The 72,089-nt window shown below is 40.6% G+C and overlaps 4 protein-coding genes across 8 annotated transcripts in view; 1 reads left to right on the forward strand and 3 right to left on the reverse strand.

Moving 5' to 3' along the window:
* Positions 1 to 7,862: 7,862 nt before the first annotated feature.
* LOC111222490 (fatty acyl-CoA reductase 1-like) lies at positions 7,863 to 34,360 on the reverse strand. Of its 2 annotated transcripts, none has more exons than XM_022746242.1 (13): positions 34,262 to 34,360; positions 27,018 to 27,133; positions 26,312 to 26,428; positions 24,002 to 24,177; positions 21,708 to 21,887; positions 19,790 to 19,967; positions 18,829 to 18,873; positions 17,773 to 17,900; positions 17,571 to 17,638; positions 16,694 to 16,865; positions 13,458 to 13,587; positions 11,980 to 12,107; positions 7,863 to 11,516 (listed from the first exon to the last, which is right to left on the reverse strand). In XM_022746242.1, the coding sequence occupies exons 2-13, from the start codon at positions 27,087 to 27,089 to the stop codon at positions 11,357 to 11,359; spliced, it is 1,554 nt and encodes a 517-aa protein (XP_022601963.1). In that variant the 5' UTR covers positions 27,090 to 27,133; positions 34,262 to 34,360; the 3' UTR covers positions 7,863 to 11,356. The 2 variants fall into 2 exon arrangements, with proteins under 2 accessions (XP_022601963.1, XP_022601964.1); XM_022746243.1 differs by lacking the exon at positions 34,262 to 34,360 and adding an exon at positions 33,224 to 33,269.
* A 1,304-nt stretch (positions 34,361 to 35,664) lies between these two features.
* LOC111222508 (dickkopf-related protein 3-like) lies at positions 35,665 to 44,946 on the reverse strand. Its single transcript, XM_022746265.1, has 7 exons — positions 44,656 to 44,946; positions 43,782 to 43,907; positions 43,483 to 43,563; positions 39,062 to 39,154; positions 37,576 to 37,720; positions 36,499 to 36,649; positions 35,665 to 36,373 (listed from the first exon to the last, which is right to left on the reverse strand). Exons 1-7 carry the CDS (start codon positions 44,848 to 44,850, stop codon positions 36,349 to 36,351), a joined length of 816 nt encoding a protein of 271 aa, XP_022601986.1. The 5' UTR covers positions 44,851 to 44,946; the 3' UTR covers positions 35,665 to 36,348.
* Positions 44,947 to 46,350: 1,404 nt separating this feature from the next.
* On the reverse strand, positions 46,351 to 50,742 carry LOC111222472 (dual specificity tyrosine-phosphorylation-regulated kinase 4-like). The gene is given in 10 exon segments (XM_022746208.1): positions 46,351 to 46,487; positions 47,418 to 47,478; positions 47,570 to 47,742; positions 47,856 to 47,946; positions 48,718 to 48,856; positions 48,981 to 49,121; positions 49,745 to 49,881; positions 50,018 to 50,199; positions 50,322 to 50,436; positions 50,527 to 50,742. Coding segments are annotated over 10 exon segments (1,392 nt in total).
* Positions 50,743 to 58,156: 7,414 nt separating this feature from the next.
* The window catches only part of LOC111222517 (protein-methionine sulfoxide oxidase mical2b-like), a 71,625-nt gene continuing 57,692 nt past the window's right edge, over positions 58,157 to 72,089 (forward strand). For all 4 annotated transcript variants that reach the window (XM_022746274.1, XM_022746275.1, XM_022746278.1 and 1 more), the window contains exon 1: positions 58,157 to 58,307. The gene's annotated coding sequence lies outside the window, so the exon portion shown is untranslated. The remainder of the gene's footprint in view (positions 58,308 to 72,089) is intronic.

Consider the following 72,089-nt stretch of genomic DNA (forward strand, 5'->3'; position numbering starts at 1 on the left):
TATTTACCAATATATACATTGTGCAAAATAAAAATTGCTGCATTGAAAGTTCCCTAGAGCACAGTGGCCTCCATCATTCTGAAGTGGAAGACGTTTGGACTCTTTCTAAGGCTGAGCAATCAGGTAAGAAAGGTGACCGAGAACCTGATGGTCACTCTGAGCTCCAGAGATCCTGTGTGGAGATGGCCAGCAACATTTTATCTTTTGGTTCACTTTCATTAACCTAATTTTCAGCTGCATCAGGCAGGTTTTTGGCAAAAGAAAATCTCAAATGAACACACCAGCTGTACACTAAACACCAATCAGCAGACACACAGAGTTAGCAACTAGCTGCTGAACGTAGACACTTATCTCAGGAGCCGGTGGAGGCCAAAAACAGAACCACGAGGGGGATGAACATTTACATTTGTCGTGTTGTATCTACATCTGATCACGTCATCCAGTATGTGTGTCATAAACTAGATAGACCCCGGCTAAATAATGGTTAAAAACAAACAGATAAACAATCATCATCTTGTTAGGCCTCATAATGACTTCCGACAGTCAGCTCGACTTATCTAATGATAAAACCTTATCTTTACAAACCCTCCCGCAGTTTACGCTTGATCCAGGGCAGCAGCAGCCTGACATCAGTGAAAACCCCTGGGGATCCTCTTTTGGAAGGGGGTCGGCTGCTGTTGTTTGCCCAGCTCCGACCACAACCCTTACCCCAGGAAGTTACGCCCAGCGCCACCCAGTGACCTCCGCCCGACCCTGCTGGACATACGAGAGGACCCCCTGAGTCCCCCTGGATAGAGGATGAAGGGGAGGGACGAGAAACAAAAAATGAAAGGAAGCCTCACTTCTTCCAGTCTGAACTGGACTCTTGAACTAAATGGAAAAAACGGATGGATGTCGCAAATTTCTTTTTCTACCTGACAGGCATCTCTGCCTCCTCTCTCTGGCCCGGCACACAGAACTGTCATGGCTGCCTGAGGTCGGACTGGTCCTTGGTTCAGAACTGAACCTTTTACAGTCTGGAGGACGTATTTACACTTGGCTGGGTCCACCAAGTCCAAGCGGACCTCTCTCAGTACCGCAGGAAGACGACCTTCTATAAAACAACACAATAGATTACAGTAGAAGAGAGGATCCAGTCTACTTTTACAATATCTAGTGAAGAGAGAGAGAGAAAGAGAGAAAACTACATACTTTCCTTTATCCTGCCCCATCCACCCACAATGCAACTGGTTTGAGGAAGGATTTTCTCATCAGGCAGAGGTAGACATATTGGCTGGACGTGGACCCCTGTTGTAAAAGCCACACATGAGTGACTTAACAAAATTTGATGTTAACGTCTCGCTATCAATCGATCAAATCAAACTAATCATCAGAAATGAAACCTGCCCAGTTGGATGTCTCGGTCCAACTCTACCATTGCTATGTCATGGCTCATGGGCAAAGCATGGTGGTACTTCTCGTGCACTGAGACAGTCTTGACACGAAAGACCTGCTCCTCTTCATCATCCACTCCGCGATCAAACTCTCCCACAGCCACCGTCACACCGCTGAGAAACTCTCTGGACACACGGGAGGAGAGTATATTCAGTTCATGTTAATCTGATGTTCATACAATCAGGAATTCAGGAGTAAAGCATACGCATGTGGGGCTGTACTTCGAGACTGATGTAAAGCAGTGTGCGGCGGTCATTATCCAGCGGTCAGTCAGGATGGCCCCTCCGCAGAAATGAGAACCCTTGAGCCGTAGGGAAACCTGAGCATTGATAACACAAGTGTATGGTTTAGGTGTTAGTTCATACTAACTATTTGATTAATTTAACAAAAATATATTTACAGTATTTATACCGTAATTATTTATTTACATATTTATGTTTGCACAGTTATTATATACATATTTACAAGTTTAAATATTTACAGCTGCATCTTTAAAAACAGTCATTGTAACCTCCTGAATCCCTTCATTTTTCGCAGTCGAAGTCCTTCTTACCTCTGATTGGTTAGTTTAGCGACATGTGACTTAGAGACAGGAAGTGTTGTTGTTCTGAATCTGGACGAAGTAAGGAGAAAAGTGAAGGTGCCGTCTCCATTCAGCTGTTTCTTTAATCAAGCGTGCTCCAAACCACCACATATCGAACCGTCACGTTACACAAGCGTGACAGAAATTCAACATTCACACAGCTGGAATCAGATACGTACACTACAGAGGTCAGAGGTCATGTAGAGATGAGAGCCTAACGCAAGAGAAGAACCTGGATGTAATCTATTTATCATTTGGAGCAAGTGTCCTTCTGTCAGATCAATGATCCTTTAACACATTAAAAAGATAATATCCGCATACTTTTATCAAGCTAATGACAGTCTATTTTAGCTCATTTGTAATAGAGCTAATGTAGCCATGTTAAAATGCTAACGTGGGAGCTAAAAATGAACGACTAGCATGTAACAATTAGCATGTTTACTTGTTACCTTGCTATCGTGTGAACTGTATCGACATCAGACACACACAATTCATATTTAGCTAACGTGTCTGTGTATCGTTAAAGAGTTAGCATGTTAGCATGCTATTGTAGAAATAATCAAGCTGAATGATAATAATAATAAGAGTAACAATATTGTCGCCAAACTGGAGCAACTAAGAAATTTACTACAACATTTCAGTGTAATTAAATGTCTATTTTTTTTTTAGGAACGCAGACAGTAAGTCATTTTTTAAAACAGTGGTGATTTAGTTGGAAGTTTTTTTTTTTCAACACCCCGTTATAACTTTGTCTCTGGTGCACAGGAAATAACATTTACCGGCAAGAGAAACAGCTGTTTATCTGTGGTGAATAGAGCCAGTGGTTAGTTTGCATGACAAATGATAAGCATAACGGCCGAACGGACAAAGAAACCAAAACTTCAGCAACAGAAAACGCAAATGAAACAGCGTCACTGTGCAAAGAAAGCCGAAAACCAAAAGACTGCTCGGCAAGAAAATAAAGACTTAAAGAATCAAAGAATGGTGGACTAGCACTGACCAGCCATGGGTGTGATCCATATGTGGCCTCGGTCCCCCCGACCACCCTCAGAGAGTGAACCATCGGCCTCCACACAGGAGGAACTCCACACTTTGAACCTGACGAGATGAAAACTTCTAAAAAAACCTCTCACGTTTATTCTGTTCAGTGTTGCATCCCATACAGAAATATAAATATAAATATATAAATATAAGACACATGTCCCTATACCAAGAGTGATGTTGGCATATATGTCACTTATATTACTATCACATATATAAATCCTCTGGATATAGGAAGATATATGTTTATAACATATATCAAATACCCATAGTAAAATTTGTATATGTACATATATTAAAAATATCTATATGACGAATTTTTATTTGGTTATTATATTCTTATTAATTTTAACACTCCTATCTTCACATTCTGGGAAAGTGGTCTCAGCCTTTTGCCCATACTGTTTATAATATCCACATATATTGACAGGCTTTCGGATGGATATATATCTGTATAACATGTTTAAAATATAAGCATACATACATAAACATATATATTTGTATGGGCTAGATGTATGTCAATATATGAAATTGTTCCAATTTCTAGTAGGTTTCATATATAATTTTTACATAGCTTTTATGTTTTTATTTTATATCGACATATATGTGACATATAGGAATTCAATATATGTACATAATTACATTTGTGTATGGGATCATCTTCAACTGCACGTGTTTATCCATTAGAGACAAATAAGGTTATATCTCCTGTCACTTACCGGTTTGAGCAGCATGGATGGCAGTGTTTACCCAAAAAAAGAGAGAGAGCAGAGCGGCAGTGGTCCTCATCACTGGTGCACACAACAAGACTGGGTCCTACTGTGGAGACAAAATGGTTTAAAGACCCTGAAATATGTGTGTGTGTGTGTGTGTGTGTGTGTGTTAGGGGATACACATTAACAGGCCAGAAACCCCTGGCATCCGGTCACTGGCAAGTTCAAACGTCACAACAAAATGAAGTGCAGCATCTACTCAATGAAAGTACGCTCTCAAGGTCAACTGTGGCGTGGTGCGCGGAGCTCTGCCACAAAGACACAAACATCCCAGCTACCGTAACGCAACAGTCATAAAATGCGGACAAAGGGAGGCGAGCTGTTACTGCTGCACATGTGAACACACATGCTGACGTAGATGCAGATAGAGAGAGAGAGAGAAGAAAGTCAGAAAGATTAAATCAACTTTAGATAAAAAATTTTAAAAAATGGGCGTGAATTTGTCCTCTTTGATGTCTGAGATTAAGGAACACGTCTATCCATTGAATGCAGAAAATTATATTTCCAGTCCACAGTAGGATTTCATTTTCAGTGCTTTTTGCTTTCGTGCATTAGGTTTACAGCAGTCACTGTCACCCTGAGTCAAAGAGCTCCTTGTGAAAGCCTGAAGAGACCAGACAATCTGCAGTAGCATGACCTTTGAGGTGAGTTTTATAAGAGGAGAAAGAGGGGAAACGGATCCCGTACCACAATCACTTCGTGGTAATCCAACTGCTCCACCTGCATAAGGAATGAGTCAGACATGTGACCGAAGCTGGGATGCTAACAGATTTGACCACACACTTTTGAAAATGCCATTTGTACTTACCAGACAGCAGCTCTGCGTGGAGCACAAGTGTGATGGTAAGGAGAATAAAATATCACTTCATGTGAGCGGTTTCCAGTGGAAAGCACAGAGAGTTTATTCTGCTCTTTTGACACTGAAAAATAGATAAGATCCTGCAACTGTGTGTCTGTTTTGTGGAGGAACGGGCAGATGGAGGGAGCAGGAAGTAGACGTGAATCATACCAGTGACTTACCATTGAAGTCCTTATATATTTAAAAGGGTTATCTGCAATATATATCAATGAACATAACACAGTGGGTGGTGTTACTTCTGATAGGTAGTTTTAAAGGGTCAGTTCAGCCAACACCCCTCCTATTCCTTCAAAACAGTAGTTTCTTTAAAGGTTTTTGACTGCAATATCTGTGGATTAAGCCGAGCAACCACTGCATTGTTTCTGGGAAAAGAGATGTTGCTGGTGAGTTTTTTTTTTTATATGTCAATTTTCAATGCTGCAAACACTACAAACAAAATTCTATTGGCTTCTATTGTGGTGGCAGCAGAAATTTCACAGGCAGATATCCACAAACCTGAGTAAACTAGATTTACCGCCTTCACCAAAACACTTTTCATGTTCTCGAAATATTGCATTCACAAGGCCAAAATCGCATTTTGTGAGTGACCTTAACCTTTGACTACCAAAATCTAGTTCTGTCAAGGCATTACTGAGATATCAGTTGTGGCTGTTGCCGGCGCGGAGGCATAATAAAACCAACACTATGGCTTGATATCATCAGATGTAAGTGATGACATTTTTCCTGAACCTTTTTCTTAAATGTCATCTATTGCAGCATATTTCTTCATTGATAACTGATGCATTTAAACTGGATAGGCAACTGATTGAGTTTTCAGACGATCATCCAGCAGATACGGAACATTAGTATTCACTGGACTGCTCCTGAGTTAAGTGTAAAGCTATTTGTCTGCTAGATGTTTGACTTCCTTCATAAGCTAAGTGCTAAATTTGGTCACCAGATCTTTTTTTTGGGTGAAAACAGCTGTCCTCTGTCCCTGGAAACAAGATCGGTACGGTAAACGGTATATCTACAGAAGTTACGCACTGTAAAACCAAAACAATGAGCTGAAAGAGACAAAAAAAAAAGTCGGGTTTGTCACCATGAACGCCTGCTTTTCATATTACACACAGTCATTTGATCCATTGTTAATGTAAAATATTGTGAGGTGCAGCTTTAAGTCTCTGTGCTGTAAACCTGCTCCCTCTTCATTAACTTTTCATTAACTTATGAACTGTATAGACGTTCAGCGAGATCCTGTGCGAGTGTGTATGTGTTTGTGTTTTCTGCCTCGGGGCTCCCGCTCTAAGCCCTCTAAGCCCCTGGTTCCTGTTTATGCAGCCCAGTGGCCCTGGCCCCACTGGGTGTGCACGGCTGGTTGTGACTCAGTGCTTGGCATGGTTGCTGGGCCACAGTTGCCATGTTGCTGTTGCCAGGTGTTGAAGGGAGGAGCATAAAATACAGAGGGCTTCCCATTGCCGTAGGGCTGCGTTCACAGTCTAATGGCCCACAAAACAAATGGCCAGCTGTTAACAGATCATTCAGTCCATTGTCTTCATTGTTCGTGTAAAACTGCACGAGTTTAAGCCAAATTGATGACTTATAATTTTAGTGACATCAAAACTTTCATTTAGTATTTCAGAAATTTGATTTTGTAATTCATAATCTTATTTTTTTTTATTCTTCCTTGCAGAACTTTTGTTTGATCATTTGGAACAGATCTGGTTTTCCTGATCCCGGTCTTCCGCTTTAGTTTTGATCCACAGAAATAAGTTTTGGATGATGACAAAGTAGGAAATGAACTTTCATGGCTGTCGCCCCACAACCCTCCTCACTCGCAGCAAGAAACAGAAAGCCTCTCCAGTGTGAAACAATACCCAGACACAATCTCCAGCGTCATTTTGCTTAGCAACCAGAGTCAAGCGAGGGCAACAGATCAGGCACAACGGCAATTTTGTGCACCAGTAATCACGTTACCTGTGCCTGTGTGGGTTCACACAGTCACAGGCATCATCTGATCTTCCACAGCTTTCATGTGATAAGGACCAAAATCAAACCCCTAATCAAAATCAGGTTTTACACTTGACACTGAATATGCAAACGTGCAGAAGCTAAAAGGTCACTGTGGCAGGGCGCTGATATAATCTTCCTTTGAGAATTACCCTTCCAGTCATTTCTATAAAATCAAAACTGAGCCATCCAAACGAGGACAGGCCGATCCTTCTGTCCACAGAGTCGAGTGTAATCCTGAATGGCAGCATTAAATCTTAATGGAGCTGTTCAATAGCCTCCACTTTAATCTGGCTTCCAGATAACAGCGCGTGAAGTGGAGGGACGGTTCTGTTACGCACCACAGGAAACAGGTCAGCTGGACAGATTGAGACTAATGGTTCACTTGATACGCTGTCGATCACACCCGTCACCAACGAAGAAGAAATCAAACTTCTGAAACAGGAGGGGGATTAAACGCCGTTTATTCCTTCTTTTTGGTTTACAAACAAAAGGCACCATTGATTTATTGTTTTTGGAGTCTTACATTGACACTGACTGTGGCAACAACTCCTGTTCCTCCCTCTGAGACTCGACGTAGTGGCCTGTAGTCGTTACACTGCTCAGAGCAGGAGCGATGAAACAAGAGTCACCTCAACAACCACACGAGCAGCACATTTTTAAACGAACACTCCAGTCTGAATGTAATCACAACCTCAGCGTATGGACCCATCGTGTGTCGGCCACGTTAACAGAAGCGAACATAATCTTTGAGCCCTGAAAACAAAAAGCTGGAAAAGTAGGAAAAAAAAAAAAAAAAAAAAGACACCACTCTTACTTTGATGTAAGTGATTAATACACAGACCATCAAATCTGAAACATCCAGGAGAAAAACAGACTAACATTTCAACAGTGCATTAACACAGGATTAAAGCATGAAAACGTTTTTTAAATAACCATAACAAAAAAAAAAGAAAAGAAAGTCCTACAAAAGCCTCATGGGGGAAAAAAGAAAGTATATTACCATTATATACATAAACCAGATGAGGTTTCCAAAAGCTGTGATCCAGTTTCCTCAAAGGCCCTGAAAACCATTTTCTCGATTAACCTTTTTGTTTTACTGAGTCACAGGCTTCTACATTAACACACATTAACATTTTCTGCCAAAGTTGGGAGTTTTGATTATTTCACATAAGATTTATGTATTTGTTTTTCCTGTTTGTGCTCTCACTGGTTTGAAGTGGGCAGGACATAGTTGGAAAAAGGTGATGTCACAGATTTCTATCCACCAATCAGGACTTCGATGCATCTAGATCAAAATTTGATGACAGGTCAGGCCAGTAAGTGTCATTAAAATCTTGTCAAACCACACCTACTGAGTCCTGATTTCAAAAAAAAAAAAAAAAAGAAGAAAAGAAGTAAAGCAGATTAGCTGGGTTTTTGAGTGTTAAAATAATAGTTTAACAGTCTGGGAAATATGCTTGTATATAAGCAGTTAGATTAATTTGGTTACTCGTGTCTGTGCCATAAATATGAAACTGGAGCCTGCAGACTTAGCTTAGCACAAAGACTGGAAACAGAGGGAAACAGCTAGCCGAGCTCTGTACATGAAGGTAACAAAATCCAACTCGGCGCTTCTGAAGCTCGCTAATATCTTGTCTCCTTTAGTTTGTACAAAAAAAGCTGCACTTTGTCTCCTTTGAACAAGATCAGGCCACGTTACCCCTTGAATTCCAGTCTTTATGCTAAGCTAACCAGCTGCTAGCTATAGCTTCATATTTACTGTACTGACATGAGCTGTATCAATCTGCTCATCTAACATTCAAATAAGTAAATTTCCCAAAATGTCAAACTAATCCTTTAACTCGTTTAGTGATGAATATCTAAATGTTAAAAGATCTGAAGCCACGTTTTCAGGGGCTTTAAATTTGATAAAAAAAAAGGATCAATGTGACTATTTAGGATTTATTCTAATGCTGATGTTACTTTTGTGTAATGCCCTGTTTGATGGGCAAGTCATTGGTAGATTCAGTAGTTGCTGACATCAAAAGCGAGAACATGAAAAGGACCCGTTCATCCGTCTCACTTCTCTAACCACAAAAACAAGCTTAAAGAAAACCCTGAATTAGACATGCCATTGCTTTTTTTTTTTTTTTTTTTTTTTTCCCCCCTTCTCCGAAACCAAACTACACAAGGGCATGACCACAACCATTCACCACCACAAAACTGAGCTACACACTCACACCGTCACAAGGGAATGGAGTTACAACAGCAAGAATTCGTCACACAGCCCTCCAGGGAACAAACACTTAGTACAGGCAATTATAATATTGTTAGTTTGTCATTTGAGGAGTCAGAGGAAGATTCTGGCTGTGCAACAAAACGTCAGGCCGTGTCATTCTCCTACATTCAGAGAAAAAAAAAAAAAAGAAGGTACATGTACATATACAGCAACAAACAACTCATAACAGTTGAACTCCGCTCTGAACATACTGTACTTATCTTTACATATTCACCTTTTTTTCTTCTTTTTTTAAGTTTTATTTACAGCAGCTGAAGTTGCTTCAGTAAGCTTTGTATCATTAAATTAGCCACGCAATGTCATCAGCACAAAAATACATCGTTATACTTTGAAGTCTACCTAAATAGAGCTGTACACAAAATAATTAGAAAACATATCTGATTGCTCTCTTTTCACATTGTTAGAATATTGACAAAAAGTTCAGGCACAGTTCTCACTTGCACACATCTTTGTGTATCCCCCCCCCTCCCCCCGGTAACATGATCCCATGTAAAAAAACAGCTCATGCTGTGAGAGTGAAAGCCACATTCATAGGGCAAAACGGAGGTGTTGAAAAGTTGCTATAGCCCAAGACACGCTGAGAAGACACATGCAAGCACAACCAAAGACCAGCGCACGGCCACAGCCTGCTTCTTCAGACACTTTCTGGGAAAACTGAAGACTTAATATGGCATTGAGAGACGATTCACAGATGTATGATGTGAGGACTTTAGCTCATGTTACCAGTTCTGTAACCAGCCAACGTTTGTGGTCTGAAAAGGCAAATATCTTTTTTTTTTAGCGAGAAGAATAATGAAGGCAACTGAATGAAGTTTGTAACAGAATGAGCACAAATGATAAATCCTGCATACCTTTACAGAACTGACTAGCATGAAAATGAACCAGTAAAATGAAAAGAAAATGACCAAGGTAACAAAACTTTTCACAAAGATGCTGAGCTACGGTTCATTACTCTACTGTTCAGGTAGCTTTATCAAATTCTTAGTGTGAGTCAAGATGTTAACTAGTAATGAGAAAAAAAAAAAAAAAGTAAATTTTTAGGCATACAGGAGAAAAAGAAGCCAAACGTGACAATATTTCTCCTCTCAACTCCACCCATCTCATCCTCTACTGAGCTACGAGTCTGTAAGCTAAGAGGTATTTTGGCAAAAATCGCTTTACGATTGTCACAAATGACGTTCAGACATGACAACAACAACAACAACAACAACAAAAAGGAACCTGTAGAAGAAGCAGCTTGATTTGCAAGACCTGCTGATGCAAGAAGAATCTGGGAGGCACTGGCTAAAGCCGTCGTATTACAATCTACATTGTGCTTGGTGGAAAATTAGGGAACCGGCCCCTGCAGTCCACTAGAGACACACAGGAGCGCAGTATTGTCGTAGGGAGCGTCTCTGTCAAGCGAGAAGAGGGAAAGAAGGCCAATGACAACACTTGATGAGAGAAGGGTCGGTATGAGCGAGCTCCCAAACTCTGACAACATCAACTTTTCTCTTTACACCAAGCTGATCAGAGCAGCTGTCATAAACGTTGGTTGAAATGGCTTTGGTCTTGGAGATGGGGTTTGAAGAGAGAGACAGAGTTTAAACAATGATCCCTAGACCAGAATCATTCTTCATCTGCCTCCAACCAAATGTGAAAAACCAGCCACAATGCCCCAGAAGCTGAGTATAGTTCATGCTTTGCTTTAGCAAATTCTGCTGTCCAATGAAAACCCCAGAAATCCCTGCTTATTATAAACAGGTTTTTCATTTCCGCAGGGCGTACTAGCATAAAAATGACAAACAAATGTAAAAGGAAACAAAAAACTGGAGTTATGTTTTCACGTGACAGATGTAACCCATACAGCAGCTGAAGTGGTTATTTTTTAATGAAAGACTCCATATACAGAAAAAGACCTACAGTACAGGACATGAAGCCTGGACTGACTCAAAACCAGCCAAGGATTGTTGCAGCAGAGCATCATCCAGTGCATAGCTTTGTTTTGCAGACAGGCAGCCAGGCGAGCAGACAGACAAGATGGAGCAGGTTTACAGGAAGTGCTCCGGAGTAAAAGCCGGCACCAGAGAGGGACTGGAGTGACTGGAAATGAACAGAACCAGCGCGTGTGGTCCTGCTTCTTGATAAATCCATGCCCTCTGCGTGAAATGCGAGCGATCGGGTTAGATAGATCTGACATATGCAACATTTAGAGGCTTGTCCAGTAGCTCAGTGTCCACGATGTTTAACGCTGCCAATTAATCTTTGAGTGCGAGGGCGAACACGGGGCCAAAGGCAGACAGTGTGGTACCATTTTGAAGGACTTTGAGCTCCGGTTCCTTTCATCATCCAAAGCCAGTGTTTTCTTCATTCCTCCATCCCTCCATCTCGCCATCCGCCACCGTGTCCCCGGCTCATTATCTCATGGTGGAGGAAGCTCTGAAGTAGGAGAGGAATTTGAAGCAGAGGCTCACCACAAAGTACCAGATGTTTCTGGCCATCTGGGATCGGGCAATGAACACGCGCCAGATGAGCACCACCAGGATGGTGTTGAAGGTGTAGCGGATGTTCCTCAGCCTGGAAAACAAGTGATGAAATTCAACAGGAAGATTCCAATATCAGAGAAAAATAACTACAAACACAAATCATAGTTCAAGTCCTTTTCTTTTTATACTGCTCTTTATATTGCCATTTTTAATTAACCCACTTTGCTGAATTATTTACATGAGCTTTGTTGAAGCCCAGAGGATTACTGCCACTGTAAATGTGCTCTCCACTGGGAAAAGTTTGGCAGGATAAAACTCATATCCCTGACAAAAGCAAAAGACATCAGTGCTTAATGGAAGGATGAAGTGAAATACTTGAAAATCTAGAGGATATGTGAGCGATAATGCAGAGATTTATCTATAGTGACCTAGATGTAAAAAGCCTACTTCCAAAAAGAACAGCCAGCTGTCTGTCAGAGATCATCACAAAGAGCATTTTTCCCTGAGTCTATATGTGCTGGCACAATCGCGTATTTGATTCCATGGATTCCTACTTGTTGAGGTGTTTGCGTGCAGCAGGCAGGCCAGACAGCTCTTCATTCAGGACGTATTTTTTGGTGCCCATACAGTAATTCTCCATGTACTCTGCCCAGTGCAGCTGGCGCACGTCAAAATTAAACACCTACAGAAATAGAGAAACAAACAGTGTACTCTGAAAACCTTAAAATGTCAGCATCAGCAACATACACCAAGGTGATCATATATGTACAGAGGCAAAAACGTTTTAGTAAACATTTCACATGAACAAATGCTTTACTACAGTTAGGTAAATATATTTCTATTTGGAACAGTAAATCAAATTAAAAAACAAATACAAAATTATTTTAAAATGACTAAATTTAACTTAACAGTGCTAAATGCTAACATTCGCATGCTAATATGCTGATGCTTTGAAGGTAGTATTTACATAGTTAACAATCTTAGTTTAGCCTGTTAGCATGCTAACATTTGATAATTATTATTTAGGGTTGCCAAGCCTTTGCAAACAAATGTGTATTTATTTTTTTTTCGTTTTCCTCGTCATTCTGAGTAAAAACTCTAGAGACTGTCGTGTGTGAAAATCCCAAGAGATCAGCAGTTTCAGAAACACTCAAACCAGCCCGTCTGGCAATAACAACTAAATCCTAATAAAGCGCTCTGTGAGTGTACCTACTCTATTATGAAAAAAAAGTGTCACAAGCCAAAATGTGGGATACATTTAATTGCTAAATTACTTTAATGGACATCTTCATGAGTATCTGTCACATACAGAACTCCAGTCGGCTGTAATTTGGACCTGCAGAGGCAGAGCTGAGCTCCAGCTGGCTGTGGCCTAATTTAACTCCTGGTGGTGCCTTCGGCTGAAGGTACGGCAGCACATGCCCTGTGGTTGGATCAGTGAACAGTGAGGTGGGCTTATTGTTGGCAGCTCAGGGACTTAAAGTTCCTGAATGTCCAGGCAGCCTGAACCTTAGTTGTGAGGGGGAGAGGCGCTTAAGAATTAAAATTGATTTCATGAGATACATTTTCAAAAAGAAAGACTTATTTAGACTTAATAATATAATGTACAGAACTGGATTATTTTGTCAGAAGATGTTTCCACCGAGAGAACAAGAACCAAATGTGAGTGTTGAATATTTCAGGAACAGTAAGTGTAATGTGTAAAGAGGACTCTCAGTCCACTGACATGCTCGACAATTTCAGCATTTTTCAGACAGTTACTGAACAACAGCGTCTTTCAGTACAAACTGACATCAGCAGTGAATGAATGAGTCACTCCATTGTACCCAGTTCACTACCAGACATTAACACACTTGGTGATAAATCTATCCGCCATCTCAAGAGTGTAAATATCTGACGTGTGCGGTGGGTGTTGATATGGACAACGGGGGAACAAAGTGTGAATTATGTGAAGTAGAATTTATTTCCATATATATATATATATATATATATATATAAAAATAAATAAAAGATCACTGCCACGCTTCCCTACCTTTTTGTCCTCGGGGCTCATCTGGCCCATGAGCATGGCCACATTGTCAGTGTTCCACACCCAGGAGTGACTGGTGAAATACTCCAGGACCATCATGGCTTTGTGGAGGCGAGTGATCGTCTTCATCATTCTAAGATAGTCGAGCGAGGGAGGTGAGGACGAAGAGAAGGAAGGAAGAAGGTGGAGGACGATGAGAAAAGATCAACATGGAAATGGATAAAAGGTGATTGGAGCCAGTGAGGAGATGATTGACAGACATAGAACAGGGACGGTTCAGGAGAAGCAGCAGAAAGAGGATTGTGGTAAATAAGCAGAGGAGAGAGGTGGTAGGAGGAACAAAGATAGGACGGACCGAGAGGGAGAGTGGGAAGGATATATAGGGGGGGGGGACACTGAGTGTGAAAACAAGTCCCATAAATAAACTGTAGTGTATACCAAGAACCTTCAGAAATTTTCAACATTTATAGAAGATTTATTTTACAAATTTGCCAAATAATCAAGAGGGTTGTCAAATGATTGTGATTATTTCCCCCCAGGGGACAGTGACTCATACAAATCAATTGAGGAATAACTGGATTTAATCTGTTTGTAAAGCAGGAGGACACAGTCAATCGACAAATGGACCCATGAACCAAGTTGAGGTCAGATTCAGTGATAACTTAACATAAAATAACTAAACCCCAAACGCAAAATGAATTAACTCTGGTCTCGTGGACACACATTTCCAAAAGTTTATAAAAACTGTCCTCCTGTTAACACAAGTGAATCCAGTTAATATAAAACACTTCATTTCTGTCAGTTCTGATTCAGTGGATCATCATTTCAGTGTTAGGGTGTAATTAGGGTGAGAATTGGTGGTGAGAATGTTAAGAACAGCTGTAGCCATTATTGTGAGGATTATCTGAGTCTTCAACCTGCACACGTTTTGTTACTAAGTGAACTTCAAACTGTGTCTGAACTGCATAGTAGCAGCCATTACAGTCTTTTGTTGTTAAAATAGGCTGTGTTCCAATGATAGACTCGTTATCGTCGGGATGATTTGCTGTCATTCAAAACATTTAAACTAAATCGAGGCAGATTGAGATGACTCAGACTCCTCCTGCGAAGGTGAGTGATTCAGAGGACGTGACAAACATGCATGGATGATCAGCACATAGAGGCAGAGATATAATTACTTACAGCTGGTGACATACCCAATTAGGATCAAATCACACCCCTAGGATGTGCGTTAGCTACTGAGCCAAAGTTATTTAGACAGCCAAATCTTTACGTGCAATTTGGCCGATGAACACTTGAGCACTGCAAGACTTTTAATGTCTGAAATACCTCTGGCTTGGGAGAATAAAGTAGGAAAGAGTGGAAAGAATGCAAACATGTGAATGCCAATCAATTCCCATGCAAAGGGATCGTTTTCAGTGGGACATAAACCGTCTTCGAATGAACCAAACTTTCTAGACTGCCCAAAAAGTCCCATGGTGCCTCAGGATTTTCCATGATTGGGTGAGAAGTATGGGGTGACAATAATGGATGTCATGTTCACACAGCATAGCTTGTTCTCAAAAAGGAAAGTCTTCTCTGAATAAAAGTTGTTTTCAAAAGACATTCCCCAAAAAATACACGAGCAAGGCTGAAAACATGCTCTGATAGAAACCAAACTGTGTTGTCATGACACTCGTAGTCGTTGTTAACAAAGTCCAACTGATGCCAAGTACAAGCACAGAAAACTTTTGTTTCTTCTGCCCCATAACCTTCCTTTGTTCCCACCATCCCACATAATCAGTGAGTTAAAAAAAACAAACAACATAAAACATAGTGGGGGGAGGGTGGGTGTGTGGGAACATGTGGGAAAGGTTGGGGCTGACTGTGAGGGGGAAGAGGATGCAAAAGGGGGAGGATGGGGGGGGGGCAGTTGCAACCTTACCGGGGCTTGCGGCCTGTCAACCTGAGATAGCCATCATAGAGCAGGGCTGGCAGCGTGTGGCTGACAGTGGTCCAGTACTGATTAGTAAAGGGGTTGGAGCGCAGATTGACATTGGGCCTTCTGAAGGCCTGCTCTAAGGGATTGGTCTTGAAGGTCATGTTTATACAGTACTCTGTAGGAGAGAGATACACATATGACAGGACAAGGAGGACACAGAGAGGACGAGATGAAGAAGAATGTGCGTTTTCCCCTCTTATTGATACTAGGCAAGATGCAGGCCCTGTGTAACAGCATGACCGCTGCTAGCCTTTCATTAGCACCATGACATCAGAGGGGATCTGGATTGTTAAAAAGGGATAGATCGGGTTATTTGACTTGGGGTTGTATGAGGTGGTTATGCATAGTCAGAGTGTTACCTGCACTAGATTCAGCCGCTTTCTGATCACTCAGCTGACCTGCGGCCGCGGCGTAATACAATGCGCTCCATAGGTGTTCTTGTGCGCAGGAATACGGTAGTTCAGCAGTTGAAAAAAAATGTAATGCCAAAGGAAAGTGCTGTTTTCATGTGACGATAAACCGCTGAATTCTACATGAAGCGCACATTTAAACGGATATTGGATTGTTTTGATGGGCATCTTTTATAAGTGTCTAAAACACATTTTTTCTGCTGGCCCCGTGCGCAGCAATACACAGCTCTGCCGGTGTGCCTGCACTCCGGGTCCGGGATCTGAATCTAGTGCAGCTTACACTCCGACTATGCGTGACTACCTGATACAACCCCACGTCAAATAAGACAAACTATCCCTTTAAAAAGGTGATGGCTCCAGTTAACTGAACTCATTGTTGAGACAGTTCAGCAGCTAGCAGAGTTTTATTTTGTTTTGTTGTTTTTTTGAAAAGGGCCAGCACCTGGGTTGGGTTCCCAAAGGGATCATCAGACTGAAGTCCACCTTAGTCCATTTATCAGCTGGACTGAGATGACGTTAGTTCTGACAGTTTGGGAACCCAGCTGAAAATACTAACATTGCAAGTAGCAAGATGTAAAAAGAGTGCAGAACCCATCAGGAATCCCCGTACGAGCAGAGGAGCAGCTGGGTTCTACATTCTTCAACTCCCAACACAACTGTACACAAGCGTCCTCATTAGCATCGCAGCTACAATGATAAGCCTAGTACACTAAAAGAAAAGTGACAGGAGTAAAGCAGCAGAGGAGTGTGTGTGTTTGTGTGTGTATGGAGCGGCGTGGGAAGGGGGGGAGGGGTGGCGTTAAAACAGCAGAGGTATGGCACGTCCGAGTCGGCGATGATGAGGTTACCTGGGCTCTCGTCCAATCAGCCTGAGGTACAGATCATAGAGGAAGGCCGGAGCCTTGTGGCTCACGGCGATCCAGTACTGATTGATTAGGTGATTGGATGTGAGATTAACATTGGGCCGACGGAAGGCCTGCTCGAGGGGGTTCCTCTTGAATGTGGATATTACATGGTACTCTAAGAAACAGAAGGTTGTTCAACAAAAGTCATCAATGAGCAGTAAAGGATTTCTAATTTAACTATTAAAAAAAAAAAGAAATTTTACATTTAATTATTATGATGATGATATCCAGTGCAAAAATGGCCTCAAATGTCTATTTGAAATAAAAGTTAAATAAAGAAATTCTGATGTCTCAAGAAAATACTTGAGCTTCACAAAAGCACTAATTATTAATAGCCGTTTTGGAGCTTTCGCTTGTATCACACAATCTTCATCAACAGATTGCCCAGCTGTCATGGCGTTGTTTTAATTGTCATTATTTAATTCCTCACGTGCAAGTTGTAACATGATTTATGGCTGTTTTATACCAGTGCTCCCAGATCTCATTTCATTTTCAAAGTTTGGAAACAAACCAATAGATCTGTATTTCTAATTTCTAAGTTTAGGGAGTGTGTATCAATCTTATTTTGTAAATAGTATTAAAAAAGGACAAGAAGTCTGATTGTTAAATATCCGAGGAACATGTCCAGAGAAAATGCCACAGCACTCCTACTCTAAACCAGGATCCATAAGGAACAGGTGAACACAAGCTCTTAGTTTGGGTGTGGCAGGCAGTGGATCAGATTACAGTCAGGTTATGTCATTAGACACCACATCTAAGCTTCCACTCTCAAGGGCTTTTCCCGAGACTGTGTTTAGGTAACATAAACGAGATGCCATACCAACTTCACCCCAGTGAAATGGGTTGATCCCACCGGTTGTGCAGTTGTACACCAGGATGTTCTTAGGCCTGGAAAAAAAAAAAAGTAAATATTTTATATCTTATCTTTCATGGAATGTCAAGGAAAAATACACTTTTCAATACAAGTTCAAATTCCCAATAATAAAGCCCACAGGATGTATATATTTATGTAACCTGCCAACCTGTTGCATGTTTGTGATCCAGAGTACCAAGCTGCAGCCAGCGTGGCGTTGATGACCACGTCTACAGGCACCAGGTCGGCCACAGCATCGTTAGACGCCCTCATCGTACGCAGGATCCCTTTACCAGCCTACAGAGGGCGACGAACAGACGAATAATACAGCTGCTAATGTTTCCGAGCCAACAGATCAAGACCTAAAACGGGCCAGTACAACCTGCACCTTTGCAACACATGGAGTATCTGCACACTGGAATCACAGCTTCTCCATGAGCTACAAAACTGGATTTTACTGATTTTCTTACCGATTCAGCAACTACTCCACTGAGGTTTTGTGGATGTGCAAACTTCAACGTGAGAAGATTAAAACAAGAGAAATAGCTGGTGATAGTGAGCCAGCACACCATTTTAATCTGCATGGACACAGTAAAAAAAAAAAGGCCAACAAAAAATATTCCTGTCTACATGGAGAACTTTCTCAGTTCAAACAGAAAACAGGTTTGTTTACACTGTCAAATAAATCTCTTTGTAGTTAAAAGTATTGTTTAATTGTCTAGTAAATGTGTCAACATGTCATTTCAACAATTTTAAGCTGCAGTGACTAATGCATTTCAGGATTTAGGCCAGTAACACTGCTGTACCAGAGTTGAAACGAGTAAGTTGATTAATTGAACAACAGAAAATTTAATGGCAACTATTTTGATTTTGATCATTTTTTCTTGGAAAAAAGGATTCGGTTAGGGTTAGTCATGCTTTTTAGTCATATATGACGGGTTACTGAATATTTTTGACTTTGGATTGTTAGGCAGATAAGACATGAACAGGTCATTTTGTGCTTTGGGAAATTATAAATATTTAACTGCAAATACATTTTTAACTATTACCTGACATTTTACAGAACAAATAATAAATCAATCAACTGAAAAAAATAAAATCAATAAAAAAATATTATTTTAGTATTCTAATACAGATTATTAAGTGAAGACAACAAGGATTAGCACTACTGACAACACACAGACTTTTGTTAGACCACCTAAACTGTTTTTCAGCCAGTACTTACTGCAATGAATATTCCACTTGGTCCATTGAAGTTATCAATCCAACCCTGTGTAAACAGTCAGAGGAAAGCAGCATAAATTAGTACTGAAACAGTCAGCTGATTCATTGAAAAAAAGGCTGTCTCTTCATGCACTGTTTGCTTTTTGGACATCTTCAAGACTAACTTATTAATCAGCATAAAAGATCTTATTGTCAGATGCAACCCTAAAGGCTTAGACACACACACACAAAACTGAAATGTCCCTTTCAGACATTCAGACAGGAGCCGTCTGTGTCACCTAACGTCTCAAATTTTCCTAAACCAGAAATCCAACAACCCCTCTGCTTTCCACAGGTGCAAAGGTGTACAGAACTTCTCCACATTCCTCACATTGCGACTCCCACCATCATCGTGTTCGTAGCTCAACAGCACAGAACGCCTGAGTGTTGGCAGCAAAGCGGCGTTGTGCTCTCAGAGGAGGAACAGAAGGAGTGTCAGGCCTGTGCTGATACAGGGACTTTCAGTGGCACAGCTGGTATTAAACACTGCCCAAAAAGCAAGACCACTTGCATGCTACCTGTCATGGTAAATTTTTATTTTCTATACGGATCTCTTGTACCAATAAGTTCATTTTACATTGTCCCTGCTCACAGTAACAACAGCTTCTTACCCTACATTAAAGAGCAGCAGCTCTAAAATGTAAGTGCAAATTTTTTTTAGCATGGTCTTGTAAGAATTTCTTACTTTGATTTAAAAATTCCTGTTGTATCACTGAGCAGACTGGCACATATCTTGAAACCAGGGCAAATGACAGTAGATCCCATGCTGTGATTTGTCTTTTTTTCTATACGCTTTGCTCTTTTCTTGGTAATTGGTAACAATTTCTATTCAAAATTAATTCTCTTCCTGGCTTAAGGTTTAAAAATAAATAAATAAATAAAATAATAAACCCAATGCAACACTAAAACCCTGAATCACTCACTGGGAAGGGCTCTTTCCAGCTGGCTCCAACTATGGAGGGTCTGACAATTGCTACGTTGAGGTCTCCAGCCTCCTGCTGCACCAGATACTCCGCCAAGGCTTTGGTGTAGGTGTAGGTGTTGGGACGCTGTCCAATCAGCTTGGGAGTTAGTGCAGATACCAGCTCATCATCCATCCAACTGGAGAGAAAAAAACAAACAAAAGAAAACAGTGGAACAGTAAAAATCATGATCGTACTCTGTGACATAAATGTAAACAAATGTAATCTACACCGGCCAAATAGTTAAGATGAATACTGCATAACTGCAACGTCCCCAGTTCGCAGTGAGCCTCGTTTCAGACTTGTGTTAGACGTCTGTCTACTCATTTCCTGACTGTCTCGACTGACCTCATGTGTTTCTGCAACAAGGAAGTGGTCCGACCCTCTCCTTTGTCCTTTAACTTCCCGTCTACACAGGAAGTGGGAATGTGTCACGTTGTGTAGCTTGACATCGCCCGCTTGTGTTCACCTTGTGCCAATATTTCTGCAAATATCTGGCCAATTTTATAATCTAACGCAGAGTGAAAGGACTGAGCGCTGGAGTACATGAGAGACTTTGTTCTACAGCAGTTTAGATCAGTTCTCTGCTCCACACAGCATCAGGATCAACGGGCCGTGTTTCTGTTAAATAGTCATGGTGACTGAGAACGTGTTGGGTAAGTGTAAGTTGGGTTACACTATATCATGTTACAATAAGTTGTCTGAGTGGCCGTTCCCAAAACAGTTACTGGCGACACTCATTTTGGCATTTTAAAGTTGTATTTTAATTCATATTTAAAAATGTGCAGAGGACAAGGAAATGGCACAGGTGAAAAACTGAATGTAAAGGTTACACATAGTTAATAGACCAAGGTCAAGGTTTGAATTACATGTGTAAACCAAGCTGCGACCTCCGGGGTTGAAAAATGACACCAACATGCAAGTGCCAAAAACTGCAGGTCTGTAAGTGACCACTTGAGGCTGGCTTCAAAAGCGAGCTAATCCCAATAGTCCCCCATCTTAAAACGCCCGACTTTACAGCAGAAATAATCATGTTTACAGCCTGGTACAAAAAATGGTTTCAGTCTCTATAGCTAATTTCCTCCTTCATGACTCGCCTGTTTAAATTTTATTAAGGCTTAAAGTTGTGGGTGAGAGTGTGATTGCCAAAAACCAGCATGCACACATGCCCCACCTCGTTGGCCATTTTTGCACTACTAAAATGGCGACAGCGGGGCAGCCCACTCTGAGCTTCAAAACCGCTCTTCAGAAATCTATGGGTGACGTCACAGAGGTTACGTCGTCCATCTTTATTTACAGTCTATGGTGTGAACAAAGTCCCACCGAACAACCCTCAATGTAAAACTCAGCACCTCCACCTAGAGACAGCTAGATAACAACTTAAAGCAACTAGGTCTGTTTATCTGTGCATTATCTACCAAACACTGCATTGCTGTCTCTCGCACACACACACACAAAAAGTTCCCTAAAAAGCTCAACATTACCATATATACAATCCCTCAATCACTTCTCTAATCTCCACTCATTCTGCAGGCTTCTAATGCTTTACTAATCTAGCTTGACAGCTGAGACTGGCAGCCAGCCTCTGCAACATTAGTGCTACTAAGCAGCCATTTACCGGACTGCCATGGCTAAGCTGGCATGTTCAGTTTATCACTGACATTAGTCTTGATAATACCTTCCCACTTCCTTTTTAATGCATCAAGCAATCCAAAGATATACAGAATCCTTTTAAAAACCTCCATAATCCCAGGGTACTGTATCCTAATGACTGGTCCCTCTCAAATCTGTACACAAACCAGGCCATTAAAGTTAACCATCACCACAGTTTGTTCATTGTGCAGTAGCAGTTCATTGGAAACAGTCCACATCAGCTTACTCCAGAGTATCGATGAGTCTGCGGTAATCTATGGGGGGAGGGTAGACGACTTCTTCGATGAGCTCTCGGTCACAGTTGGCGTAGGCTGTGGAGATGTGGATGAAGATCTCCAGGTGCTTCATCCTGTGGGCCAGCGCCAGCATCTTCTGGGTGGCCAGGACGTTCAGCTGCATTGCATCTCTGAAAGGGGGAAAGAGGAATGGATAGTTTGACATATCTGAGGAGAAAATGAAACTTTGATAGATCTAAAACAATAGATGAAGAAAAGAATAATTTCATATAGTTCATCAGGTGGATAGAAGGAACCGATTTTTTGTGTTTTCAGTTACGTGTCTATAACCAAACAAATTATTTGCCCCCAACTTCTCAGATAAATATTCCCTGGTTTCAGCTTCTCAAATATGAGAATTTGATGTTTTTCCTTTGTCCTACATGAAAGCCCTAATAAAGTGTTAATAATAATAATAATAATAATAATAATAATCATAATAATAAGGGATGGCAACGTCCCTCCTCAACAGCGACAGAATGAATTGCCCCCAGAGGATGAATCCTAGAGTCGTTGGTGATCCCCTGACTTTTACTCTACCGCCACCATTAGGTGGTGTGGTTTTCAGTTAAATGTCTCAACGACTGTGGGATGGATTGTCAGGAAATTCACATTCCACTCAAGACAAACTGCCCACGGTTTGGTGACCTCTGGTTTTTCATCTTGTGCCATCGTTCTGCCTAAAATCAATTTCAGTTTGTCCAGTACTTTGGTTTATGACAAATGCCGACAAAACTACCGACATTCTCAGTCTCAGCTGTATGTTTTGTTTGGTGTTAATTAGGAGGCGCAAGTGTCCTTACACACTGAACAAAAGCATCTGCAGCATTGTGCAGAAAATAAGTTGAATCTGCAACTGGTGGATTTCTTTCTAATGTGAATGCTGTATTTCTGACATTTGTTGTGAGTTTGTCGTGACTGAAGATAAAACAGTTGCTGCCATGATAACTTTCCAGGGTGGTAAAATCCTGTGTGTGGGTATTACAAACTACTGTGTTTTGTTTTGGCATCGAATAAGCTTTTAAACATTTTCAATCCATTCCTCCAACTGGACTTCCTGGATTGTATTTGCACACCAACGCCACTCCTTGCATTGTTTTACAGGGCACATGTCCATCTGAATGTGGCGTTATGCTGTCAGACTTTCTTAAGGAGGACAAAATGAACAGAGAAGTCGGGGTGGTGTCTAATCAGAATCCTCGTCTCTCCCAGCTCCTGTAGTATAGGCTCTAGATTGTCCCTTTCATTGAAGCATCTACATTTTGCCTTGGTTGGCACTGCTGAGCATCGACTGCAGCTGCACCACCAGTCCTCCGTAGTCCTGTTTGGGGAGCTCAATGCCTTGCTGTCAGTCAACGGGTTAACATTAATTAATTTCCGCTGGATGCCCTCAGTCTGTCCCTCTCAACACATCTGTTGCATTTTCTCTTTTGAATACTCAGTATCAGACTCTGCCCCAGACATTTAGTTCAGAGTCAAGAGGTTGTGATATGTTGCACAGCAAGCTAGTGAAGCAATGTAAACAGAATCGCGTGTCCGAGCATGCACAGTGGCCTCTGCCTCACAGTAACTACTCTCCAAAGACCGAAAGTCATTGATGCCGTTATTCTGTGGAGCTGTTTACAGATAAACTACCATGCCCATATTTTTAGTATTGAAGAAACATGTCACCCAGTGCAACGGCTCACACAATGGAGCTCTCTGGTACAGACAAATTACCTAAATCATGTTTTGTATACATAGACAATACTTGTTATTTGGATAGATTCATTGTTGTTTTAGTTTTTTGTGGGATTTGTTAATAGTAATAAAAACAGAAAATCACCAGCCTTATCTTTTAATGCACACATGAGATTGATGTTGATTTCCACTGGGAAATAAAGCAAATACTCTTATTACCCAATATGCTGAACCATGCCTTTAAATTTCATTCACTTCATTTCGTGCAGAACAACTCATTTGCTGAGGGAGGTGTGTCAGGTAGGTGTCAAGTATCCCTGTGTAGTGCAAACAACAATCAGCACGATCTGTCAACACTGCCCTGCTTTCACTGCCAAGTCAAGTAAACACCCATAATGTAAAACATTCATCTGCCTGATGTTTCATTATTAATTTCACTGAATAAACACAACAATTATCAATCACCAACGCTACAATTTCACAAAGTGCCACTGGAGAGGAATAGGCAGGAAAAGAATGCATATTATTTCCGATAAGGCATTTATTGAGGACAAAAATAACTCACTTGAGTGGCTCATTAAAGCGGATGGTGGCGGCACAGTGGAAGATGATGTTAATGTTTTCAGCCAGGATGCTCTGATCCTCTTTACTCAGATCCAGCTCCGGCAGTGTGAGGTCACTGTTGACTGCGATGATCTTCCCTGCAAAGTCCGGCTGCTCATCTTGCAGTCTTTCAAACAACTGAGTGGAAAAATTAAGAAGTCGAAATTGTGTCAGAGTTATAGTACATAGTAAATTCTAAGTGCAGGTTTAAATCATTACACTTTTATCCAGTGTACGGGTCACTGTGAGAGTTTTCTCTCCTTTTCTTACAGTAGGTTTATCAGCAGTGTTTGGGTGATGGCAGAACACTTTACTTTCCATCTGTTCCTCCTGCAACAGATCCCGGCTCTATAGATTTATTCTTCCCATGGGTGACTTCTTCTGATCCCTCCTCTTATCTAGAGGCTATTGATTTAAGCACCATCAGCCTACAGTGTCCTTAACTCAGCAGCCTGTTGCACCAGCTGAACACAGGTTAGGTCTTAAGTTTGAGTGTAAAGGCAGCAACTGCCGTGTTGTAAGTAGTTTAGTTTTAAGTCTCTACTTAGGCTATAACTTAAGTCGACTGTAATCAAAGTATCATTTCAAGTGACATTTCATGCAGTGCATCTTTAGGATAATGTGATGGAGAAAGATGCTACAAACCTCAGAATGAACCTGTGACTTATTTTAAAAAGAAAGATTCATTTACTTTCAAATGTGAACAAACTAATTTATGATACAACTTGTTTTGTCTGTCTTACATTACCTTATTAATAATTCAACATTAATTTAATCCCTTCTACTATGGTCTGATGTTTTACAGTAAGGCGAGAGTGGCTGTGTTACATCGTAAAGTATGGTCATAATTAAAATGTCATCAGAGGTCTGGAAAACTTCATTGTTGGTAAAAAACAAACAGTTCCAAGCAGGAATTACCATCTTAGGTGTACGCAGCACAAAATCTTGTGGCCTTATCTAATCGAAGAAACAATACGGCACAGGTGTGGGTGTGCATATAAGTCTCATCAAACAGGGCGTTTCCACCCCAGAGGACCAAGAACCTGTGTTCTGGCCAAGGTGCTAAAAAAAAAAAAAAAAAAAAAAAAAAAAAAAGTCCCTGCTCCCTGTTTGGCAACTTTAAGGGCAGAGTTTTCAGCCCTGGTTGCCACTGATTGGTGAAACACAGATGCTGCGGTAACTACAAAATGTGTGCTAATTCTACAGTCAGGTGCAACAATTGCAGAAGAGGAGGGTGCTACAAGATCACCTAATTAAACAGCACCTATCAAACTTCAAACTGTGAAATACAAATGTAGAAAACATGATGGAACTTGGCATTTGTTTCTTTCATGTATTGATTTGTGGAATGATTCCTCATTGCACCACACAGAGCTGATGTTTTTGTCTGCTTCTATTTTTAAACTCTTTATATACGGCATAATTTCCATTGTACTTTCCTCCTAAGTCAAGCTAAAAAAATTTCCCCTAATTTTCTCTGTTTCAACAAATTGAAAATGGCCACAAAAAAAGGCGGACAGAAACCTACCTAGAGAGTCTAAAAAAGATGAGAGCACAAGCAAACGAGTAAATGAGAGAGAGGAAGCACCAACAGAATGAGGAGAAAAAAGAAAAAAAAAGAGAAAAAAAATTGCAGTCAGCTTCATTGTTGTTTGTCAGATTGTCCGCTGTAGAGATTTGAGTCTCCTCTTCCACCTCAATCATCATATCAAACTCAAACATCAGAGTCATGCAACAGGAAAAACAAACACAGACAGGATGACTGTGTTGTTGTTTTCATGAGTGAAAGCTACATTTCTTCATGGCTCTTCTGATGCTCAAAAAGGGACTTTTAGTTCCTTGTTTAATTCCTGACATTAGCTCCGTTTACATAGTCTCTGAAACCTTTCGGTCAAAGGGGGGCTATAAATGAGAAGGGATCATTCCGTCACAGGAAATGTGCTCGAGATATAAATATCACAGAAGCATTTCCTCTGGGTCTCCAACAACATGGCCTGCCGAGGAGAGATGGAACTTTTGAGGTACATCTTACTCATATGTTGCAACCAGTTTATGTGGTGCAACAAGTTTTTTAAGTTATAGTGCAACTCTTGTACCATGTTCAAATTAACCAGCATTTGAACTTACACATAGCTGGTACTAACCAATGCTGAGCAACTTCTCCTTTTCTGCCTCACCCCCTCAAAAAAAAAACCAAAAAAAAAAAAAAAAAAAAAAAAAAAAAAAACACCCATCAGATCATTTTCTCTCGTCCATTTAACCCACTCCTCACCTTGCAGTTGATAATGTCGGCGAGGCGGGCCTGGGGGCTCTGGCCAGCTTTTGGCCTGACCATCACATACACAACTTTGACTCCTGGGCATGACCTCAGCAGCTTCTCCAGCAGCACCTTTGATAAAGATGAAACAAGATGTGACTTGGGATCATGCAGAGGAGAAAAGTACAAAATAAAACCCATCTTTTTCCCTTTCGGGTTGTTTAGTCAATGCACACGACGTATAACTGTAACCTACTTTTTGTCCACTGCAGAAGTGGAGAGAAGTAAACCAGTTATTCAAATCACAAGAACAGAATCGTTCTTCCTCCATGACATCTGAAGAGGCCGTTGCAAATAAAAACAATGGATGCTGTGTTTCATTAGGAAGCGGCAGTGATTATAAATGTTTTGCCACAATTATCAACCGTTTACAAAAATTGTTTTCTGAAAAACCTAGAAATAAAAATACTTGTTGTGAAAGGTTGACAATCTTCATTCTTCCTGCTTCACTTCATGGTGGAAGGGGAACCTGTGTGACGTGAGTACATGTACCACCTGTGTGTACTATGCACTAATGCATCACATTCTGACATGTCGGAGTTAAAAGAATCCATCTTAAAGATTTCCAACAGGTTCCCTCTCATCTCGCTCGCTCCTTAGCTCACACTGCTGGGTTCAGTCACATCCTATTGGCTACTGGCCTATATAACTGCGACTGTACCTTGCCCATGAAGCCCGTCGCTCCGGTGATCAGCACATTTTTCCCTGCATAGTATTCTGGGATGTTCACCATGATGTCTGCTGTCCTGTTCAGTGAGCGCCTCAACACCACTCCACCTACAAAAGGGATGATTGCAATTGTTAAACAAACTTCAAGCCTGAACTCGAAGAAAGTGTTTCCCACATGGAGACAAACTGTGAAGCTCAAGTGAAGTTGAGTGAAATAAAGGAACTATAAAGGAAGTGAAGAGCATAGCTTCGAAAGAGATTTTAGCTTTGTGCATTTGAGGAACTGCTTGAAGTTGTCAGATGAGAAATGAGGTTATTTTTACCAACTGGCGTTCAGCAGCTTCACTCAGACGAATGTATGTAACAAATAAAAGTCATTCTTTACTAAAGCTCCTGAAAACATTTTCTCAATCTTGTTTTTTTGTGCAATGCAGTCCTCCATAAATCATCATTTTCTGACAAAGCTTGAACAGTTTATTTATTTATTTATTTATTCAAGTGTGAGAGGCTCGGCTGGACACGGGGACACTTCCATTCAACAATCAGGACTCCCCAAAAAACTGAACCATGATCTAGTAACAGTTGTAGTGTTTTACTTTATGTTTAGAAGGGCTTTCACAGTTGGTATGAAGCTCCCCAAAGTTTCGCTGACACATCAGGTTTGTTTACTATAACAAAATAAAGAATAACACCATCTTAACACTTTCAAGTATACAGGCTGGTAAATGTGTATTTGTCACAAGTAGGGGATGCAACTCATGCTTATTTTTATCATCCATTAACCTGCCATTTATTTTCTCATCTAGAAAATTAGAATAGTGGAAAATGCTCATTATAATTTCCCATGGACAAAGATATGCCTTTTTAAATTGCTAGTTTTCTTTGAGAGACAGTTCCAAACATATTCAGTTTACTATAATATGACAGAAGCATAAAATATTCACATATGAGAAGCATGAGAAATAAATACTTTACATTTTGCTTGAAAAGTGACTTAAAGGATTAAATGATTATTAAAAATTGTTGCAGAATAATAAACTAAATCAGCTAATTATTGCAGCTCTTGCCTGTAACAAACATTACAAAGCGCAAAGCTCTTCACTTTGTGATATGTTGAGCGTATGCATGATGCTAAGCATCAACCTGGGTCTTATCACTCAAATTATGTTGGTTTTTAAGTAGACTCACACTGTCCAACTGATAACTGGCCATTCAGGCGATAACTCATCTAATCATTAACTCAAGCAGTTTTCTTAAAAGGGCTCTTGTGTGACTTAACATATAGAAGAAGCAACAGTTATCCAAACAATGTGAGGCCTTAATCTGCTTTTCAGAGTAATACCCAGGTATTTTAACACAACAAAATAAATAAAACCTAACACAACATGGCAAATAAATAAAATGTAATCATCTATTCCAAGTCCTTTTATCTACAAAGTTACAACATGCAAAACAATGTTTTTCATAGGTTTGAGATAAAACAGAAATATCTATTATCTGTGACCAGGTGCAAGAAAATGATGAGCGACAGGAGCAGCTGTGTCCGTCGTATTCTTTGGGATCACAAATCCATTTTGTTGTGTGCGGTACTCCAGTCATATCTGTGCCTGACAGAACAACTGGTCTTGTGAGCTGGCTGGTGTCAACAGCTAACAGGATTTCAAAAGACCTCTGTGCAAACCAAATACAGTCAGGCAGTCTGAATCCAACAGTTTACAATTACAGCCATCTGGGATTATCTAGGTTACACTGTAAATAGGATTTTTTCTTTACTTTTTTTTTTTCTTAAAAAAAGGTAGATAATGCTAAAATCATGTTTGGTATTTATTTTGAAAATGCAACCCAACCTGTCTAGAGATGTTATCACTCTATCCAATGTTAAAGCGTATTTTGTGGTTATACTTGCTTGAGCTCTAACAGCCTCACTGCTCATGTAATTACAGTTAAACCAGTTATTCAGCTTTGCATACAGCCTGACCAGGGAGAACACAATATATATACACTGTGTGCAGTGTTAAATGTGTTTCAACCCAAACTGGGGGTTGGAAGTCAGGAGTTAAGTTCATATTCATTCCTGTCATGTTGAGAACAGGTTTCTTGGGGAAAAAAAAGTGAAGACATTTCTCAGTTCTCACTTTGGACCGACTTGTCAGCTTGTGTGAAGAGTTTGGCTGACAGACTGTTGAAAGCAAGCCATGTCACATGACCACCAGTCACCAAGCTAAAACTACTGTTAGTGAATTCTGCCATCAAACAGAGTTTTTGCTCCAACAGAGCAGCAGATTAAAAGTATCCAATAACACTGAAAACATCAAATTCTGAGTGAAAGAGACGACAGTAATGGAATATTTTGTGCTACTATGACAACAGCATTACTATGCCTGCGTGGGCTTTGTGGCCCCTGTGGAACGAAGCGAGGAACAGCTCCTCAGCCCCTCTGCTGTAGCGGCTCTGTGCGGACGCCTGCTCAGGCTCTGGCCAATGCTGCAGATGTACCATTTGCTGCATCGCATCTGTGCCAAGTGGCCGGCTCCAGCTTGTACGCCTGCGAGAGCTCAGCTCTGACTGTGGCCGAGCTACACTCTGAAGGCAGCTTGTGAATGTGCAGTACTGACACAAGAGAGGGAAAATAGTAAGGAAGCACAGAGGGCAATTTTATGACCACACAACAGTATAAACTACAGAAACACACAAACACTATCCCACTGTCCCAGAGATGATAAAGTGCTGCAACCAAACATACAGGTCAAAGGTAAAAATGCCCATAAAACCTGCAGCCATTTTCTTGAAAAACGCGTTACTTTCACTCTTGTTAGACAAGTTAAAGAAAAATGGGTTAATAGTCAGCAGCAAAATGAAAGAAAACTTCAGTTAAGTTTTTCCAAATGAATGCAGTGAACAATCCAAATAGAGACGATTGTGCATTTTGAAAAAGTATGTGGGGCTTTAGACAAATAGGAACATTGTGGATTTACCCTCAGTCACTGTAAAGGGAAAGCAAGCTGAGGCTACTCAATCACAGGGTTTGAATTTTAGTTCAGTTGCTATCTTTATTGTTCCACAAGAGAAAATTCTTGCAACTAACTTAAGTCAAAGCTTTTTAGACAATTTAAACAAATAGTTAATTGACTGCTCAAGTATCCATCTGCCATCTTAGTCCAAAATTCAATTTGAGATGCACCAACCAGGCAAATACAGTTTCTTTGTCAATGACCTAAAAACTCAGTGCATCTGCTAACAGCTTCATTCAGTCACAACAGGCTGTTGACTGTGCTTTACTGCCACAGCAAATCACTGGCCTCAAGTTACTTTACATTAAAGAGATGGAGCAGAAAATTGTCCCAACAACATGCGGACACCACTGGGATTCATGGTAAGGACGCTGCGGTTCAGCTAATATGCAATGTTAGTCTTGCAGTGTTAAGTATGAAAATGAAAAAAGATCATTGTGGTCTCACGGTAGAAGCTTCACAAACACTAACCCAGATGTCATATGTGGGTCATTCAGCGATATTACAATGACCCAATCAGGGAGCAACAGTGGGTGTCTACATCATCGTTTGAAAAGTCTTTCTTTCTATCCGCCCAGACTAAAATGCACCCCTGGAGTTTTCAAACTAAAAACAGGTCTTTCATTATTTCCTAAAGTCTATTCTAGGGTCTTGAAAAGTAGTGCGGACACGAGATGTCAACATAGCAAAAGTAGTGCGGATGTAGCGACCGAATTAGGTGTGGCCGTTATCAGAAATGGTGTTAGTTTAACACTTTTTATGTGCAAGTCTTTGGTCCTTTAAATATTTTTAGAGTCAGTACTGCTGAGCTGGAGAGGACCCCTACATTACTTTGCTGTGGGCATAGGAGGGGTTTCGTTCTTGTTAGAGTAGTTTAATAGTAACTTACATTAATATTTAAGGAAACATTCAAAACAAAATATGCAGAAAAGGACAAAAGCATTCACCAGGTATGTCTTTGACCAATGACGCAAATTCAATACTGTGGTCTAGGAGGCAAACTGTAGACCAAATACCTCTTGCCAAAATCTGAGTTAAGTTCCCAGGTTTCTAAAATGGATCCTGTGTTCTTGTTTGGTAATGACAACAGACTGAAGGTTGTTAGGTCTCAACTTGTGCCAGCATTCAATCACGGGAGAATAATACAAGCCAGAGAAAGTGTGGAGAGTCAGGGTGTGTGCTGTCCTTCACAACCTGGCACTGACACATTGTCAGTGCAAACATATGACATCAGTCATCTACACTGTGTTGATCAATTATGCAGTCTAATCAGGTGTGTTTCAACATCCATTTGTTGAGTGATAGGAATAAGCACTGGGCTCATTTATATTTGCTTTATTTCACAGTGATAGGAGCATTTAGCACACCCTACATGAAGAGTTTTGTCCTATGTCTGTGCAGTTGTATCAACTAATTTGTATTATTATATGTGCAGGTCCCTTGGAGATCTCTTGCATGTTTTATGCTCTATATAACGTCCAAAATTCGTTGCAATATGCTAGAAACCAGTCTACAGTGACAACAAGGCTGTAGCTCTGGATCCCAGTACAGCTGAGGGGTGACAACATCTTTGGCTGGGAGCAAGAATTACTGCAAGCCAGTGGGGTAATGCTGCATTCATTGGCAGGAGTATACCAAGGTTCATGTTTCCGCCTGCTGACTTGTCTACAAACCATGTGTGTCCATGTTTGAGAAAAACAAGATCCCGTGAACCAAAGAAAGAAAAAAATCTCTGGATCTTGTGCTAAAAAACTATCTTACACAGAGCTGATGTCCTGTTTATGTCACTGTATTTGTCTGCACAAAGAGGAAAAAAAATGCAGTATTGTGACAGAAACAACAGGTGAATACATAGCAATATTTCTCTGCAGTATTCCCTCCTATATGGTTGTCCTTGAAAGTTTATCGGCCAAGACTGAAACGCTAAACTCTTGTCCCGTCCTCATGTTAACGAAAAGAAAGCTCTATAATTTTAGACTAGAGCCCTGCCAGGACCTGCTGTGGCCTTTGATCAAGTGTTTGTGAAAGAGCTACTGTAGCTTACAGTCAGACATACTGGCAGCAAGTTGATCCCTGATGCCACATATTCCCTCTGAATAATTGATCAAACACATTGTAATGCTCATCTGGCTGATGTTAAACAGTTTACGGTGAGATGAAACTTTAAGGTTTGACAACAGTCTCAGGGGAGCAATCCATGTCTGACTAATGTGAAAACCCACTTCCAAGCAAAGGGGAAAATCTTTAGAGTTTAAAGGCTTTCAGACTTTGTCAAAGACATTTACTTATAATCTCAATTTTAAAAAAAAAACACACATACAAGACCCAGTCAACATTTCTCCTACTAGGGTTTTCCTTTGTCTACAGAGATCTGAGGAAGATTTACCCAACAGACGACATGTGATGACTCAAAGGCAACAGTGGCAGGCCGTGCTGGTGGACACGTTCCAGCAAACACTGAGATCAAGGCACATCTGTCCACAATAACCTGCTTATTTTAATAGGAAATAACAACTGCTGTTCATGTTGTTGCCAAAAATGCACCATCTTTGCACATGGCAGGTCAAATTCAAATGGCCCACATTAGCTAGACAAGACATGAGGAATGTCATAAGACCACATACAGTAAGGAGAGCTGGTCACTTTGGAAAGTGAGACCATCTGACTGTAACTACCCAGACACAACTCCAGACTCAACTAATGTTTATTTAACCTGTGAGGTAGAGACACCAATTGCACAAATAACGTCTTAGAGATTTTGTGTTTTGACAACATTAAAGTTTATGTTAACATTTTGGCATGTCTCAGCCAACGGGTTGTTCCATTCTTGTCTAATAGGGGTGTTAAGTCTGAGGCACAGCGATTTGAGGCTGATGCTGTTCCCAGACGAACAGTTTGTTGAGCTCACAACCCAAAACATTAAGCTGAGCTATGGCTCATCTTGATGGCTGCAGTTAACTTTGTGATGATGATGATGCACTGTTTATCCCTTTCAGTTTCAATATCAATAATTTCAAATATAATTTCCGATAAATAAAACATGAGCGAGGAGCAAGTATGAGCAGCCATGTATAGTAAGCTATAATGCTGTATGCTGTACCTCATACAGATGATGCTGTGATGTTCTGGCTACATCTGCATCACAACACTCCTCCAGTGGAAAAGAAAATTGAAAGTTTCTACTAACCTTCCTCATGAATATGTATGAGTGCCTTGACTGAAGCTTCCCCACTGGCCGTAACTAGAAAATTTTGCAGGAAATCTTTCAGACGTTATTTACGCAAATAAGCATTTAAGCTCAAGTTAAACTACAGAAGTCTATTCTAAATTAATGATACATGAAAAATAGCTTTGGAAAAGGTAAATAAATGATATCTCGTTCACTATTAACATATATATATATATACATATATATATATATATCAAACCTAATGAGGCCGACATTTCCATATCACCAGCGCAATACTGCAATACCAAACATCACGCATCTAAACAGTGATAATGTGATAGCAAAGCAGTTGTGTGTGTAGTACCAGAGCAGGCAACATAGACTGAATCCACACTCCAACAGGCAAAAAGAAAACGAAGGCAACGGATCCCGTGATTCTCATTACACACAGCCGCATCACATCACTAGACTATCACTAGTCACCAGTCACCGTCCATTTGCACAGCTGGCTTCGCTTAAAACTACACCGTCTACTGTTTGGCTGCCTTTAATGTGATTACAGCGATACTTGGAAGTAAATTAAAAGTGAGGCGGCTCGGCTCAACCGTCGCCTTCATTTTAAAAGTGCAGCCAGAGCGGTTAACCTACCTCATTTAAGTTCTTTAACAAGCTACCAGTGCTGAGACAGAGACACAGACAAAAAAAAAAGACAACCGTTGAGAATTGGGATTATTGCTTAACACGGCAGCACCGCGGTGGCTGAGGGGTGTGCAGTGGTGAATGACTGTGGCATTAACGTCTCAGTGGTGGTGCGGATGAAAGACATGGCAAAGCCACACGAAGTCTAACTTGGTGCCTGAATCTGCGTATATATCTTCCGCCAACAGTACAGTAGTGTTCAGCCACCCCTCCCTCCTTTTGGCGCATCTCTTCCTACACGCTGTCACACGCTCACTAGCCTGTCACAACAGCAGTTAGCGCCTTGAAAAACGATAACGAGCGCTGTACTTCAACGAGTCCAACGGTTCGTGGACGTAATTTTAAGGCTGTACGTACCAGAAACGTCGATGTTTTCCCCCCCGGCTCTTCAACTTTAACGTCCGGTGTGTCTGCGTGTGTGCGTGTGTATGTGCGGTTGAGCACCGGCGTGTACCGCTACAAGCGACAGAGTGGTAAGCCAGCAGTCTGGGCGGATAAATGAACCGCCGTGACGTCAACAGACCAGCGCGGTCTCCCGGAGAGAACGAGTGAAAACAGAGGTCTCACTCCTACCTGTTTCACCTCGTCTTAAGAAGAACACCTTCAAGTGAAGTAAAACGCACCTTTTGGAGGCCCACATGTGTCTTGAAGGTTTCCAGTTGTCCAGGTAGCCATGAAACTCTCCCCACTGAATGTGGTTCAGTGGGTCACTAGAGGAAAGTCAAAGGGACTGTGAATGCCAATTTAAGGGGATAAAGCACAAAATCACTCTAAAGGGAGACTATGTCACTTTTGAAAGAAAACAACCCGTCTCTTACAAATTAAGAATTTGATAAGTACTTGATACACTTTTTGCTCAGTTCAATGCACTAGGTTTTCCAGCTTCAGCTACAGTTGGTCTGGTATGACCAGCAGCTTATGGTGGCTACAGCGTTGGCTATCGTTAGCAAACTTTAGATAGCCTACAACTACATTATTCAGCCAGTTTGCTGACTTCCTGACTCACCTCTCTACTTATGCTACAGTAATACTACATTTTAGTATTTACCATCCTGTAAGCATCATTTGTGGTCACTGTGGTCAGCAAAACCCACACAGCCTCACTTTACAACCAGATTAATTAACACTTAAGGCAGAATTCATCCTCTGCATTTGACCCACTGTTAAGCAATGGACAGTCCATTCTGATAGCACTGCAATCATGGATGGATTAACCTCTTACAGAGCTCAAGGGTGTAAATTTGCTGTTGGGCCCCTGCTGACCTTTTCACTCCCTTTCTGAAATGTGTATGTACCCTGTTGCTTCCTGAGTTTCCACTGTCAAGAGCATATCAAACCAAAAGGCAGTGTTATAACCCCAACCAATCAGAAGTTTGAAAAACAGCTACAGACAACACTAAAAGCTGAGTTTCTAAAAGTCTTCTCCCGGGGCCAGAGTTTTGCAAAAGATCCGTGTGTGGACAAAAGGCCAAAATGCATGGAAAGAGCTATATTTTCAAAAATACCTGTGCACATGTGGACGTGGCATCAGGTTTCCAGATGCTAAATGAGGGTGTGAGCAGTCTTGACAGAGGTGCAGGATCTTTGGTTGTCCACACTGGAAAAATTTTGTTCAAGATATTTTGCATGATAAGCACAGGCTTTCAAATATGCATAAACAAAATAGGATATTTCTGAAAAGACACAAGATTAGTAAAGACAACAGGACTGCAAAAACTATGACGGAAAAAAATTTAGAAGAATAGAAGCATGTAATTTTATTTAATTTTTCTATAATTTTGCATTAAAGCGTGAACAGAAGCCAGCAGATATTTAGTCTGGAAAAACACTGAAGATGAATCCAAAACCTCTCTTAATATGCAAGTCAAAGACCTTTTTGTTTCCCACTGTTGTGTGTGAGTGTATGAGAGAGAGAGCCAGAGATTTGTATCAGTCTGCACAATGGTCATGTGGGTATCAGCCTGATCCTGAATATTTTCTTCATGAATTTTCATGTGTAAAAGCGTGTGTGTGTGTGTGTGTGTGTGTGTGTGTGTGTGATTTCTTGGTTTACTTTCCTCACACACGAAACAGGCAGAAGTTTGCCCTCTAGTGGTCAGTGCTGTGTTTTGCCGCAGCTCTTATCATCCACTCTGCAGTGAAATAAATAAGCTCATCTGTATCCGAACTGAACTAGTGAATACCAAAGTACCACTTTTCTTGGTTCTCAGTCAAAACCAAAAACAAGTCTTTATTATTTCCTTCATGATATATAATACAGATTGGTAGTAAGGCATAAATAACACAGTGCAAGTCCTGCCCTGAAGCAATATCCTATACTTTAAGAAACTGTTGATCAGTAGGTGGACTGTTCTTTGGTGAATGATCAGTAAGGATGTCCGTATAGCTTCTGGACAGGGTTATGTAGTTGAATATAACCTCCTCATGCTTTTCATTTTCCAGCACTACTCCCCACAAACAGATCCACGTCTGTGAGAGAGGGGGGAAAAAAAAAAGGGAATTTAAGAAAACATACAGTTTACAAGATTTGTTTTAATCTAAACAACCTCAACTACTACACTCCTCATTTTAACTGCACGTATGTTTGCTCTCACCCATGAGGTTGGCATTGGAGGGAGTCAGCACAGGGGCAGTGGTCACGGGGGCCCTCCTGGTCCCAGGCCAGCATATCCATCAACAGGTTGGGGTGGCTCAGACAGGACTCCCCCTTCCCTGGTTTGGGATTACACACTGGGAACAATAGCTCTGGAGGAAGCATCAGAGGGAAAAGTAATCTTTATTTTGCCAGCTCAGTCATAATCATGGCCATTGTGCTGTATCATTGAACATATGAACTGCCCACAACTTGTTGTTACACACAAACCAATAGTAGGTACATACAGCTCCAGTTTCCCAGCTCCTAAAACTAGTCCCAGACCAGAGCATTTTTCCATGGATGTCTCCTCTTGGTTTTGTGTTAGTCTTGGACTATGTTTAATTCCTTGAGTTTGGCCCTAAACTAGCACATTTTGAATTAATGTGAAATACAATAATTTATTACTTTTATTATTATTATTATTATTTTACTGTAGCAGTCACAAGAAAATAAGCAAGCAAACAGGAGATTTAGCTCTTTTTATAATAGTGTGAGAAAGTTTCTGAAAATAAATATTTTTAGTTGAAAGTCATTTTTGAAAGGAACGAATACTGTTAATCAGATTTTTATTGCGCAATAATCCTATTTCCCTGAAGGGATCATTAATGCCTATAATGAAACAACAACCCAACACATGTAGCCTCTTTCCATATACAGTACATTTGGTCAAATATAGAGCAGCATATATGCAGTCTGAGATAGAAGTGGTGGGGACAGCATTATCACTAGTTACCACTAGAGGTCAGTAAGAAAATATCAATGTCAATGCCATTTTTAAGCAAATAAGAATATAAATATGGAAGCATTTAAGTAAAAAATTGGAGCAGGGGAAAAATATAATGTAGCACAGTAGTACGGTATGTATCACATCAAAACCAGAGAAAATAGATGATGAAAAAAGCAAGACTGATTTTTATCTTAGCTCCAAATAACATACACTTGAGCTCTAGGTGGAACATGACATTAACTGAGACAGCTTAAGTGAGTCTGTGTTATTTCTGGGTCGGTCTCTGGGGACGTCACTGTTAAAGCTCACCTCGTTGAAAGGCGCAGCACAGGTCCAGCCTGCAGTCACTCTGACCCTGACAGATAGTTCCCTCTGTTCCTCTGGTGGCATTGACTGTACACTGGCCCCACACACACATCTGGTCTGAGCAGCACTCCTCATCCTTAGTGCAGGGCTGAGTGGGGACACACATCCAGATATGCAAACAAGTAGAACATGCACTGTCTATTACTACATTCATGTGTTTTTGTAACTTCATAGTTGGATGGATCCATTTTAGTATTTTTATTGATGCTGCTTTACAATACAGGCTTACCACACCTTTTATTATGTTTTTATCACTTATTTGTGAAAATGCAGGTTTATATGACTGTTTGCTGGTTAGATTAGCAGCCTGCACACTTCATTTTTCATTATACAGCAGTGAATCAGATTATGTCCTAAATCTGCTGTTGGGTTGCTCTACAGAACATATTGAGACTGCTTTATGGCACAGAGCAGAGAGAGGGCGCTGGTCCCTGGTTTCTGGAGGTGAACATAGATTATGTTTCATCATTAGTTTTCATTGGCAGACTCGATGGAAAATCACTTCTACATGTTTATCCTTCTCAGTAACCTTCTACCCAGAAGCAAAGATACTCTTTGTGACAGATGCCAATGATTAATGTTTTTGTTCTGCATCTAAATGTTATCTTCACTAGCTGGATGCTAACTTTGTTTGTATCAGAGCTTTTCAACGAAAAACCAAATAATTCAGTACTTTTGGTGTCTGACTTATCTTAATCTGCAGAAAGAGAGAGAGCACGTTTTATGTTGATGGCGAAACTCGACAATAGCAGCCAAAATCTTCTGGAGAGAGATTTCATGCCTAGCATGAACTCAAGAACTGCTGCATCTTTGTTTTCACTGAAATATGGCAACACAGCAACTTTCCAGACACGGCCATTAGGCTTTAAAGTCCTAACTTGGTACTGAGCCGACAGGGAATCATCACTGCCCAGTGGAATGGAGCACAAATGTTGTGGTTGAGTCCAAAGACTTTTCCGCTTGTGAAGTTTACGATTGTGAAGTGCCGGCCATGCTGTCAGTGAGTTCACTGCTGTTCTATGATACACCTTACAGGTATTTTCATGATCACGGGCGACTTCAGTCATCCAAAGACTTTAAAGACTGTTACTGTTTTTTAGCTTTAGTCTACAATTATTTTGTTTTTTGCACGTATTTATTGTTTTGCACTTTGGTCCCTAAGGAAAGATATATTATTTCCCTGTAGCCTATATCATTTATATGTGTGGAAATGATGATAAACCTGAACTTGTGTCCAACGAGCTAAAAGACGCTAAAACGAGCCGTAGAGCTGAGTCAAGGGACAATCCTCGGTGGCTTCGTCACCACGAGCAACACGTTTCATATTACACACAGTCGTTTGATCCGTTGTTAAAGTGAAAACATTGATCAGTGAAGCTTTAATTGAAGAAATAACAAGCACAAAATACAACACTGGCTGAGTCCTCACCATATCTGTTGGTATGCAGGGGAGGCACTTAGAGTTCTCAATCTCATATAAGCAGTATTTCAGGTCACCACAGTCCTCATCCACCATGCATTCCTGAGAGGAGAGATTACAACAGTTGCACACACAGTCAGTAAAGAGAGCACATTGAATCATAAGTGGGTCCAACTAGACTGTAGACCAGGACTTGTGTTCATTTAAATCTTAATGAAAGATCTTTACACTTTTGGATTTGAATGTATCGTTCTAAAGCAGAAGCTCATCTGATGACAGTGTAATACACCAAGAGGCACTCAACCAAATTTAATTACGGTTTGCATTTTACTGTATCACAGGGACTGTTGTACTCCACTGCAACCACCACCTAATGAGTTCCTACTGTCTGATGGTTTCTGAAGTTGTGCTTTTGCCAGCCACAGCCCGTCTCCATGGAAACCGTCTGATGTACGACATCAGTGACATCTGAATTACACAGAGAGACTGAATCTCGAGTCTCCTCTCCTCTCTTTCCTCTACCCTTGATTTCTTTCCTACATTGTAGATGAAATGTTTCTTGTTAAATGAGAAAGGCTGTAAAAGTGAAGTGTGACATTTTTATGCTGACTAAGGGTAAAGAATTTAATATCTTTACTTCCTGTATGACGTGACCTCTCCCTGTATAACGCCCAGTATGGCACACTGCTTAAGACTCAACCCAAATCATCTACATCTCTTGAGTGTTTTCTGCCATCAAACTCCTTTATAGCTTAAATAAATAAACATGATCTTAATAAACATGAATTATCTGCAGGAGCACCAAATACATCATGCTGCAAAACAAGTAATGTCATGCAAAGTACACCATAAAGAAGAATTTAAAGGTTTCAGGTCAGATTCTTCCTGCAGCATAAATCTGACTCCGTCTTGCTTTGTCAAATTTTGGAACACTAATCAGATATTTGAGATTTAGTTTGACTCTTTTCCGGTGGTCACAGTGTCAGCCAAAAACAGCACTGGCCTGCTGTAGACTCATCATTTAAATGTTTTTGGGGGGGTTTTTTCTTTGTGTGTGTGCTGCCTCTGGGAGATCAACACTGAATCAGAGCCAAGTCCCTGAAACAGCACGTATTACTGAGGCAGGCTGCTCTGTGTCAAAGTCAGAGACAGGATCAGGAGCCTGTCAGCAGAATCTGTTTGTCATTAAGCAGGGCTACGCATAATGATAGGCACTCGGGCATGTACGCTGCACCTCTACTACCAAGTGCATCATTAGTTCTCTGCTGAATCTGTCTTCAAAATGTACGTATGCTGACCGGACACGACACATATAGGCTCCGACTACACTCATGGACACACAAATAATATGCAAAGAACATGCCTTGTCAGGACAGGTGAGGGCTGGGTGTCTCTTTCTCTCATGAGCAGCTCCGGGCTCTCAATAAAATTTTCCTTTCCGCGCACTCCCACCTCACAAATGCCTTTCCCCCTTGTTAACACTTTCTCTTCTACCTGAGACATTCAGCTTCTTTTCTGTTGTTGTCAATATGTACATCTCTGCAGAAATAGAGATGTTCTTCCATTATTTAGCTTATTATTGAGGTGACAGAGACACACTGGAAAACTACAAATAGGGGCCACGCTACACAAGTACCCACAACCCTGCAATTAGACTAATAAATGCCAGATGACTACAGCTGTTATACCTCTCTATAAAAATATTTTTCCACAAATTACTTTGCAGAAAAAGGGAAAAGAAAGTAACATTGACAGAGAGTAACAGACCCCATGTAAACATGTAAGCCTGCGTGACTTCTGGCCAAGCTAAGCCCTGAATTAACCACCACATAAATAAAGACACTGAGCACTGTTGTTTGGAGGATTGAGGGAATGGCTGATATTTTGGCTAGTTACCCTTATCCTACATTTAACTAAATTTCCTCACTTTTAGCAAGTTTTGATGTCTATAGTTTGGGCTGTAACCAATCACAGCAGCTGTAAATGCAGGAGAAATAGTCAGTACTATTAGATGAGGGCAGTAGACTACTGACGGTCATTGTATATGCCGGTTCAGCTGAGGATATCAAGCCCATGTTACTCTGTGATTCGGGCCCGACTTCATCTACTGGTGTGAAAGAAAGATTACAGTATGTCATCATAAATTATAGGTGGCCGTGTTAGAGGTTGTGACACTCATGGCCAATCACATTCATATTCATCCCCTTTAAACACAGGACTCTCCCGATCATGACCCACTGACATTTGTTTGAGAGCTTGTCTCGGAGATTTCTTTATTCTGAAATAATTTTTTAATGTTTAATTCAGTCGTGATTGGTTTGGAGAAATGATAGCTGGTAATCTGGTAAAGAAATAACTGCCTGCTTCCTCTTCATGTTGCAAAATAAATATGATTCAGGTATGATCCACAAACACATTAGGATTTTAAGAATGACACTGTTTTATTTTTTGGAAACACCACTATAAAACCCAATCTCTACCACATAATGTTGACGGACTGTATTGTAATTAAAACCGCAGAGCTCCAGGTGTCACTTTAGCCACACTCATTGCCCTGTTACTCAATGTTTGGGATGGATGTCAGTGTGTCAACATCAAGCACGCCTATTGATTTGCCTTCAGACGGCTGTAGAGAGACTCACCGCAGTAAAGCGGAGGCCGTCAGTATAATCCAACTACTAACTGCTGTGGATTTCAGAGCTGCTAAGAATCACTCATTATTCTGTAGCCTAGTGTCAGTCAAACCTAGAAACCTTTTTTTCTGCACAATCACAATGTCACCTGGTTGAAAACCATAAAATAAATGTGGAAAGAGCAAACAAAGCATGAATAAAGGTGGTTTACGTGATTTTAGGGAGGTTTATGTGGGTGTGACTTCACTGAATAAAGTCACCGAAATGCCATGCGCACCATGTAATTAACCTGCTCTGAGCAGGCGGGCGGCTAACCTGCAAAAACTCACTACTTCTTGGCACCAAGACACTGCAGTGCATGTAGTGAACGCAGTGCACAGCTGGATTCACGTCACCGCACCCTCCTCTACGTCTCTCCTCCCCCCTAGGGTGCACGGTGAGTCACCAAGATACCAAACTGGCCCAGTTGAGGAAATAACCTCAGCGCGCTGCAGGCAGATACCAGTTCACCACATTAGCTAATATCAGTCACTGATATGGGCTTAAATATCTTTCAAAGCTTCAACTGACGGAGGAAACTACAGCAAATTCAATCAGGTGACGCCATCATGCGTCTGTCCTCTCAAATGGCAAATTACATTTCATTTTTTATCAATTACCTAATCCATGTCTCACAACAAAGACTATTTCAAAAATACAAGATGCGTCTCACGAGGATATTTTCTTATCCTCATGAGATTAAAATCTGTAAACTATGAGATACAAAGATACAGACGTCATAATTATGAGGAAAAACTGTAAATCTAAAACATTTCTACTCTAAAACAAAGTTACATGGTTTTTGACCATCCATCCTTTTACCTTTGAATCACCAAAATAAAATTTCTGCTATTTGGTGATGGTGTTTTGTACATCAGTATGCAGCTGTAACATCTTTCAGTGACAGGCAGAAGCTAAATTTTCTCTGAAGTGCTGAGTCAGTCAACTTTACTATGACTTCCTCCAGTGTAGTTCAAGTGTGACTCCGTGTACAGGCTGAAATTTCTATACAGTTAGTCACTGTAGAGGAGCAGACCTTACCCTGCCCGGGCTGCAGGCTTTACTTTCTTTCCCTGGCATTTTTTTTTTTCCAGCAGGAACTTCTATTAACATAACCACTTTCTGTCCAGCTGCCAGGAAAGCAAAAGATCAGAACCACCGTTGCAAAGGGAAAATGGCAAAACAGGCAGCAATAATGACCTCAATCCAAAGCTGAAACTATGAAAAGTATATGGTGGCTCTGTTTGCTGGATGATCTCATTCTGTATAAAACAAGTAGAGACAGCGCAGACCAAGTTTCAGAAAGCACTCCACCTTCTTACAAACAGGGGCGTTTACAGACCCGAGGGAAAATGTTTATATAGAAAAATTACATTTCAAAGAAGTGATTTGGATGAATTTTTTTTTAAATTAAACACACTGTATGACTGATACTTTTACTGGAATGTCATAAAATATAATGAGGAGTGAAAGTCTTTATTTGTGTTTCCAAAAGGCTGCCTATATACTGTTATATGGACTGTCCATCACTGCCACTAAAAGAGACTAGAAGGGGCTGAAACTGGTACACATAACACAAACCAAACACAGGTTTCTGCAAGCAGACCCAACACTAAATACACGCCTCTGTGTGTTTCTCACCATGTCAGCATCCGGATGGAGTGAAACTAAATCACCAGGAAACTTAAAATCCAGAATGCATTTGTCCTAATGTCCTGTAATTATTCAAAGAGCAGACAGGGAAGGGAAAAGACTCACGTGATCAACACTGTTCCAAAGCCCATTGAGCTCCATATGGATGTGTGAAAGATGAGTCTCTCCTGTTTTGTTATTAGTTTCCTAGAAATGGTAAAATAGAAATAAAAGAGGGTGACGCATCGTATCAGACCTCCAAGAGAAAAGCATTTTTTGCATCCTTCAGATCACATCCTAAACCCACTCACAAATGTACACAGATGATACATTCGTAAACAACGCTGGTTTTCTCCATCAAGACGACCTCTAAAAGATGACGAGGTTTAATCTGACAGATACATACAGGAAAAGTGAACCCCTACCTTGTTGGTCCTATCTAGGACCTGAATGTCTCTGTCTCCATTCTTAATAATCCGCTGGGTTTCGTTGTGGTAGGCGAGAAGCAGATCTGGTGACGTTAAAGATGATTTAGCACTCTCGGTAGTTATCTGTTGGATTGAATGTAAGGATACATGTGGACTTCATTCATAAATCTTACATAAAATACAACACATGGCATTTCCATCTTGTTCATACATCAGATTTCCATATGGGAGTCGAAGAATTAATCCTCCAGGCGGCTGTAAATCTGGACAGTTTGTCGATATACAGCCTTTTATGATTGATATTAATAATCTCCATTTCTTGGATGACATTAAGGGAAAACTTCCCAGTAGTTCACAAATGATCAAAACCAGACAGAGACAGACAGAGTGTGAGACGTCAGCAGGGTTATTAGACCTGCTGAAACACAGGTCCAGGGGAAAATAACAGACAACTTCCAGGAGTCTCAGTTTGTATCTTATGAAAAAAAAAAAAAAAGTTTGTGGTGTAAAGTTCTCAGTCACAGGAGTGTGTGGGGTTATGGTTATGAGCATTACCTTTTCTTTTATTGAACTGACAGGACAAATATCTATTATGATGTGGACTATTAATAGACCCATGATGTGGGTCCGACACAAAGCACAGATGGAAACTGTGTTGCACATACCTAAGCCTGCTAGTTAACATTAAGCTGACCACCAAAACAATTAAACTCACATGACATTGAATTTTTTTTTTTTTTGCAATAACTGTGAATAATAATAATAAAATCGGGCAGATGAATGACATTACTGGAGCTTTATGTCACTCTCTCCGCTCTAAGTAAACTAAACAACACTGCCTTTGTATAAATGAATAAAATGTGACGCAGACCTGATCCACTGCCTCCTCCAGTATGTGCTTGGTATCCTCCATCAGCTCCTCCACCTCTCGGAACATGTCGTTCAGGCTGACCGGGACTCGCTCCAGGGCGTCCCGCAGGATCACTGCCCCGCTCCGCGCACTCCCGCCGGTCGCCCACAACAAGCACAAACTCCAAGACACCGACAGCAGCATGATACCGGACATCTTTCCTTCTCTTCCTCCTCCTGCTCGCCGCTGTCTGTCTGTCTGTCTGTCCGTCTGTCTGTAGCAGAGCAGTGTGACGCACTGAGGGCGCACAGCCGCGCACAGCTGGATCCGTTTTATTTGGAAAGTCTGAGGAGGGATTTCGGAGGGGCTGCGGGTTATAAACTGAAACAAATCACGTTTAATGGCGTGGAAAAGGTTCAAATTGCATTTCGTGAAGCAAACGTCGGAATCAAACGGAGGGTTACGTGGAGGCTTTCAAAAAGACATGAATGCGAACCGTGAAAGATACTGTATGTTGAGAAGATCAAAAGCTGGTGGCAGAGGTTTCCAGATGTGAACTGTAAATGGAAATTTACCACGAATACAAAAGTGCAACCATCATGCACAGTGGAGTTGATAGGAAGAGATTAAAGCTTTTCCCACAAACCAAACTGACTGCAAGTGACCAAAGTTTATAGATAAAAAAAAATACTTTTTACCTTATATTGACGAGGTGAAGTAGCCATGGAACCAATATCACAAACTGATAGCAGAAATATGTTTAATGTCATGGATTATTATTATATCATTTCATTGATCTATCAAATACATTTACTCATATTCATTGTGGCTTTGCAGCAATAGCCTGATTTATCAAACTAGGCTAAATTGTGATGTCATTTATGAACACAACCACAGACTATTGCAAATTATGCCCAATAATAATAATAATAATAATAATAATCTTTATTTTGATTGCACTTTTCTTTAGAAAAGAAATAAAACAAGACGAGTTGTGTTTTCAAATGGTAGTTTTGAAATTGTGAGGATTTCCATCTGAAGACCTACAGATTATTTTCCCACGTTGAATCCAGGACTCTCTCTCCCACTAGAGCCAGTCTAAGAAGAAGTTTCACAGCCTTTAAAATCTATAACTGATCGCTGTCTGTCATCTCTAACACTCAGAACAAATCAAACAACCCGATGAATTGATATTAACATTTCTTCCTCACAATCATCGTTGACCTCATCAGTGGCAGGTCATGCTTCCTCATTTCAGCCGACAGTCAATGACCCATAAAGAGGAGATGTAAAACTACACTGAGATGTTTTTTGGTTCTTAAAACCACAAATATATCTTCTTATGGATCAACACTTCAAATAAACCACAGGAGAAGTGTAAAATACAGGGCCTTTAATGTGCATGGCTGTGTTCACGGGCTCATCCTTCTCAAGATGTCACAGGTGTCATATTAACTATTCTATTCGAGTGCCCCAGTGAGCCATGACAGGGTGACAGTGAGGACAACAAACTGAAATTGAAGCATCTTTCCCCCGATCACCTATAAACTGCTCACCCTTGAGGCTCGTAGGGGGCGGGAGCCAATCCCAGCTGGTACAGGTCAGCAGTCGATATAGAAACACACTGTTCACTCACATTCACACCTGTTGGGACACAAAGGGAGAAAAAGATGGAAACCAACTGACCATTGCCCACACTATATTTTGTTATATAACTTATATGGTAACTTTATGTGCCTTTTAATTTCCACCCTTCTTGGCTTTGGTCTTCTTTACTGGTGGCAACTGCACTGGAGGCATTTTTTCTCTTTTCAGCAGGGCCGGCTTTTTGTTGCTGCTGGGACCTGGAGCACCTGAGTAAAAGTGGACAGGGAAAGAAGGTAAATAAACATTGGAGTCAAATCCAGTGCTCTGCTAGGCTGCACTTAGGCACCGCAATGCTAACGTCAACATTAGCGCATGCTAACATTCGCTAATTAGCCAATAACGTACAGCTAAGACTGATGCGAATTTTAATTTTCAGAAGGATATGCCAACTGAATTGGGACACAGCTGAAGTGTAGCTGTTGGGATTGTATAAGTCAAGCTTTGACCTGCTGGAGGCGCCAGTTGAAATGACAGGGAGACAGCGGAGTCATGAGAATTCATCATCTGGGGACCATAAATATCTGCACCAGACTCCACCATCTATCCTATAGTTGTTGAGCTCTTTGGGCTCCGTATCCATCACTGTTGACAGCAGTGAGTGCCAAAGAAATGAGAGCACTAAGGTTTTTAGGGCACTGGCTTACCTGATCTAGTTTTTCCAGCACTTGTTACAGGTTTGATCTCTTTCATAAGAATCCATGGATGCTGGAAGGCCTTCTCTGGTGTCATGCGCTTTGTCGGATCATAACTAAATAATAACATACATGCACATAATGCAAAAACAAGATATTTAAAAGAACAAATTCTGCAGAATTATACTCATAGAGAGCTATATTTACAAATGTTATACTTAAAAGGCCTATTCATGCAGTGTCATCCCGATGAGTTTCTCAGAGAGTGCACTTACTCAAGGCAGCACTCAATGAAATCCACAAAATAGGCACTCTTAGAATTCAGGTGTTTGGTCAGAGTGCTGCTGTGGCGTCTTATATCTTTTATTTTCAATGGGATGCCATCAGAATCTGCACAACCATGACAAATCAACAACAATTTCACAACGCCCTGCAAGGTTGAGGACTTTGTTACATGTAAAAGCGGCTAAGAAAAGGTCAAAGTCGGAAATCTTTTTTGCTCACCAAAGAAGTCGCTTTTTTTGGGTGCTTGCACCAGCACCTCTGGAGGAGGGATACCCAGCACCTACAAGAATTCATCTCAGTTAAAAAAAAAATAAAAATATGACAGCAGTCTGAATGGAATGAAGATAGCATTAGTTAATGATAAATATCACCTTCATTATACAGCTGAACTGGTCTTTATAGTTACATCCACGAAATAGACAGCGACCAAGGTGGAGCTCAGCTAACACGCAGCCCAGGCTCCACATGTCAATAGCCGGGCTGCACCTTTTGCCAAGGAGCATCTCTGGAGACATGTAGTACAGAGTGTGGATGAGGGGTTGGTCTGTGGAGGGAGGCGTAGGAAAGATAAGCGTTTTTACAGCGTCAACTGTTTTGTTCAATAAAATATTTAACTCAACAAGAAACATTTCTCACTTTGTGATGAGAAAAATTTACACTCACGTCTGTGTTTCACGAAGTAGCTCCCTCCAAAGTCGCAGACTGCCGTACGCTTCTCACTGCCCCTTTTGTAGAGAAGTATGTTATCCTGAAAAACAGGTAACATTACTTTACCTATAGTCATCATGGGCAGATTAAGAGACAGCGGGCTGCTGGACACAGACATGTATAAAAGCTGCCCCTCTGTAGTTTGTGTCTCTCCGTACTCTTTTTGTGTATCTTTTAGGTCATTGTTTTGTGTGTCTTTGTCGTTCATTTCAGTATCTCTGTAGTTGTTTTGTGTCTCCTTGTGATTATTTAGCATCATTTTGTAGTCATGTAGCTGCCCTTTGTTTTTGTTTTATGTATTTCCGTGGTTATTTTGCTTTTCTTTGTCGTTTGCTGATCTTGTTTTTGTTGTTATTTAGCATCTCTTTGCAGTTGATTCGTGTCTCTGGAGTCATTATCTGTCTCTTTCTGTGTGCCTGTGCTACGCAGTGTAAAGCTACACAGTTCTGTGATACAGATGCTACATTTTAAAAGCCGTTACTTGTAGAATTGGAAAGTTTAGTGTGTGCTTTTTAGGGGATGCTTTGTTCTGATACATTAGACACAGAGTGAATGTGCTGAAATCAACATATAGACCACATGAGACACATATTCCTCAAACTAATGTACAGTGAATTAAACTTGTTTCTGTCTTGTTTGTACTTTCTATGACCCTTCTGCTGAAAGTCACCAAAGTTATCAGAATGGACATTATTGGACATTATTGTAGTCGGAAGGAAAACTTGATTCTCGAGTCGGTTTAAGTGTGGTTTAATAATCCTACACAGTAACTACAGTATGTGCGATTTTTTTCTGAAGCTGTGGTTCCTACCGGTTTAAGGTCACCGTGGATCATCCTCCTCTTTTTGAGCAGCTGTAGACACTTCAGCACGTCTGTGGTGTATCTTCTCACCTCTTTCTCACTGAGTCCACGCCGGTTGGAATCTCTTAAGGCTTTGTATAGGTCCTTTCTGAAAATCAATGCGAGAGGCTGACTTTAACTTTTAATCTCAAACAACCTGCACTGTAATCCAGAAGTTGTCCTAATGAATATCTGAAGTGTGTTCCCCCCGCTCAAAGAACAAAGACACTTACTCAAAGAGTTCAAAAGTGATGCACAGGTGATTGCGGAAGTAGAAGTTTTCCTTCATGTGGACAATGTTGGCCGTGTTGGTCTTGTCCAGCTCTCGCAGGGCTTCTAAATTCCTCACTTCAGCCTTTCCCACCTGATGAACACTGAAAAACCATCAGACCACAGAGAATAATATGAACTCTGTGTTCAACCATGTGACTGCATGTAAAACTGACATCTAAATTTAAGGCACCCAAGACACCTGATAAGAGTTTCACACCAAGAGTGATGCTATGAAGCAATGTTTTAATGATCAGGTCTCTATTTTGTTTGTGTCTCATACTCTGCTGGCACGGGAACGAGGAGGCACACATGCACACACTTGAGTGGCGCAATAAACATTTCTATTTTCCTGCTAAGAGTTAACAAATGCCTGTGGTAACACGCCCTGAAATGAGGCAGTTTTTAACAGCAGAAGGGTCGGAAAAAGACGACTATGCTAGCTGATGTTAATGTGAAATTTAAAGATGCAATAAATATATTTTATGAGACAGAAAATCTATTCAACACATTTGGATTGTGAGCTTATACTGAGCTTCCAACCACATAGAGTACATGAGATGTGCTTTAGAGCTTAGAAAACACGGTACACACAATGCTTTTCAGTGTAAACATAACTGGGTTTGTTTAGAAGAAAAATCCATAGGTTACCTTTAATTAAAGTCTCTAACCTTTGCCTGTTTTCTATGTTTTGTGTGTGCCATGTGTTGGTTTGGTAAAGTTTTACCTGTCTTTGCTTCGAATGACCTTGATGGCCACCAGCTCCATGGTCTTGTGGTCTATGCATTTGAGGACCTGTCCAGAGTAGCCTGTCCCAATCACCGCCAGTATTTCAAAGCGATAGGCCAAGTGGTCACTGATAATCTGTTCTTACAGAAGTGGTAAGATGGGGAAATGTCATTGTCAACAATTATTTTACCATGAAATTAAAGCTGCTCTAATCAATATCTTTATACAAACAATGGATCAAATTGTTTGTTTCTGTACAGGAAGCACTTACAGCTTTGTAAAATCCTTCCTCAGTGTCATAGCCAGAGTTGAAGTACTCCATATCCTGGGTTTCGGTGACGTTTGAGTAACGAGTCTTGCTGGCCTCCTTCCCCAGGTACCACACCTGTTCGTAGTCCTGGATTTCCTCCAGCTCATACTCGGTCAGATATGGCTTGGACTCTCTCAGGACAGCTGTGCATGAGGTGAACAGATCTCTCAGATACTTTTTTTCTCTTGTTCTCACAAAGAAAACGGAAAAAAAAAAACTCTAAACTGAGGATTAAAAAAAACAAAACAATCCAAAAAGCTTTTACCTTCAGGCGACATGGCAGGTGTTTCGACAGAAGGTGTCTTGTTGACTCTCTGATCCTCCTTGAAACCAGAGGTTTCCTCAGGGCAGGTTTTGCCACTCTGTGTACCCGCTTGTTGCTGGTTACAGTATCAAATAAACATAATGAAAAACATTCCTCCAAAATAAAATGATAAATAAATGTGTAAACAAACATTATTGTAACAGACCTGAGAAGCCTCTTGATGGGAAGTTTTCTGCTGGGACGTGCAGATCGGTGGCAGCGAAGGATGCTGATGGAGGCTGAGCCCCGACTGGGTGTTCTTCCGGTCCTTGGAGAAAGGTGGCAAGACAACTTTTGGGGTTTTCTGAGGACCCTTGTCGACTGATGGCAGGACCGTCAGTTGAGTTGACTTTGGCTTCAGCGCAGTCTTGTTGCTTTTCATGGTGAAATTATTCTATGAGCAAAAATGGAGGGGATGTTTGTAACTGTTCAATTAACAAACTTCAGGCTATCATGTTTAGAAATTTGTACTTGTTTGACTGGGATTCATTATGAAATAAGGTGGCACAGAGATGCTGCTAACCCTAACCTAAACTCTTACCCTAAACGGTTACCCTAACCAAAAATCTGAATCCTCACAAACTGACGAGCTTTATCACATTAACAAGTGAAGCACAATCATTGGAAGTGACTTATGTCAGAAAACATTAAAAGTAAAGTCACTCCTAAACCAAAACAAATTAATAACTGTGAAAGTATAAGGTCACATAAAGTTGACATATATTCCACCACTGGTTCTCATGGATAAAGATAATCAATATGTAAAGTCTAAGCAACAGGTGATCAGGTAACCCCTTATTAAGACAGTGGATGGTAGCCATTGGATAATAACAGCCATAAATCAAACCAACCTTGTGTTGTAATGTTGGTCTGGGAATGTTTTGTCTTCTTGGTAAAAGCCTCGCAGGTGGTGGTTTTTCAGGTCGCGCGTTCATCTCCTTTGAAACTTGAAAGCTGTTGTGAAAGATGTAAATGCTTTCGTCGTCTGATGGAACAGAGACGCCTCTGAATGTCTCTCACAGAGTTTCATCCGTGTTAGGTTGTAGTGAAGACGCGAGGTGCTGCAGAAGTTCTGATGACAGCATAATGGAAGGCGTCATAGACGGAGGTTCTATGGGCTGGGTTCCAGTCAGAGGCTGGTCTGGGGTCAGCAGGTGGCCCAGTAACCTGCAGATGAGCCTGAGGATATTATTGATTTCAACAATACAGTCAGACACATACAAACTTTATTTGATTTATTTGATTACAGAAGTTTTCTCAATAGCTGGAATCAGAAACACCATTCTTTCACAGCAGAAGACCAAAACAAGTCCATTGTCTTAGGTTTTTACACAAGATGCAGAAACAGTCACTATGATACAGAATACTCCCATCATGCCCCATGATCATGGTCATTTGATTAAACAGTAATCCTATACTGGAATATTAAAATACATAGCTCCAGGTTTGCTGATTGGTAATGTGATAAAATGCTAATTATTCTAGGAATATTCGCTAGGGGCTAACAATATCAGCTGGACTAATGATGGTCGTAAAGGTAGATTTTGATACAGGGAAACAGTACAACACAGGGCCTTGAGAGACACCTTTCGAGACATTTTGACATGTCACAGTAAAAGCACAGGTGTAAATAACAAAATTAAGAAAGGCTGAATTCCATTTAGCTGCTTCAGCTTCAGGGTCTTTGGTACTGTGCTTGTCCTACTTATAAAGTTTAATTAGGTAACAAAGCAGCAGGACCCACCTTAAGGTCCTTTTTATATTCCCGTATCCCAAAACAAAATTACAACTAATCATATTAGTAGAGACCAACTGCCGCAGTGAAGCCGGGGCTTCTGTGCCCCCAGGGAGCTGCACACTTTGCCCAGCCTTCAATAGGACCTCAACCACATGTCAACATGAGACAGACATACACTCTGTAGTTTTATTGACATCCAAAGAAATAAATTCAGTATGATATAAATAAATAACTAGTAAATAATAACGTAATTTAACTTAACTCAGACCTCGCTGTCACTTAACAAAAATGTCCTCTTTTGGATAAAGTGGACGCTGCAACTCCTTCAGGATGTCATACCAGTTCTCCACCACCTGGGGGCAAAGCAACACAAAACATCTCAGGCACAGAGCTGGGAAGTTGAAAGTAATCATAACAAGCAGTGTTAAAACTTAAGAGACGTGCATGTGCATATATACATTTAGGCCAATACGTGTGTGTGTGTGTGTGTGTGTGTAACCTGGATGTTCCTCATTATCTGAGTGGACCCATTTTGAACATTCAGAGGTACAGCAGTAAGCTACATTTGTACCAGAATTTTGCATTTCTAAGTGCAACATAGAAAATATATTGTATTTAGTATTAGTGAGCCATTTATAAAGGCTCATGTTAAAGGGTTTGTTAACTCAAATTACAAAACCCATATTTCCTCACTTAGCGTGTGTTGTCTAGCCAGACAGTTATTTCTGGTTTCATTTATTTGAGACCGTCTTTCCAAAAGTGCAATGGCCACGTTTGTTATGAATGTTTGACATGAGGGCCGTTTTCTGCCATCTTTAAAACCCTCTGACTTCAGAAGACAGCTGTCGCAAAGCAATAACATGGCAAGAAGTGTGTGTGTGTGTGTGTGTGTGTTGGGGGGTGGGGGTTGAGTGTGGGTTGTGGGGACTTTAAAGTGCATGAATGACACAGAGCAGAGATATAATTTCATTTTCCATGTCAGCACACGCTTAGAAAATTGAACAAATCAAATTTTTATTTAATCAAAAATATGATTAAAATTATAGTAATGTAACAAATAATTAAAGTTAGGAGGTCAGACAAGGAAGAGCATCCTCTGAAATGTTATAGCACTTACTGTGACCCTGCAGGTGCACGATGGTCTAAAGACTCGCACACCAACATCTCTAAACTTCTGCCAAGAGATGCAGATGGATAAAATGTGCAATGATAAAAGCACAGAGCTCTCTATGGTTGATATCATGAGGAGGTTTTTGGAAATGTTAGGTGCGCTGTGGAGGTTTTTCAAATTCTGCATCAGCCGTGTCATTCAGCCAGAGAGACACTCAGCAGTACCAGACATGGGGCAAATTAAATTTCAAAATAAAAGCAGGCCTTAAAAACTAAACTTACATGGGCCTAATGTACTGGTTATATTATAGTTATTGCTGTTGTTTAAGGTAAAAAAAAAAATAAAAATATAAATAAAAAAATTTGGGAAAACTTTACACAAGGTCTTCAAAATCATACATTAATGACTAAATGGTAGGCTAATTAGTAAATACTTTATAGGTAACAATGCACCAAAAAAGTCACTATGTACTATGTACACTAAAACCATTGGTCCAGGGATGAAGTATAATTCTGAAAAATTCCAGCTGAGGGGGTATTGCCTTATTTCATTGTCCCACCTGTACCAAGGACAGACCCTTTGCTGAAGGAAGAGTCTGGGCAGCACCTGGGACACACAGACAAACACTGACTGTTTCAGATGATTTTCAGCTTTTATTAAAAGATAAATCACAGTACAGATTACAACACACCAACACCGCTTTATGACAAACTCTTACCACTGAGTTCTCAATTCGATTCAATTCAAAGAGCTGGATGTTGGTCTGAGCCATCAACCTTGGGCTGGCCTCTCTAATGGCCACATAGTCCTTGAGGATGAGGGACCACCGAGTCCTCATGGTCGCTCTGGACCACGTGTCCACTGGATGAAGACGGCAGAGCTGGCTGCAAATGGCCTCCACCAGGCGGCTGGCACTGGGCCAGTTTGCAGGGCCCGAGTTCAGGCCAAGAAAACAGCTGAAAGATAATCATAGAGAGCACTGTGTTAATATAGATCTGACAGTCAATAGAGGAAACTGATATTTGAGGTGAATCTCACCTCTGGAGACTCTCCTTCCCAGGACAGGAGGTGTTCTTCCCCTTCGCTGCCTGGAAACCGTCACCTGGGCTGCCTCTCCTGGTATCTGGGAGGGTAGAGAAAGGTTTCAAATGAGTGAGTGAATTTAATACACACACAGCTGTGGTGTAAAAGCAGCTGTAAGAACATAATGAACTCCGTTAAACTTTACTTGCATTCTTCAGGCAAGTAAACACCTCATCCTAGAGAAACTGCCTGGTGAGAAGCACCTGTTAGGAAAGAATACTAAGAGATGTCTGTTTGGCAGATCAATCAGTTAGAGATTCAGTGCATTTAGAAAGTATTTAGTCCCTTTTTGTCTTATAATGAAACCGTTTAATTCAGTCATCAATGTGCAATGCCGGCTAAGTAGCTGCTACTGCTAATGCTAGCTGCCGGGCAGAGGTGGCTATCTTTTTATACAGCACCCTCTACTTATGGGTGGTGTCCACAAGAGTTGTACATGTTGACAAATGCATTCATAAACACATCCGCCTACAAAATCTCAAATTTGTGCCGAGTAACGCTCTTCCCAAACAATCAATGTTTCAGTTCTGTTCACTTCATTGTTTTTACCCAAGCTTTTACCAGTCAGCCATCTTTCCAATCAAACAGGATCGCTAATAGAGTAAACTCTAAAACTCCTACTCTGTCGGACTTACCTCTGGTACCGGGTAGTTGATTTCTTCTCCAAACAGACTGTAAGAGGACGAAGGTTCCTGGAGACCGACGTGATGAAGAGGAGGAGATCCGAGTATTTTTTACTTACTGACCGCAGACTGTACACAGAGCCAAGGCTGGTTCACTGACGCCATCATGATTTTTGTCCTCCGCATTTAAATCCAAAATGGCGCCAACACTCAATCACCGCAAGAGTCCGGTGTATAAACAGTGCAGAGCTCCACCGTCTGTTACAGGTGTTTGTTCCCCACCATGGATGTTTAATTTCAATTTAATGTCTTATAATAGGCCTACATCCATTTCCCCCACATCGATGGTTTCACAGTTTACTTTTCTAATGCTGTTATTCGTATGACTCGGCCGAGAAATCCGGTGTTGTGACGAGTTTTCCCGCTTTGTCTCATGGACACAGGAAAGGAAAGAGTGAACCAGCAAACATGAAGTCCACCTACAAGTGACACAAACTCCATAAAGGAAGGTTCAAAGTTCATGAGCTGCAGCTAAAAGCCATGAACTGCAGCGGGAATTGAAGGTAAAGTCCAACAGCAGCTGTGCATGAAGTTCAAGATACTAATAAATAATAATCACAACATTCATAAACATACAGTTCATTCATTTGAAATAACTAAATAAAAGACTTAAATGTGGCATGTTATTCCCGTGCCCAAGGACAGTTAGGTCTATATTATGTGTCTTAAAGCTAGAAATCAGAGAATCCCCGAATCCTCCATGGACAACACAAAGGGCACTGACTCTGTTCTGTGTCAGTGTATTCCATTCAAATATTGATTAAATGACATAGTGACAAATGAAAATGTTGAATGCGCTTTTTAATTGAACCCCCCACATTAAGAGCTAATGAGTGCAAATGATGAACTAATACAGTAGAAAAACATACTCTGGAAGTTTAGACTTGCCAATGTCAGATTATAAAAAAAAAGACAAAGGCTAGTTTTCATCAGTCAGGCTACTGAAGTTATGTAGCTAAAATGAATTTCCTCACTAACCCCATAATCTGCAGTGGCTGTGTAGTGTTCCTCCTGACAGAGCTTATCCACATTTTAAATTGGATCAAACACTAATTTTGGCGTAAGAAATTACACAAACATTTATTAGCCTCACGGCATCAGAGCCCCATTCATTGTCATAGAGCAAACTGGGATGACATCACATATTTTAAGGTTCTCCCTTTGGTTTCTAACTTTAGAGGAGAGTGCTGCATGTTCACAAATATTCACCAATCTGTTCTGGGGCACAGGAATAAGAAATTTGAATTCTTAAAATGGGTTGGGTTCTCCTTTAAATACACAATCCATGATTATGATTTAGTGTTCCATTCTCAAAGCATGTGGTGCAGAAAAATTATAAATATTAAAATCATTATAGAAGCCTATTTATGGTCTTATTCAAATGATCATGTAAACTTGAAAATTACATTTTCTACACGTGTTTCTATGATTACACTCGACTTGATGAGATGAGCAAAGCAGGAGAAGCAGTCAGATTGTTCCATTTCAAAGTATTTAATCTTTTGCTTTCAATCAGTCAGGTGTGAGTAGTTACAGCTGAAAGGTTATATTTCTACAAATAAAAGAAAGTGCACATACAGGTCAAATAATATTATATTATAAACAACAAAAATTAACAATTCTAAATCAAAAATCAGTACATCAATACATTCTCACTTTGAATATATAATCACATAAGAGCAAACCAAGGAGATTAGATTTACTACTTAACAACGTGACTTGAGAAAATATAATGAAATAAACTCACTTAAGGCACTCAGGAACAAAGGTGAAATGATTGAGGGAAGCAGCTCAGCTGAAGGGCAAACACAATGAGCTCAGGACACAGAACAAACAATATCCAGGGCACCTGTGTGAGCTGCCCAGTTAGCACACCTGTTCTCCTTCTGCTCTTCAGCCCAGCAGTCATGTGACCCCACTTCCAACAGTAGGCTATGTATTATTATTTAAGTGAAAAAATAATGCCCAAAGTAATAGATTAAGTAACCGTAAGCAAATTAATAAGTTGATGAATACCTACATGAATCGTAAGACCCTATAATAATTCCAGTGGTCATTGGAAATGTATTCCCAATAGTTGTGGGTAGCTAGCAAAAAAAAAAAACTATAAAAGTTATGAATTATGTTCATTTTTTTTGACAGTTTGTTAATTTATTTAGCTTAGCTTTCCTTAAATTAACTGCTGCAGCCAGCAAGTTTGTTCAAAACGCGCAACCTTTACTTTGAAGACGAGCTGTCTCTGTTTCCGGCTCTCAACTTCCTTCTTCAATTTTCATTGTACAAGTTGGATAATGGAACAAACTGACGCGTGCTGAATTGAATTGTACGTCTTAATTCGGTGGTACAATAACACATTCAAAGAGTTAACAGTGTTTAGGCAGCATCGGCTAATGAAGAACGAGCTCACAAACTTCATCATACATTTGCAATTAGCACAAGTAGGACAATGAAATTAGGCAATACCCCCTCAGCTGGAATTTTCCATTATACAACGTGAGGAACTGCACGGACCACCATTGTAAGCTTCAACAATAACCACCATGACAAATTAAACAACCTTATTATATCGTATAACAACTAGTTGTATGAGAAATTGAGTTATTATTAACAAGAAACGGAGGAGAGAAAGTCGATTAGGTGTTTAGCCAGTTAGCTAGCTTAGTTTAAACTCCATTGTTGGAGCAAGATAATAAGCTATGGTGTGATATCTACCCTTATCTTTTAAATCAACCAAAACCCTCCAGTGTTAATTCACCTGTAAAGTCATGTCCCTGTTCTAATGTTCTTTCTGAAAAGCTAAATAATTATGTATTTGTTAGCAATGAATAACTCTAGATACTGTAGCCTACAGTATACCTAAAGCTAACTCAATGTTAGCTAAAAATGTTTCAACCTTTCAAATAGAAACATAGAAGATAGAATTCACTTTAATTATTAACGAATATTTGGTAAAATAGAGTATAAGACATATGTCATAGACTGCGACTCCAATTTAAAATACTTTTATTTTTTCAATCTTCATTACCACGTAGCTTGCCGTTAATGAGAGTTTTATTCTTGAAACATAGTAACCGGAAGTTGAAGCGTCGTCGGTTGGTCTGACTTGACGCTAATCTACAACATTAGGGTCGACAGACACACGGCGGCTATCATGTGAGGATCAGGTCACTGAAGGAGAACCGCAGCGCTGAAATTAAATGTGTTAACTGACCCTGTGAGGATAGTTTGTGACTTCCACTGCGGAAATATTGCGGATAAAACGGCGGAGGACTCCAGCGGGACCGTTGTCATTTCATCGGCCGTTTATTTTAATGGACCTTTCCTCTGTGAGCGTGAGTATACGACTGGGCGCTTATCGGGAATGTTATTTTGAAATGCTTCATATATGACATTCAGCTCACACTGCCACGGAAATGATTTTTTGTTCGTCTGTATGTCTGTATGTTTGTTTGAACGTAACTGTTACCGGACTGTACTGCTGTTGAATTTATCCTTGGCCCGTAACTTCTTAGATTGTAGAGGTGCAACAGGTGATGCGGGCTGCCCTCCCTGAAAAAATGTCCAGTCGTCAAGTGGTTTACATAAAACACTTTAGTCTATAATGACGATAAGGCAAACAACAAATATGAACCCATATTGTTAACACTATTGACAAGCATTAACCGGCTGCCATCGGTTAAATCAATAGTTACAACATGTACTATGAAATTGAGCCATAAATACTTAACTTTCAGATAATATTCCTACTGTAATCCACAGATAAAAAAGGATAGATAAATTAGATTTTACGTTTACTATATATAACTCTGTGTAAAAGGAGAGATGTTGCTAATGATTTTATCCCACAATGGACACTATTTTCCTAAGTAGCCTATACTATCCCCATCAAACATGTTGCAAATGCATTAAAAAAATGTGGCATCAAAGAGGAGGCAAGCCTCACAGTTTAGCACGCAGCAGGCAAATTTGCCCACTGACCTCAGCATCACACAAAATGTATTTCCCTCAGGAGTTTCTGTGTGGTGCATTTGAACTTGTAGTTTCATGTGAAGTGATATAAGTGTGTGTCTCATCTCATCTTCTAGTGGATTCCTTGTGTGTAGCAGGTGGCGTCATGTCCTCTTAGACCTGAAATCCAGTCAGGCGGAGAAGGCTTGTCTCATGTTGGTACCCCCAGTTGTTGTGGATTAATGTTTCAGTAGTAGTTTAAACTTCTACTCAATTTGCACTTGTGTAATTTAATGGATTAGTCTTCATTAGGACTGGCCTTGGATCCAAACTTAATGAGTGTCCCTTCCTTTTTTACATCTTCCTGCCAGCAGTGCGGAGACAGAATTATTATGCTGTTTGTTGATGCTGGTCAGAGAACTACGGATCCACTGTTAACCTCAGTGAATGTGTTTTTTATGGCTCAGTTCATATACATGGATTATGGATTTGAGGTAAATAGGCATTAAGAAGAGCAATTGTTGCAAGTAGCTTACAGTTGCTGAATGTGAGAAGCAGCTTGGTCAGCATAAAGGACTAAATGGTCAGAGGTCCATGACAAATCCTTGCTAAATGATGGTTTTAAACAGTGCTAATTGCAGAAAGGGGCTTGTTACCTGGTTTCTGCTGGTTCTACACCATTACTACTGACTAAACCGTATGCACGTTTAAACTCTCCCCAGCACTTAGCGCCGCACAATTTAAGTATAGAGAGTTTTTTGCATAGAATTTATCCAGAAACTGCAAAACATCAGAAAACTGATAATGGGAGATGCAATTAAATGGTATGACTAATTTCCCGTGGTTTTGTCAGATCAGTATCATCAATGGGATCCTTAGCCCCTTTTGTAACCTCAGCACTTGTTAGGTTACAAAAGGAGCTCCAGGACTCCATGAATAGGTTTCTGATTTTTAATAAACTTTGCAAAATTGCTAAAAACTTTTTTTCATTTTGTCATTATGGATTATTGGATGTAGATTGATCCATCCAGAATTAAATATAAATAATTAAATATTAAAAACACAATAAAATGATCAAAAAAGTTAAGGGGTCTGAGTATCTTCTGAAGCCGCTGAATAGCCCAGCCAGATTACAGTAATTACTCTCTGTGTGTTCCTCAACTATGTCCTCAAGTTGATGTTTGAGTGACGCCACTGTTTGTCTCTCATCATCTTGCTTTTCATTTTCGTGGCCTTGATAGACTTCCTACTGTATGCAGCCAACCCTGGAGATGTTAATCTCGAGCATTTCATGTTGGCGTTTCTTTCTTATCTATCTACCATGATTCCCGTGGGGCCAAAAAAAACAAGCAGTTGCACAAGCTGTCACTTCCTGGAATGAGTGGTTGACTTATAAGGGGGTGTCACTGCATCAGCGCAGAGGGAGAGGCAGCAGGACAAAAATACACCAGGGGGCCGAGTGTCACTGTCTGACTAGATGGGCTGCTGTCAGATGAGAAAGGCCACGTCGAGCTCCGGTATGTCATAGGATTTCCCAAAGGTTGGGTTGAGAAACAAAATTTTCATTGTAGCTTGATTTGAACTCTTTGAGCAGAACTCCAGACGTGTCTGGCGAACACCAGCCATTTCTCATCATCTGGCTAATACCATCTCTATGGTGAAGCATGGTGCTGGCTGCATCATGCTATGGAGGTGCTTCTCAGCAGCAGGGGCAGAGAGATTTATGGATGGATGAATGCAGCCAAATACAAAGAGGTCCTTGCTCCAAAGTACACATGACCTGAGACTGGGGTGACACTTCACCTTTTCAGCAGGACAATGACCTGAAGCACACAGGCAGCCAAGACAATGCTGGAGTATCCTCAGGACAAGTCTCTGACTGTCCTTAAATGGCCTATAGCTAAAGCCCAGACTTTAAACCCAATAGAAAATCTGTGGAGAGACCTGAAGATTCACAGACACTTTCCATCCAATCTGACAGCTTGTTTTGAAGTGTTTTCTAGTGGACAAACATTAATTAAAGCAGCTTTAAAGACACGTTCAGACCGTAAGTTGCTAGAACGTGATGGTGAGGGTTGATTTTGGGTTTTACAACAGCTCTGTTACAGCCTTGGAATTTAGTGATTTAGTGTTTGCGTCTTTGAGAAAGAGCCCTCACATGTCCGATCCGTAATTGTTCTCTCACTTTAATCCCTCTTACGCAAAGTTTTTGAATTAGAACAGAAGCATCAGCCCTTCAAAACAGTAGCCTTTTGCTTTCATTGCTGCTTTTCTAAGTTGGAAGTGCGGACATTTAAAGCAACTTCTTTAACACTGAAGTATAACTGTTATTGTTGCCATGAGCAACATGTATTGATATCTATGCCTCTTGCATTAGCTGTCTACAGTTGGCCAGCAGAGTGTTTTAGAGTGGATTTCTCTTCATGGTCAAATCCTCAAGGGTTTTTGGGTGTGCACATTTGAGTTGCAGTCTGAAATGATTCAGAGCCTTGTGGCCAGTTTGGCAAGCTAACACACTGCACACCAGCAGTCCAAGGGTCTAATGCTTATTAGCCTGCAAAATCCTGTACCTCTCAAGTGTATGGGGACACATGGGGCCAAATCCCACTCTATAAATTGGGGTCTTAGATTTAATCTAAACCAACATAGAGTCTTTACAGTCTATGGCACTGTAACACTTTAGCACAACCATCCATGAGGGCGGGGTTATTAAGATGTATATCCAGTAAAGATTTGTGTTTAGTTGTTCATTGCAGCGTCACTAAAATCAAGGATTTGCTGTTGTATCTGCAGATGCTGATATTTGGCTCAAGCAAACAAGTGGCTGTCTGCTTTAAACTTACTGTAACTGTGTCATCCAATTGCTGTTTAATGTGGACATACTGTCTGGGAGATAATGTCACAACTGCCAGCAGTTCGTAGGCCTAACACAGGCCCCAGAACCTCCACAGTGTCTGGTGTTAATACTGTGGGGATTAAGGGTTTGATTTCAGAGCACACATTAAAGCCTGTCTCAGTACAACCAAACATATGGCGTTCAAGCCAGACTACTACAGTCTGGGTTGTAACAGGTGCCAAGTGACGCCTGATTCATTTCCTTACTCAGAAGCTAATAGTTAGTCCTGTGAATCCAAATTCTTGATTCCTCTTTTTAGCCTTATTTAAGCCAGAAGGTCCTGGGTTAGACTTTATATTGGTTTTCAGTTTCCAGTGAGTGTCAATCCAAAAATACAATATAGTGCAGTTAAAAAAAAAACAAAAACATATTGTTGATTATAGACAGTTAGAATAGAATTAGATATTTAGGCAATACTTTAAAAACAGTCATTGGAAAATCTAAGTTGGTTTCACATCACAGGTCTTACTTCTCATTAATCTTTATTTCTACAAATCAATCTTTGACTGTTTGATGTTTGATTTAACTGTAGGATTCCTGAGGGATAAAGTTGTCTCCACAGTTTTTAAAGGACTGCATATTGCTTCCTCTTGTGTTATGGTGAAAGGCATGGGAGTGTATTTGTGTTTCTTGTTCACACAAAAACAGGTCTTTCTTTGTGAGTTTTTGCTACTGCCTCTGGCCATGGTAAATAAAAAGTGTCCAGGATATCATATGCTTAGTCTGTAAAGGCCCTGAGGTGTGTTTCATTGTACTAAATACTTTTTTTGTTCTTTAAAATTTAATCGTGGGAAATGCTTATTCACTTTCTTTCCAAGAGTTGATAAGATACAAGACCAGTACCTTGCTCATTGTCTCTACAATAAATACAGTGAATGAAGGCCAAATGTAAAGCTGTAGCTGTATTGGCATCCATTGTTGATGACATGATGACCCCGATTAATGCCAAAGGCCTAAACATGTCTGTTGCTGTCGGTGTTGCTGAAGGTTTGACCTCCTTGGCAGCCATTGTTGGCACTTCTCTATGTATAGGTACAGTTTGTGGGTGTGGGAGAAGAGTTCCTGTGCTGGAATATAACCAGGGATCTGATTACAAGTTGGACCACATATTGTATAATGATGGCCCAAATTTTCAATAGGTTCTGATTTGGTCTGAGGTCTGAAGTATCCAGTCTTCATTGATGTCAACAATGCAAAACAATTAGGCTTCGTTACTTAACCTTTCCTTTTACAGTCATATTAGTTCTATTGGTGTTTACCAGACACTTTGACACTCCCCCATGCTTTGATACAACCTTTGTACCAAAGGTGAGACTCAACATATGTCCTTATTAGTACAACCTACTCCTAGAAACACAGTCAGAATGATAGGGTGAAGCCTTTAAAAGAAATCTTTAACTCGAACTCTGATATTTGACTGGCTGATGAAGAGAGACATTGTTATCTCGTTCCTTGTGTATCTGTTAAGTTAGAAGGCAAACTGCTGTGAAAACCTCCGTCAGACGTCTTGGAGACAGGATCATTCTTCACTTAATGGTATGTGCAAACAGTAGTGCCTTTACATTACGTGTGTTGGTACCCATGCATCAGTAGTTTTTTATGGTTTTAATCCAACCTGGAGAACATGTTTTTAGGGAGAGAATGTAGTGTATGTAAGTGTGAGTTATGTTGTATGTGTTGAGTTTTATCGTATATTTTTCTTGAACAGATTTATGGTAATGTTTTCTACTGCACATATCAAAAATTATGCTAAAGGGAAAAAAAAAAACAAAGCTGTCGTTTTGTGTGTGATCATTTTGAGATACGAGATCAAGACCCAACAGCAAACTTAATCAGTCTTGGGTTCAATCTTTGACTGTTTGATATTTGATTGAAGGATTGAAGTTGTCTCCACCAAGTCTATACTTTTTAAAGGGCTGCATATCGCTTCCTCCTGTGTTACGGTGACTGTCATGGGAGTGTGTTTCTTGTTTACGTAAAAAAAGGTCTGTCTCTGTGAGTTTTTGCTACTACTTCTGGCCATGGTAAATAAGACGTGTCCATAATATCATATGCTTAGTCTGCAAAGGCCTTGAGACGTGTTGCATTGTACTAAAATTATTCACTTTCTTGCCAAAAGTTGATAAGACATGGGACCGATACCCTGCTCATTGTCTGTACGGTAAATATGAAGCTAGAGCCAGAAACCTCTTAGTTTAGATTAGCATAAAGACTTGAAGCGGTGAAACAGCTAACCCGACTCTCTCAAAAATCTGCCAACACCTCTAAATTTTACTAATTAGCTCTCTGTGTTAACATGTTTGTCAAGAAATAGTAACTGTAACTGCAATAGAACCACATGTTGTTTACTTTTTTGTTAATGTACGGATTAAATAAACAAGATACAATATGCTAACCTAAGCTAGCTCAGCATTTCCTGGCTACAGCTTTGTTCTATAATGCACAGACATGAGAGTGGTGTCAATCTTCACATTTAACTCTTGGCGGAAAAGCAAATTAGCATTTATTCAAAAATGTTACAGCCCTCTTTTTGCATTTTTGTCTACCAGCAGTTAGTGTGATGTTAGCATTGTCAGTACTGGACTGAAATTGAAATTGAGTGTTGTCAGTACCAGATTTTTGTGTGAATCCAGAGTGATTTCCATGCATTTGAATTATGGGTTCAACTACTTTATGGTATTTACATGTGATGAACCAAACAGGATATGCAAATCTTTCTTCCCTTTTCCGTGCTCCTTCCTCTAATATACTGCCAACTAGAGCCCATACAGAGATTTTAGTGTACTGTACCCATAATCTTAACTCTTACACAGTTTGCCGCCTTGCTTTTTATTAAACGCAATGCCTCACAAAGCAAGGCTACATCTGTAGTGCAGAGTTTTTACTACTTTTACCTGTTGGCAGCATTGCTTGTAAAAAAAATTCCCATTGAGCTTTGTTGGAACACACATTACAGAATTTAATTTCAAACTATTTTTAATTAGATTTTTTTTTTTTAACAGAATATGATCATTTCAGGTGGATTTTCAGGTTTGGTTTGTCTCTGCAGTACCACAGTCAGACTAGGTGAGGTCAGACTTGGAAAAACAGTAGCACTGAGATGCTGAACTCATATCAGATTCTTCATAGCGCTCTGTCAATCCTACTGAGACAAGAAGAGTCTTAACTCTGCTCCTAACTGGAGTTCAGGTGGAAATAGGATATGATTGTACTTTACCCCCAGGGAAGTTTTGTCATAAAACTCAGCTGTTTCCTTTTGGCCTCATTTAATATTGCCTTCGTGTTCAGTATTGTTTTCATTGTGGATATCTGAGCATGCAGTGCTTTGATTCTTCAGCTGTGCAAAGAAAACCTGTTTTTTGGTAGCCCATAGCCATTTTATGAGTCATGTTGCCTGATTCTAGTTGCCTGAACCAGTTTGCCTGGAAAAGTCATGCAATTTGAGAAATGTTCTGGAAAAGACAGGTAATATTAGAAGGATTTACAAATGGGTCACTTTGCACATATTTCACATATATAATGAAATGTAGAACTTGTTTGAAAGCATTTGAAATCCAGCAAGGACAAAATTTGTAAGTCATAGATGCAACATTTTTGACTTGTAGGTCAGGGCAATTGTTACTGTACATACATTTATATGAAATACTTCTACATTTACCCATTACCAAGTGGACTCGTGTGTTAAGACGGCAAACACTGACATCTCATGTGTGTCGGTTTGGGTTTGAGTCTGTGACCAAAGTCATAAAGCGCAGCTGTCCTCCTATGGCCTCATAAGACCTCTTACACGTCCGGTCTAGTGAGAACTCGACTCAAACATGGCAGCAATGTCTCAGATGTTGCCTTGTACAGTTACAGCCCGGACAGATGACATACTGTATGTAGACCACAGTGAAACCTGAGAGCTGTTTATGTTCAACAGTCAGGATTTTTGTTAAATTTACTGTTCTCCCTCCGGTCTTTTCTGCACTTATTGTAAATAATGGACGTAATCGGAGTAAAACGATTTTTTTTTTTTAGGTCTTACATTGTTTGTTTTTCACTGTCAATTTATTTTAAAGACACAATGACAAAAAATTTTGACCTTTCTTTAGCATACAACTTGCCTCTGGGTTCACGCTAATCCACTGATTGACAGTTGGTGTCAGTAACAGGAAATGCAGCAACACACCAACAAATACAGTGAAGTAGGAGACTTGTGCCAAACATGGATGTAAACAGGATTTGAAACATTTTTAAAGAGGCTTTGCAAATGTTCACAATGCTTTTTGATGAGAAACACTGAATATAAACTGAACTTTTGGTCATGTACAAGAAAACTCCACATTTCATAATGCTCTTAACATAATGCTGTTGCCCTGATGCACTGTAACTGTACTTAACTTAAAAACCATCTTGCAACCACACACATTGTGCATGTGCATTTTTGTCTCTATTCTCTACTCTAACATTAATTACCCACTCCACTGAGCTGTGGTCTCCCCATCAGGGAATAGCAGATATGCAGCTGATGAGTGGTTCGCTCCCTCTTAGACCCCCTTATCTGTAGGTTAAGTATGGGTGTGTCGCTCTCAGCCGTGGACCAGTCTGATGTGGCTTATAGATATTCAGCCACTAGTTTCCTCTCCGGAATGGCTGATGGCAGCTAGTAGCTTTGTTTCTATGGTTTTTTTAGAAAGTTTTTATTCCCTTAAAAAGGGAAAAAGGAAACCTGTTTCGTGACGATAAAAAAGCCAAACTTGAGCCAATGAAAGAACTCTTTCGGTTAAAACATGACACGATTGAAACACCGAAACGGCTTAAGTTGTTGACGTGACATTGAAAATGCACCGACTGAAAGATGCTGAAATAGCAGTTGTGTCATTTTTAGTATTTGCGGTGGAGCAGAAGTATGAGTTGAAATGAAAGTGCTTAAAGGAGTGAAAGCAGTTGGAATGTAAAATTACGAGCAGTCACTGAAAGCGGTTGAATTGTTATTTGAGGAGTGAAAGCTGAAAGCAGCTGTAGAGTACAATACGCAGCGTGGTGCTAAAGTTTTAGGCACTAAAAGTAAAATGAGGACGCTTACAGAAACAATCGAAATCAAATCAATATTTGCTGTGACCACCCTTTGCCTTTAAAACAGCACCACTTTTACTATAGGTGCAGTTGCACGCTAGACACCCTGAGACTTGATGATTTGGAGGTCAGGGCTCTGTGAAGGGGGTGGGGGGGGACAGACCATCTGTTGCAGGACTTCGCCATCCTCCTCCTCCTTCTTCTTGTTCCTGAAGATAGTTGTTTATGACTCTGGCTGTATATTTGGGAAGAATGCAGAATTAGGCCTCTCTGATGATATTGGAATCAGATCTTTCAGTAATTCATTGTCAGTCCTCTGGTCTCCGGTGCCTCAGACTTTTCTGTGGTGCAATCCTGAGAAAGAAGCAGGTCCACACTTCTGACATTCCAGCTGTTCATATTTCCTGTTTTCAGAACAAATCCTTGCTGCTGGAGCTAATCGGCATCACATTCAGCAGCAGCAGCATGTCTCCTGGCCAAGTCTGTCTTTGCGGTCAAATTTAAATTCCATAAATTTCATAACTAAAGAATCTGCAACACTGCTCCCTGCGTCTAACACCCCCTGACTGCCTGACTCTACCTCTGTCTACAGACCTGATCTCTCTCTCTCTGTCTCTCTCTCTCTCTCTCTCTCTCTCTCTCTCTTTTTGGCATCTCATTTGTCTGGACAGGAACTTGTTGACTCAGCTTTGATCCTTCTCCCAGACATTGACACACACACTTCCTTTTCTCACCCTAACATTCACCCAGCTCTTACACAGGCATAACCTTACACTGGAATACCTTTACATTGCTTCAAAACCTTATCACCACTGGTGCCTTGAATATTACACTGTTGTTCATCATTGATGGTACTTGATCAGTATTCGTTTGGTAATTAGTGTTAAACCTCTGCCAAGCAAAGTGCTCCCATTGCCTTCATTATCTATTTCTAACATAATTAAAACAAAATTTAAACACTAATAATTAAATTGAATTGTACTATGTATTCTTATGTGATGCAAAAAGTTCAAACTGTGGATGTTGTGGTTATGTGGTGTATATCTTAACCATTAGGCTACCAGGGCTGGTAGCCTGACCAGATCTTAAGACAATGTCATTACAGTTTATAATGCATTTCGTGTGGAAAAGTCTTGTCTTCCCAGCTTCATGAACGTGGATTCTGGACAAAGTTAAAGGTTTATATTCTGTGATCAGTATTTCTCACAGCAAGGTGGCAATACAGCTTTCTGCCACGTGTACATGATGGTGAAGTGTTGGAGGCTCTTTCCGAAACAGGAGACACAATAGCATCGGCCAACTGGATCAGTTTATACTTATTCTGGAATCAGCTTCTTAGTATCGAAGCAAACACTTTAGTCAAAGTGAAGGAATGTGATGAGAATCGTGTTGCAGCTCTTTGGCAAAGAATTCGCTCAAAGACAAATGAAAGCCAGAATACAGTCCTCACTACTTCGCTGCGTTCCTATTTCATATCATATTGCTGCAACAGATTATTGTTCATTCACATGTTGTGGCATAATCCAGTTCCTTGAAGTATACGAGTCATTCCAGATGGTTATTAGTGCAGTGTAGATAACCGCCACTCAAAGGGAGAATAACAAATACCCTCTGTTGACCTCTGCAGTGTTTCAGATCTCACCTTTTCCAGGTTTATGAAAAGGAGATGTTGACAAACTACATGTTTAGTGATATGAGGTGAATGTGCCTCTTTGTCTCTGGCCGAGTGACACATTTCTCCTGCTCTACCTGTCACCTGTATACCATAGTTCCTTGTGCCTCAGGTGACTGGTAACCTGACGCCATGCTCTTTAATGTTATAAACTTTACCCCCAAATCTCCGACATGACTCGTCCTGACTTCTCACTCGAGTGACTTCAAGCTTGTAATAACATTTCTTGGAGACTTGTGCTGCGTTCCCTCTGTAAATGCAGGATTCAGATCTCTAATTCTAGGCTGCAGGGGTCTCTGGGTTCATGGATGTTATCTGAGCTCTGTCACTCTGACCACAGCTGATGTGGCTCGTTGTTAAGACTGTACTAGCTTTTCTTGAAAGATGAGTTAGAAGACTTGGATCTCCAACAGGGAACAATCTCATGTGACTTTCCTCAAATTTATGCTCTGTCTGATGGCCACTATTTTCTCACAATTTATTGACTAGACAGTTGAGAGACATGAAGTTGGACTGCAGCAGCCAAGGGTGTCCCAGCCCAGTAACTTTAAAGGTATACACTTTTTCCTTGAATGACTTCCTAGTGTTGGTCACTATTAAACTTTGGTGTAGGCGGTCTTGGTTTATTGTGCTTAGCCACTGAGCCAGAGCTTTGATTGGTTTTCATGTCAGAGTGTGCAGGACTCCTTAACCACAAATCAATTATCTATGATAGATATGCGAAAAATAAAAGCAGCTAACATTAGGGCTGGGCAATAAAACAATCTTCATAATTATTACGAATGAAATTCCAAAAATAACGACAAACTGATGAGTAGTTTTGATAAGTGTTTCTCAATTTTTCTCTTTGGAGGACGTGAAAAACAGTTTGGCTTTGTCCAGTCTTTATTCTAAGACGAGCACATCCCGACCACAGTCCCGTACCTTTAACTCTCACCACTTCTTTTTTTTTTTATTTATGTTTTTTTAATTGTTGCTTCACTTTGCTTCTAGTTCAAACACATCTCCGTATCACACCGGAGACATGTATATTTGGTTCACTGATCTTAACACTGACCTCTGACCGTCACATCTGTGGGATCCTTTTCATGCATGTTAATATCCTTAAGTGCTGTTGGCATCCTCTTATTTTGGAAAGGTGCTTCTATTACATGTTACACCACCATTATGGACACTTGAACCTACTGACTTGATTAGCAAGTCATCCATTTACTGTTCAAGAATAGATATATGAATGCCTAGTGTTAATAGGCTTGCATGGGTAACAGGAAGGGGGCGTCTATGTATAGTGCACCCTAAGGAACTTGTGGAGTCATAACTAAGAAGTTGGACGTTAGAAATGAGATGTTTTGTAATCACTTCCACGTGTCATTACAGTCATGGAAGCTGTAAAATCACATTATACAGACACTGACTGAGAGTCGATAATTATCAAGCAGAATGAGAGGAAATAATTTTCTATGCCACTGTTCTTAAATGGTAATGTTTGTCTCATTTGTTTGATATATTACAATAGAGCACAAAATAAGCCTTCACTGAAAAGCAGATTGGAATAGAAACGTCTATTCCAAAGGGTTTGAAACTGTGAAGCAGTGGGGGTGGGGTGGGTGGATGCAGGGTGAGCATGGATGGAAAGACGTAAGGCAAAAATACTGCACGAGGTGAAAGGGACAGGTGCACGCTGGTGGTCCGATGGAAACTGACGATAAGTTAGTCGCTGTAGTTCGTCCCCCTGATTTCACTTGTCAACACAGTCAGCTGTTGGAGCTGCAGAAGTGGATGTGACTCACAGCTGATGGAGGCCGTTAAGGTACTTCAAAAACCAGTAGCAGATTTTCCATCACAACTTTCCATTCAATGTCCATCATAAACAAATGTCTATAAGTTTTTAAGTCACTCATAGCTATTTCAGCATACATTTAATCGTGCCAATCTACCAAAAGTAAACAAATATATACAAAAGACGGTATCCATGGCAACATTATTCTTCCTGTTTACGTTGCCAGCCTGGCTGTTCACGCGTCCTCTTTAACCCCTGTGTATCCGTATTTTTTAAGGGGTTACAGACACGTATCTTTTCTAAATAGCACATTTTAATCTTGTCAGTTAACAGTTAATGGTCACTTAATGAGCATCGACTAACGTCTGACTGTCAGCTGGAAGATGTGCTACAAGCAGTTGAACTGTAAACAATGAAAGTAATTAAGATTTCCGTTAGAGATGAAACATCAGACATGGCTGAAGTCTGTGCACTGCAAATGGTTGTTGTGTCTGTTGATATCTAGAGGCTGAAAACACTTTAACTGTCATTTGAAGAGTCGGAGATTAGAGAAATTGAAATGTCGTTGATTGTAAATGGTGCAAGCTTCTACGTTTCAGTTGACGCTCCGCTCAGTATCTCCATGTGTCGTGCTGATCTCCCACTCAGCTGCAAACACGCCTGGAAATGCAGACTGATTTGAAGAGACTGTGACTCCCCAACACACACACACACACACACACACACACACACACACACACACACGTACACAAATTTGGAAACAGATACCTAATTAACTACTTCCTGTACCAAGACTCCCAGAAAGTACCCTGCCAGATGCGGTTATATACAGTACAGCTTCAAAAGGTTGCGATCTTTCCCACGGACTTCTAGCTCAGTGTATATCAACGCACACTTTTCTTCATCTTACTATTGACCCACAGGGGCAGCGTGGGTTACGACGTATCATATTGGGTCTTTGGTACCAAACACAAGTAGTGCGGCCGGTCTCTGAGGTGATATCAGGAAGGTATTTCCAAACAAATTCTTTGAATTTCCCTTTTCCAAATCATTTTGTCTAATAGTTCCATTTGCTTCAGGAACATGGACGAGATCCGAAAAGATAAATAATCTGGGACAGGTATACTTCAGTGAGCAGTTAACACTCCAGTGGCCAAACATATTGATTTACTCAATATTTTACCATTTCCTGTTTTAAGGCAGTTGTCCAGAAAACAAGGAGCCAAGCTTTGGACATTTTGTATCTGGCTACATTTGGATGAGCATTGAAGGTCTAAAGGTTATACGAGTTTGTGTGTGTCTGTTGGGGCTAATAGTAATTGAGAAGTTGCTGTCTGCAGCCAGGTAGCAGAGATCTGAGACCCCCATTGGGCCACTCAAGACACGAAAGGGAAAGTGTGGTGTGTGTGTGTGTGTGTGTATGTGTGTATGTGTGTGTGTGTGTATGTGTGCGCGATGGGATATGTGACTGGCACAAAGTAAAAAACCCACCAGGTGTTGTACTTACGCAGCATGCACTTTTCTCTTGCCATGACGCACACATCCACAGGTTGTCAGGTGATTCAGTTTCACTCCTGTTGGACTGTGTGTGTGTGTGTGTGTGTGTGTGTGTGTGTGTGTGAGTGTGAGAGAGAGAGAAACAGTATCCTTCTCCCAGCTCCTCCAGCTGATTCCATGACTGTAATAGTGAGAATAACGCTGAGAGACTTCCAGCGATCGGGATCTGACACTTAACATCGACAGAGATGTTATCCAGGAAC

The sequence above is a fragment of the Seriola dumerili genome, unplaced genomic scaffold, assembly GCF_002260705.1.
Source record: "Seriola dumerili isolate Sdu_G_001 unplaced genomic scaffold, Sdu_1.0 BDQW01000097.1, whole genome shotgun sequence".
Classification (NCBI taxonomy): domain Eukaryota; kingdom Metazoa; phylum Chordata; class Actinopteri; order Carangiformes; family Carangidae; genus Seriola; species Seriola dumerili.

Coding starts and splice junctions, on each gene's coding strand:
- LOC111222490 (XM_022746242.1), bottom strand. CDS start 27,089: ATGGTGAACATCCCAGAATACTATGCAGGGAAAAATGTGCTGATCACC. Junction 24,178..26,311: donor CCGACATTATCAACTGCAAG/GTGAGGAGTGGG, acceptor TTTTCCACTCAG/TTGTTTGAAAGACTGCAAGA. Junction 19,968..21,707: donor AGACTCATCGATACTCTGGA/GTAAGCTGATGT, acceptor TTTTCTCTCCAG/TTGGATGGATGATGAGCTGG.
- LOC111222508 (XM_022746265.1), bottom strand. CDS start 44,850: ATGTCCGGTATCATGCTGCTGTCGGTGTCTTGGAGTTTGTGCTTGTTG. Junction 37,721..39,061: donor CCTGCATACCAACAGATATG/GTGAGGACTCAG, acceptor GTCCCCACTCAG/CCCTGCACTAAGGATGAGGA. Junction 36,374..36,498: donor CTCCAATGCCAACCTCATGG/GTGAGAGCAAAC, acceptor CCTCTCTCACAG/ACGTGGATCTGTTTGTGGGG.